Source organism: Salvelinus namaycush, chromosome 28 (genome assembly GCF_016432855.1).
Source record: "Salvelinus namaycush isolate Seneca chromosome 28, SaNama_1.0, whole genome shotgun sequence".
NCBI lineage: Eukaryota > Metazoa > Chordata > Actinopteri > Salmoniformes > Salmonidae > Salvelinus > Salvelinus namaycush.
Genome location: NC_052334.1, coordinates 35,735,872 through 35,807,960, shown reverse-complemented (window position 1 = coordinate 35,807,960; position 72,089 = coordinate 35,735,872). Strand labels below are relative to the sequence as shown.

The following is a 72,089-nucleotide window of genomic DNA, read 5'->3' as shown; positions in this document are numbered from 1 at the left end:
AACCGCACCTCTTTAAGGAATACCTAGGATAGGATAAAGTAATCCTTCTAACCCCCCTCCCCCCCCCCTTAAAAGATTTAGATGCACTATTGTAAAGTGGCTGTTCCACTGGATATCATAAGGTGAATGCACCAATTTGTAAGTCACTCTGGATAAGAGCGTCTGCTAAATGACTTAAATGTAAATGTAATGTAAATGTAAATTAAAACTCGTTTTTCAACCACTCCACAAATTTCTTGTTAACAAACTATGGTTCTGGCAAGTCGGTTAGGACATCTACTTTGTGCATGACACAAGTAATTTTTCCAACAATTGTTTACAGACAGATTATTTCACTTATAAATCACTGTATCACAATTCCAGTGGGTCAGAAGTTCACATACACTAAATTGACAGCTTGGAAAATTTCAGAAAATGATGTCATAGCTTTAGAAGCTTCTGATTTGAGTCAATGCCTCTTTGCTTGACATCATGGGAAATCAAAAGAAATCAGCCAAAACCTAAAAAAATTATTTGTAGACCTCCACAAGTCTGGTTCATCCTTGGGAGCAATTTCCAAACGCATGCAAATCAATCCCAGAACAACAGCAAAGGACATTGTGAAGATGCTGGAGGAAACAGGTACAAAAGTATCTATATCCACAGTAAAACGAGTCCAACATCGACATAACCTGAAAGGCCGCTCAGCAAGGAAGAAGCCACTGCTCCAAAACCGCAATAAAAAAGCCAGACTACGGTTTGCAACTGCACATGGGGACAAAGATCGTACTTTCTGGAGAAATGTCCTCTGGTCTGATGAAACAAAAATAGAACTGTTTGGCCACAATGACCATCGTTATGTATGGAGGAAAAAGGGTGAAGCTTGCAAGCCGAAGAACACCATCCCAACCGTGAAGCACGGGGGTGGCAGCATCATGTTGTGGGGGTGCTTTGCTGCAGGAGGGACTGGTGTGCTTCACAAAATAGATAGCTTCATGAGGAGGGAAATTGTGGCTATATTGAAGCAACATCTCAAGACATCAGTCAGGAAGTTAAAGCTTTGTTGCAATTGGGTCTTCCAATTTGACAATGACTCCAAGCATACTTCCAAAGTTGTGGCAAAATGGCTTAAGGACAACAAAGTCAAGGTATTGGAATGGCCATCACAAAGCCCTGACCTCAATCCTATAGAGAATTTGTGGGCAGAACTGAAAAAGTGTGTGCGAGCAGGGAGGCCTACAAACCTGACTCAGTTACACCAGCTCGGTCAGGAGGAATGGGCCAAAATTCACCCATCTTATTGTGGGAAGCTTGTGGAAGGCTACCCGAGACGTTTGACCCAAGTTAAACAATTTAAAGGCAATGCTACCAAATACTAATTGAGTGTATGTAAACTTCTGACCCACTGGGAATGTGATGAAAGAAATGAAAGCTGAAATAAATAATTCTCTCTACTATTATTCTGACATTTCACATTCTTAAAATAAAGTGGTGATCTAACTGACCTAAGACGGGGAATTTTTACTAGCATTAAATGTCAGAAATTGTGAAAAACTGAGTTTAAATGTATTTGGCTAAGGTGTATGTAAACTTCCGACTTCAACTGTAGCTGTTTTTAAGCTAATTTCCTCCAATTGTACAGACTTTACATGTCTTGTGTGTTCATACCAGGAGTCGATCTGGCCTGCGGTCTGCCTGTTGACTATGGTTGATCTATCCATTAGACCCACAGTGATGAGAGAGCAGAGATCCCTCCCTATTGAGTAGGATTCAGTTGCATGCAGACACTGATCTAAGGTCAGTTGTGGTTTGCTTCTTGAGTTATCCTTACCTGAAGTCACCCTTGACATGTCTTGGCCTGGCTGAGCCACGCCCTCCAGCTGAGTCACCGCAGCAATAAGGCATGAAGGGAGCCACACCTAGCCATTAAGAGAGCATTACCAGCCACAACCAAGACAGATGAGAATGCCTTTGAACAAACTCACCACAGGTAATGGACGCCATGGCCATGGTGGCAGAGATACAGTGAATTTAAATGGGTATGGGTGGACCTCGACATTATAAGTTAAATTCTGCGGGAGCCTGGTTAGGTCATACAAACACAAATAGATCGTAGACAGACAGTAGGCAGACCACATAGCAAAAAGACACCACACCCCGTCACTAATATCAGTAACCCCACTCCACACACACACCCTGCAGACCCACATAGCAGTGGACGCTGGAATGTACGGTAACCCCCCCATGAGATGTCACATTCCTGAAAAGCATTGGCTCCCGAGTAGCGCAGCGGTCTAAGGCACTGCAGCTCAGTGCTAGAGGAGTCACTACAGACGATACCGGGCTGTAACACAACCGGTCGTGATTGGGAGTCCCATAGGGCGGTGCACAATTGGCCCAGCTTCGTCCGCGTTAGGGGAGGGTTTGGCCGGGGTAGGCCGTCATTGTAAAATAATAATTTGTTCTTAACTGACTTGCCTGGTTAAATAAATGAATAAAACATGAAAAAAATGGTAGTCTGAAATAGCCGGATGCCCTCGTGCTTTCATGGCAGCTGCACATACACTGTGGTATGCAGGCCTGCTTATACACAATATAGACTTTATAAGACCTTTGATTTTGAAATTAGTTCGACGAGCAGGTATCCATATACTTTTGGTCGTGTGTGTGTGTGTATTTATTTATTCCAACCAATGTTTATACACTGACCAAAAATATAAACGCAACATGTAAAGTGTTGGTCCCATGTTTCATGAGCTGAAATAAAAGATCCCAGAAATGTTTCTTACTCACAAAAAGCTTATTTTGCTCAAATGTCGTGCACAAATTTGTTTACATCCCTGTCAGTGAGCATTTCTCCTTTGACAATATAATCCATTCATCTGACATGTGTGGCATATCAAGAAGCTCTACGGGATCGGTGTCCCTAAACCGGGACAGTTGTTGCTCAATATGCGATCTTTTACCAGATCTAATGTTTTATATTCTCCTACATTCATTTCACATTTCCACAACCTTCAAAGTGTTTCCTTTCAAATGGTATTAAGAATATGCATATCCTTGCTTCAGGTACTGAGCTATAGGCAGTTAGATTTGGGTATGCTATTTTAGGCCCCCCCCCCCCCCCCCCAAAAAGGGGGTGATCCTTAATTAAACAGTGTGATCATTACACAGGTGCAACTTGTGTTGGGGACAAAAGGCCACTAAAATGTGCAGTTTTGTCACACAACACAATGCCACAGATGTCTCAGGTTTTGAGGGATTGTGCAATTGGCATGCTGACTGCAGGAATGTCCACCAGAGCTGTTGCCAGAGAAGTCAATTTTCACAACCCTTACCCCACTTCGCCATAATATTTAGCTGAACTGCCACAATGACATGCAGATCATTATGCATGTACACTCACCATCCAGTTTATTAGGTACACCACCCCATTCACAAAAATGGATCGCTCCAACAAAACTGAGTCACATGGCCGTGGCTTGCAATAGAAAGCCGGCAGACAGGCATCGAGGTATTCAGTTACTGTTCGAACGTTTGACCGGGCAAAACGAGTGACCTAAGCGACTTGGAGCATGGTATGATCGTCGGTGCCTGGCGCGCAGGATCCAGTGTCTCAAAAACTGCCGCCCTCATGGGCTTTTCACGCACAATAGTGTGTAGGGTTTACAGAGAATGGTGCGACAAACAAAACCATCCAGTCAGCGGCAGTACCGTGGGCGAAAACCGCTCGGCGGATGTGACAAATAAAATGTACAAATTAACAGGCCGTGCCACAAACGAACAAATAACGGCACAGTAGAAGTGGTCTGCAGAACAGCATCTCGGAACGCACAACTCGTCGATCTTTATCACGGATGGGTTATTGCAGCAGATGACCACACCGGGTTCAATTCCTATCAGCTAAAAACAAGAAGAAACAGCTCCAGTGGGAACGCGATCACCAACACTGGACAACTGAGGAGTGGAAAACGATTGCCTAGAACATGACAGCGCGTTCAGTTTGCTTGAGTGGCCTGCGCAGTCCTCCGACTTCAACCCAATACAGCATCTTTAGGATGAGATGGAACGTGCTGTTAGCAGCTTGAATGTACCGGCGTCCAATCTGCAGCAACTGCGTGATGCCATCGCTTCAACATTGACCAACATCCCTGTGGAACATTTCTGACACCTTGTAGAATGCCCCTAAAAATTCAGGCTGTTCTGGAGGAAAAGGAGGCTCCGACCCGGTGCTAGATGGGTGTAACTATTGATATTCCTTCCTCCCATTCCTCCAGCCAAATCACAGGTAGGCCTTTGCGAATATGAGCAAATCAGCCATTCTGTACAGTGTTCTATTATAGAGCGTGAAGTTAAATTCAATGTGTTGTACTGAGTAGAAGTGAATATCAGTGACAGGTTTTTTGCGTAGCACATACACATAACATTTAGAGAATGGGAACAAGCTTCTGGGGACGGGGTGAACAGGGCGCTAGGCCACTGAATGTAATAGGTCAGTGTTGATTTCTACTGCTGCTGATTAGCGGGGTCGCGTTAGCATGCTGGTGCTAATTTTTGAGAAGGATACGTTGGAGCATACATGGCTAAGGACAAAAGTACTATTTGTATGGCTTACATTGCAGCTGTTCCCTTCCAGGACCCTCTCTTACCCCTCTGTGTCGCAGAAAAAGCCCCTTGTGGGATGAACAAGGCAATCATGAGGTTCCATCCCGCGGCCCATCCCCCCAGACCAACTGACTATCAGCACTGTCTTTTCTGGGTTACGCCGGATGCCTGGAGGGGCACAGATCTGCACACAGATGCACTTAACATCCAGCAGTGCCTTGCCTGCTAGCCTAAGAAACGGCGGAGATGTAGCTACTGTGACACTCTCTGCTCGGTTGTTCTGAGACTAATGATATCTCCCTATGACCATGGATAGATAAAAGGCCTGGATATATCTCAACCTAATCACTTAGATCTATCAAATCCTGTTTGCTATATGAGTGGTCGTGAAGGAAAGGAGATGAGGAGAGGACGTTTGAACGGACATCCCCATTATATTTCTGTGTAGAAGACTGCAATGGGGCTGTTATGTCCTGGTGGTCAAAGCCTTTAACCACTATTAAGACATCTCCGCTCCATAACAATCTCTTATTTACCTGCGCACGCTGCAGCATCCTCTCTGGGAATAGGTACATGGAGTTATCTCAAACTGCACCAGCCCCTGATGTAAGCAATGTCATGCTGCTTGCTTATAAAGTACTGCATACCCCTGATCAGCTCATACCGAGGATCGAACTCAGGACCTTTGCCTCGCTAACACACGTGACCACCCTCCTGAAGCGTTCCTAACTATTGCGCTATTGATAAAGGGCTTCACTTCAGGATGGGGATCTGTGACTTTCACAGACCCCCATCTGCTACACTGACACCCACTCAACACTTCTCTATTAACCCACAAGTCTGTGTTCAGTCAACCTACCCACTGACCTTTGTCTGACATAGCCTATAGGAAGAGCTGGGATCATTAGGTAAGGGGGAGCTATTTGAATGTAGTGTCACTTCAAATTAAGTGTTTTTCATCTATCCCACTGTGGTTCTGGTAGACTTTTTCTTTCTCTCTCTCTCGCTCGCTCTCTCTCTCTCTCTCTCTCTCTCTCTCTCTCTCTCTCTCTCTCTGTTCTCTCTGTGTTCTCTCAGTTCCTCTATCTTTCTCTCTCCCTCTCTACCCCATCTCTCTCTCTCTCTCTCTCTCTCTCTCTCTCTCTCTCTCTCTCTCTCTCTCTCTGTTCTCTCTGTGTTCTCTCAGTTCCTCTATCTTTCTCTCTCCCTCTCTACCCCATCTCTCTCCCTCTCTCTCTGTTCTCTCGGTTCCTCTTTCTCTCTCATCTCTCTCTTTCTCTGTTTCTCTCCCCCTTTATTTTTCCTTCCCTCCTCCCTCATTCGCTTCATACATTTCTTTGTTATCTCCATCTCCCCCTTTCTCTATCTCACCCCCTCTGTGCCTGTGATGAACAAGAAACAGTGTTTTTGTTACCATAGCAATGACCAGTCTACACTGTGACCAGTCTACACTGTGACCAGTCTCCACTGTGATTTGTCATATAACTTAAGAGTGGTTGGTTTCTAAATCGTACAGGCTTCAGAGGGGGTGAAACGTAAAAGACCCACTCATGCTTTATCCAAAATGTACATTTATATGCATATTTTTTACATGCATCCTTAATGGTTTAGAAACTGCTTATATGCAGTGAAGCCGATTTCATGACATTAGGGACCGGAGTTTTTCCTGGCCATGTGGTCAGGAAAAACTCCAGGTCCAATTAACACAATAAAGACCCAATTCTGTGAAAGTATACATTAGATGTTGATTATCTGACTTAATTCATATAAAGATAACTTCAAAACCATTACATCATCATGCAAAGTTACACCCCATGAGGAAATAGGATCTTCCTGGAGACAATACGGCATGAGGAAGTGGTCAACTGCAGTGACCTGAATTGAAACTGGGGTCGGGAATCGAATGAAACTGTTTAATAAGCATTCTAAATGGAGAGATTCAGTGGTTTTGTCACACATAGATTTGACCTACCAATAAACCACAAAATCAGCAAGCACAGTGTACAGTAATGTGTCCAATACTATGACACACTCGTACTGTTAGACCATGGTCTTTGCATATCTCTGTTGATCTTGGAACATGGAATACGACTGTGGAATATACACTGAGTATACAAAACATTAAGGACACCTGCTCTTTCCATGACAAAGACTGACCAGGTGAATCCAGGTGAAAGCTATGACCCCTTATTGATGTCACTTGTTAAATCCACTTCAATCAGTGCAGATGAAGGGGAGGATACAGGTTATAGAAGGACTTTTTTTAAAGCCTTGAGACAATTGAGACATGGATTGTGTATGTTTGCCATTCAGAGGGTGAATGGGCAAGACAAAAAATGTAAGAGCCTTTGAACGGGGTATGATAGGAACCAAACACTGCTGGGTTTTTCACGCTCAACAGTTTTTCATTTGTATTAAGAATGGTCCACCACCCAAAGCACATCTAGCCAACTTGACATAATTGTGGGAAGTATTGGAGTTAACATGGGCCAGAATCCCTGTGGAACGCTTTCGACACCTTTTAGGGTCCATGTTCCAATGAATTGAGGCTGGGTTTAGACTAGGTTTTGTACACTCAGTGTAAATGTGCCTAAGTGGTGAAGATGGAAAATTAAAAGGGACATTTGCTCTTTTGACTCGATTATGATGAATGATTTTCCTCCACAGTCTAGACGTGTAGACATTATTAGATTCTCTCTCCGAGCTAGGCATACTTTCACTTAAAGGCTGAGGAGCACTAGCGTTGGGTTCTATTTTAAAACAGGGTTCTATCCTTAGGGCATGTTCTGCTCTGATGACCATGGTCCAACCTCTTCTGCTCTCTGTCAGCTGATGCTGTGGGCCTGCCAGAAGTGGACACTTCAAGGTAAACATTGAGAAGAAGGGTGCTTAGCAAACACAACAGATCCTTAGCTACTGCTAGTAACCCAGATACTGTATGTCATGCTTCCATCCAATATCAGAGCTAATGGAAAATTCAGTCATAGATTTTTCAACTAACCTGGGCCCGGTTTCCCAAAAGCATCTTAAGGCTAATTGTTAGAACCATTGAGCTCAATGGGTTTTGAGAAGGTGAAGAGGAAAGAGGACATGAGGAGTATGCAATTGAGATTCTCCCAGTGTTCCTGCTTAGGGCTGGGAATTGCAAGGGACCTCACGATACAATATTATCACGATACTTAGGTGGTCCGATATGTATTGCGATTCTACACTGAACAAAAGTAGAAACGTGTAAAGTGTTGGTCCCATGTTTCATGAATTTAAATAAAAGATCCCAGAAATGTTCCATACACACAAAAAGCTTATTTCTCTCAAATATTGTGCACACATATGTTTACATCTCTGTTAGTGAACATTTCTACTTTGCCAAGATAATCCATCCACCTGACAGGTGTGGCATATCAAGAAACAGGATGATCATTACACAGGTGCACCTTATGCTGGGGACAATAAAAGGCCACTCTAAAATGTGCAGTTTTGTCACACAACACAATGCCACAGATGTGTCAAGTTTTGAGGGAGTGTGTAATTGGCCTGCTGACTGCAGGAATGTCCACCAGAGCTGATGCCAGAGAATTTAATGTTCATTTATCTACCATAAGCCGCTTCCAAAAGTTGTTGGCAGTACGTCCAACCGGCCTCACAACCGCAGACCCCATTTGTATGGTGTCGTGTGGACGAGCCGTTTGCTGTCAACGTTGTGAACCGAGTGCCCCATGGTGGTGGTGCGAGTTATGGTATGGGCAGGCATAAGCTACGGACAATGAACACAATTGCATTTTATCGATGGCAATTTGGAAGCACAGAGATACTGATGAGGTCTTCGACCCATTGTGAGGCGCATTTGTTTTAAGGTATCTGTGACCTAATGTTTGGTTTACTCAGTGAAAACATGTTGGCTCACTATTTAAAAAGCTGATGGTGAACCAGCTAAGGGATGAAAAATATCGGAGATTTGGCGCCGGTACAGCCGACTAGTGCTAACTAACGTTACCTACAGTAGTCCACCACAAAAAAGTCGTCATCGATTCTTGGAGTCAAATATCTATATAATATCGTCCAAAAATGATATTGCAACATGTACAGTGCCTTCAGAAATTCTTCACAGCCCTTCACTTTTTCCACATTTTGTTACAGCATGAATTTAAAATAGATTACTTTGAGATTGTGTGTCACTGGCCTACACACAGTACCCCATAATGTCAAAGTACAATTGTGTTTTTAGACATTTTTACAAATTAATAAAAAATGTAAAGCTGAAGTGTTTCGAGTCAATAAGTATTCAACCCCTTTGTTATGGCATGGCTAAATACGTTCAGGAGTGCTTAACCAGTCACATAATAAGTGGCATGGACTCTGCATGCAATAATGGTGTTTAACATGATTTTTGAATGACTACCTCATCTCTGTAACCCACAAATACAATTCTATGTATGGTCCTTCAGTCGAGCAGTGAAATTCAAACACAGATTCAACCACAAAGACTAGGGAGGTTTTCCAATGCCTCGTAAAGAAGGGCACCTACTGGTAGATGGGTAAATAAAACGCTAAAGAATATGCCGTTGAACATTACATTTCGGCTGGTGTATCAATAAACCTAGTCACTACAAAGATATAGGCGTCCTTCCTAACTCAGTTACCAGAGAGGAAGGACACCACTCAGGGATTTCACGATGAGGTCAATGGTGACTTTAAAACGGTTACAGAGTTAAATGGCTTTGATAGGAGAAAATTGAGGATGGATCAACAACATGGTAGTTACTCCATAATACCAAACTAAATGAGTGCAAAGAAGGAAGCCTGTACAGAATAAAAAATATTACAAATCATGCATCTTGTTTGCAATAAGGCACTAAAGTAAAACTGCAAAAAGTATTTTCAAGCGTGGTGGTGACTGTGTCATGTTATGGGTATTGTAATCGACAAGGACTGGGGAGTTTTTTGGGATAAAAATAAACTGAATAGAGCTAAGCACAGGCAAAATCCTCGAGGTTAACCTGGTTCAGTATGCTTTTCAACAGACACTGGGAGACAAATTAACCTTACAGCACGACAATAACCTAAAACACAAGGCAAAATATACACTGGAGTTGCTTACCAAGACGAAACTGAATGTTCCTGAGTGAGCCGAGTTAAAGTTTTGACATACTGGAAATCGGTTGAAAATCTATGACAAACTTGACATTTATGTCTGGATCCAATGGATCAATGGATCAACAGACAGAGCTTGAATAATTTTAAGAATGTGCAAATATTGTACTATCCAGGTGTGCAAATCTCATAGACACCCAGAGGGACCCACAGCTGTAATCTCTGCCAAATGTGATTCTAACGTGTATTGACTCAGGGGTGTGAATATTTAAGTAAATGAGATTTCTGTATTTTCATTTTCAATAAATTAGCAAAAATGGCTAAAAACATGCTTTCACTTTGTCATTATATAAGGTATTGTGTGTAGAACTGTACTCCATCATCCTTCAATCCATCCACCCCCGCATACACACACACACACTGAGGTGGGGGATGGATTGAAGGACGATGGAGTACAGTTGGCCCTTGGTATTTACTGAATTCTACTCAGAGAATGTGTTCCAAACCATCAGCCTTGCTTTTACTTCCTCAATGACAGCTGAAACATAGCCCAAGGCAAAACTCAGTTGACTGCAAACAAATAGGACATTTCCAGGTTAGTTGCTATAGCTTTCCGATGACAGAGGAAGAAATATAGAGCAAGAGATGTTCAGAGCAGAGAAATCCTAACTGACTACTCTGCCGTTTCTATCTAAAGTGATATAATCAGCCACATTCTGTGATGACACAACCAACCACCACTGAGACCATTCCAATGATATTACAGTTACAATACTTCAGTAGAGACATGTACTGTATGTCTGTTTCACAATATCATTGTCATGGCAACATGTTTTGGCTTTCCTAAGAATAGATAAATGAACAATCCCTTCACATTCTCTCTAGGATGTTACAAATCAGTCCTGAATGTCACTGGCAGCAGCCACAAGAAACGAGAACAATAGTCTATGCATTTCAAGAAAACGACATGCAGTGCAGTCGTTTCCATGGTGACCGCCCTGCACGGCAAGTGGGCAGAGACTACCAGACGAGTCCTCAGAGAAATGGTAGGGAATTAAAGAGCTGTGTGTGTGTGCACCTGTGTGCATGTATGTGTGTGTGCTTTGTCGGTTTGTGCGTATTGCATGCATATGTGCATATAATGCGTAAGATGGCGCTGCCGTGTATAGCAGTGGATTTACGGGCTCCTGATCAAATATGCTATTTTACGCTGATCTTAACTTTTTTGGACATAATGTCTCCACGATAATTTCCTATGACTGAAAACTGCTTCTGGACATCAGAACAGCGATCACTAACCTCGATTTGGATGACAATTTCTACTTCAACGAGTTGGCAGCTCTGGACTTTCTGCTTAATCCGCATTAAGGCCTTAATCATCTGGACTCAAAAGAAGAAGTGGCAGCGCAAGAGGCAGACGAGACAACCAGGCAACATGACGAGACTATATTGGTGAGCAAATAAACCGCCTCTACCCTCCGTTTTATTGGTGAATGTACAGTCACTGGAGAGCAAACTGGACGAGCTCTGTTCGAGACTATCCTATCAACGGACCTGAAGAACTGTAATATTGTGGCTGAACAAGGACATTGATAATATACATCTCGCTGGTTTTCCATGCACCGTCAAGACTGGGCGGCAGCCTCTGGTAAGGCGAAGGGGGGAGCGGTGTGTCTTTGTTACCAACAGCTGTTGTGCGATCTCTAATGTTAAGGAAGTTTTGAGTTTCTGCTCACCGAGTTAGAATACCTCATGATAACCTGCAGACATTTACCAAGAGTTTTCATCTATATTTTTCAGAGCTGTCTATTTACCAACACAAACCGATGCTGGCACATAAGCAAACAAGAAAATGCACATCCAGAAGTGACGCTTCTCATGGCCGGTGATTTCAATGCAGGGAAACTGAAATCTGTTTTACTTCATTTTTACCAGCATGTCACCTGTACAACTAGAGGCGACGAAACTCTAGATCACCTTAACTTCACACACAGAAACGCATACAAAGCCCTCCCTCGCCCTCCATTTGGCAAATCTGACCATAATTCTATCCTCCTGATTCCTGCTTACAAGCACAAACTCAAACAGGCAGTACCAGTGACATGTTCAATACAGAAGTAGTCAGATGAAGCAGATGCTAAACTACAGGACTGTTTCCCAAGCACAGACCCCCCCCCCCCCCCCCCCCCCCAGCTAAAGCTGCATTATTCAAGGAGCGAGACAATGTAGCCATGAAATGCTTTGAAAGGCTGGTCATGGCTCACATCAATAGTCATCCCAGACACCATGGACCCCCTCCAATTCGCATGCTGCCCCGACAGATCCACAGATGAAACTATCTCTATTGCAATCCACACGGCCCTCTCCCACCTGGACAAGAGGAACACCTATGTAAGAATGTTGTTCACTGACTACAGCTCAGCGGTCAACACCATAGTGCCCTCCAAGCTCATCACTAAACTCAGGACCCTGGGACTGAACACCTGACTAGGTATCCCCCTTTCCATTTCCCTCTGCAACTGGATCTTGGACTTCCTGACGGCCTGCCCCCAGGTTGTGAGGGTAGCCAACAACACATCCGCCACCCTGACACTCAACATGGGGGCCCCTCAGGGGTGCGTGCTTACTCCCTGTTTACCCACGACTGTGTGGCCGCACACGACTCCAGCACCATTAAGTTTGCTGACGACACAATGGTGGTAAGCCTGATCGACAATGAGACAGCCTATAGAGAGGATGTCAGTGACCTGGCAGTGTGGTGCCAGGGCAACAACCTCTCCCTTAACATTAGCAAGACAAAGCGGAGCTGATCGTGGACTACAGGAAAGAAAGGGCTGAGTATCGACAGGGCTGTAGTGGAGCTGGTCGAGAGCATAAAGTTCCTCGGTGTCCACATCATAAAGGAATTAACATGGTCCACACACACCAACACAGTTGTGAAGAAGGCACGATAATGCCTCTCTCCCATCAGGAGGCTGAAAAGATTTGGCATGGCACCTCAGATCCTCAAAAAGTTATACAGCTGCATCATTGAGAGCGTCTTACCTGGCTGAATCACCGCTTGGTATAGCAACCGCTTGGCATCCGACCGCAAGGCGCTACAGAGGATAGTGCTTACGGCCCAGTACATCACTGGGGCTGAGCTCCCTGCCATCCAGGACCTCTATACCAGGCGATGTCAGAAGAAGGCCCTAAAAATTCTCTCTACTACCGCACGGCAAGTGATACCGATGCACCAGGTCTGGAATCAACATGACCCTGAACAGCTTCTACCCTCAAGCCATATAAGACTGCAAAATAGTTAACCAAATAGCGACCCAGACTATCTGCATTGACCCTTATTTCACTAACTATTTTGACTCCTGACATATGCTGCTGCTACTGTTTATTATATATTCTGTTGCCTAGTCACTTTACCCCTACCTATATGTACATAGACTACATGAAGAAAAAAGTATGTGGACACCTGCTCATCAAACATCTCATTCCAAAATCTTGGGCATTAATATGGAGTTGGTCTCCCCCTTGCTGCTATAACAGCCTCCACTCTTCTGGGAAGGCTTTTTACTAAATGTTGGAACATTGCTGCGGGGACTTGCTTCCATTCAGCCACAAGAGCATTAGTGAGGTTGGGCACTGATGTTGGGCGAATAGGACTGGCTCGCAGTTGGCATTCCAATTCATCCCAAAGGTGTTCGATGGGGTTGAGGTCAGGGCTTTGTGCAGGCCAGTCAAGTTCTTCCACACCGATCTTGACAAACCATTTCTGTATGGACCTCGCTTTGTGCACGGGGGCATTGTCATGCTGACACAGGAAAGAGCCTTCCCCAAACTGTTTCCACAAAGTTAGAAGCACAGAGTCGTCTAGAATGTCATTGTATGCTGTAACGTTAAGATTTAATTTCCCGTCACTGGAACTAAGGGGCCTAGCCCGAACCATGAAAAACACCCCCAGACCATTATTCCTCCTCCACCAAACTTTACAGTTGGCACTATGAATTGGGGCAGGTAGCATTCTCTTGGCATCCGCCATATACAGATTCGTCCGTCGGATTGCCAGATGGTGAAGCGTGATTCATCCCTCCAGAGAACGCATTTCCACTGCTCCAGAGTCCAACGCCGGCGAGCTTTACACCACTCCAGCCGACACTTGGCATTGCACATGTTGATCTTAGGTTTGTGTGCAGCTGCTCGGCCATGGAAACCCATTTCATGAAGCTCCTGACAAACAGTTCTTGTGCCAACGTTGCTTCTGTAAAGGGTTGAAAACAAAGTCACAAAAACAGACACCCCTTTATTATTATTCTTTTTTAAAACCAATTTGTTCATGTATTTGTCTTAATGAATCTAAATTGTATATTCTACATGCTTTCGCATTAGTAGTCCATCAGGCCAATACATGGCGCTGTTGCATTGTGGCAGTAGGAGAAACAGCAAGTTCTGGCCAAGAGCGCGCACCATTCTTCAGAATAAAGAAAGCGCCAGAACTTTGCAGACGTAAACTTGTGTCCGTTCTTTTTACTATTACAGCTACAGACTGAGGCTGGTAACACTTCCAGAGGCAGTTTGTAACTCGGTCGTGAGTGTTGCAACCGAGGACAGAAGATTTTTATGAGCTACGTGCTTCAGCACTCCGTGGTGGGTTTGTGTAGCCTACCACTTCACGGCTGAGCCATTGTTGCTCCTAGACGTTTCCACTTCACAATAAAAGCACTTACAGTTGACCGTGGCAGCTCTAACCCGGCAGACATTTTACCAACTGACGTGTTGGAAAGAGGCATCATATGACGGTGCCACGTTGAAAGTCACTGAGGTGGTCAGTAAGGCCATTCTACTGCCAATGTTTGTCTATGGAGATTGCATGGCTGTGTGCTCGATTTTATACACTTGTCAACAACAGGTGTGGCTGAAATAGCCAAATCCACTAATTTGAAGGTGTGTCCACATACTTTGTATATATGGTGTATCTACCGCAGCTACCTCGTTCTCCTGCACATCGACTTGGTACCTGTACCCGTGTATATAGCCAAGCTAATGTTACTCATTGTGTAGTTATTCCTCGTGTTTTATTTTTCTAAACTGTTTCTATTTTTCTGTCAGCATTGTTGGGAAGGGCCCGCAAGTAAGCATTTCACTGTTAGTCTACACCTGTTGTTTACGAAGCATGTGACAAATCCAATTTTTCCAATTTTTGATTTTATATTAATGTGTGTGTGTGGGTGGGTGTATGTATTTTGTATGTGTGCGCATGTGAATGTCTGCATGTTTGTGTGTATTCACACATGCTTGACATTCGTAATGAGCCCTCCACAGCATCCCTTAGACAAAAACACCAGGAAGTCTGTCTCTCAATGCAGCTGCCCAACCCTTACCAGCTGGGCTCAGGCACTGCTCCAGAGAGAGGGGGGAAAAAAGAAAGAGCGAGAGCTGTGTCTCAGCAGCCCAATGTCTGACAGCTAGCCGCTGCCACCTCTCTCTCCCTGGCCACAAGCCACAGTACAGCGCTTCAGCTGCACCCTGCCACACCCTTTCTCTTCCCTTCTCTTCTCTTCTCCTCCCACTTACAGGAATTTAGGAATGTAAAGGAGAGGATCCATTATAAATCAGGATAGCGCCCCCATACTGGACCGCGGACCGGATCCGGGCCCATAACAGGATCAATATGGACCGCGGGTCCTAAATAAAATAAATAAATAGAAAATCATAATTTTACTCGGTCTGGCTTCGACCCCTGGTATCATATAAGCACACAGGACATTTTCTTTAAAACCGCAAAACAAATCTGTGCCCCATGCAAAATGTGTGACCGAACCTTCTGAAATAGTACTTGAGTACCCCTGGGATAGAGGGTTGTTCTAACTAACCAAGCAGATGGAAATAGAAGAGGCTCATATGTAATGTAATAGCATATTTCTATATGGGTGAGCCATAATGTAGCGTAGCTTTGCTATGTATGAACACTTCCTCTGTAGTGCCCTTCAAACACCCAGATGAGTCATACTGCTCTGGGTGTTACCATTGCCAATTAGCATCCTGGCAGGGCCTCTGCTCTGTTTGTGGATGTAAGTGCGACGAATGCAGCTTTATCCTGTGATCCGACCTGTGGAGAGTAAATAGATCGATATCCTCCTCCTCTAAAAATATGAAAGAGTATGGAAGAGGGGAATGAAGCTTGAAGAGCGGTAGCCCAGTCCGAATCAGCAGCACATTAGCATCGAGAAGGCGGCTGGCTGTAACGGGGGATGAAAATAATAAATCGATGTGTGTGTGATGAGTGAGGGTGTGTCTGTGTGTGCACCTGCGTGTGCGCCTGTGTGCCTTTGTATTTCTTTGTGAGCGTGTTCCTGTGCATGACATGCCAGTGTGTGTGCGTCGGTATCTATATGTGGCCCTTCCAGATAGATTTGAATTAATTGATAATGCCAGAGAAGCCGGTGTTTGGAGGATATATTGGCAATGGTGCTGTTAGCAAACCATGCATTTGTTTAATCTGTTTTCTAGTGATTTTCTGGGGGAGACATCCATAACAATGAGCTAATGATGCGCGATTTCACCTGGCCTAGAAAATTTGCTATTCCGCCAGGACACTGTTCAGAGGAGCTAGCCAACTACACAGCTAACAGTCACTTCAAACGGAAGCTGGAATGACCAAAAACTACCCGTGCTTTGTTTTTCTATTGGAATTTCTTTGTATATATCCATAAATATTATGCTGATTCACGATTTCGACTGTCTGAGAAAAGCTGCCTGTCTGTCTCGTCCAGACTCCAACACGTTCATTACTATGGGACAGCTGGAGATGGAATTTCATTATTGAAACAATGTTACAAATGTCGGCGAGACAGACAGCAAGGTTAATACAAATCTCCGCTGTTGAAAACCAAATGTTAGTCTAAAAGAAATTGGAGATAATGTCTAGATGTTTTTTTACAGTGGAGATTAAGTTTATAAATCGCTCGCCGATGAGAAAGTTTATTGTGCAGTGAGATGGAATAGAGTAAGCGTCCTAGATTTAGCCGGTGTAATTTGTGGAATAGACACCGGCTGGAATGCGGTTTTAACCAATCAGCATCCAGGATTAGACCCATCCGTTGTATAAACTCATATTATAAACCGGGGGGTTCGAGCCCTGAATGCAGATTGGCTGAAAGATGTGGTATCAGACCATATACCATGGGTATGACAAAATAATATTGTTAACTTGTAGCCTCTTAAATGTGAAGTCCCCATCGTTGGGGACCCTATTCAATTTTTTTAATTCAGTTCAGTCTGGTATGAGAACGGTAGCCCCTATCTGCAAAAGCAGGGTGTCTGCAGAAAGCTGAGTTTCTTGACTATTGATCGGTACCTTAAAATCTTCGGTGTGATTTACTACCATATATGGGCATACGGATTTATAAGGGCAGTCCGAGCCGAATACCTCATTTCAAGATGGCTGCTACCTACATTCCGGTTAGCGTTGTGAAGCATAGACAAAATAAGCACGAAATACCCTGATATACACCGAAAGCCGGGACTCCACAGATCAGGACATATACCACTTTGGATTGGTTTAGTGACACTTGGAAACGTCCCGTAACCACACCTGACACCACATACTAAAACATCTGCCCATTTCAGGTCTATCAATCCCATTTTTTCCCCTGATATTGTTCAGATGTTGTGGAAGCCATCTGATGTGTTTTCAGCTCTAGTCATCAATAATTCACTTATAGCTTGTCAATGAAAGATGACAACAACAAAAAAAGTTATTTTGTTTGTGCTTGATCTTGTGTATTCTGAACTATGTAACTCCTATATTCTGATCATTTCCTCAAAATCTCCCAGATGTCTTTCCAAATATACCAAGTTTTGTTATGTCTGAATCATGTAATACTTTTGGGTAGGTCTATTTTGGCGGAAATCTACATTTTGTCATTACATTTACAAATTACATCTGTAACCAGTAATAATAGCAATAAGGCACCTCGGGGGTTTGTGGTATATCTCCAATGTACCACGGCTGTATCCAAGCACACTGAGTTGCGTTGTGCATACAAACAGCCCTTAGCCTTGGTATATTGGCCATATACCACACCCCCTCGGGCCTTATTGCTTAAATAACCCTCCTCCTATCAACAGCCCTGGTCTGCCCCTGGCCCAACAAGAGGCCTCATATCAAACAGTATGCATTTTATGAGGAATGGATCGTCAGTTACAGCATGACATTGATTTCCATTGAGATGAGGTCTTACAGAAAGAGGTTTGCATGACATTACTGTTAGCAAAGGGATGTCGCGTTATCATGTAGCTCCCTCTCCTGGTCATTCACGTGCACTGACATCTTATATTTAAAGTAGTTACTTGAACATGAGGGTGTGTTAGAAATTGTCTGTAACACAATATACTTGTTAAGGCAGTGGCATTTCGGAGATAATATGCTGCTGAATGTACTGTTATAGTTCAAAGTAGATTCAAACTAGCGTCCTGAAAAGGCCTTCAGTCATAAGCATGCTCACTACTTCCTATTTCCTCCTGTTTTGCAGAGGCCCCAAATCTTTTCCGTTAACGGGGTGGTGTACCTAATAAACGGAGTGTATATTGTAGTGAATTCGGGGGGTAGCCCCAACTGTGACTCAAACCTGGATCCAGCGACTGTCAAGCCAACACCTTAACCGTTAAGCCTTGAGGTCTGAACCTCTTGACAGGCTTGCTTGGTTTTGGCTCAAGGTTGCCACAACTCACCCATCCTTCGGAAGTCTGTCCCCACGCTTCTCTATGTAACAGGGTTGGTTATGTTTCCACTTGTCACTTCGATGTTTATGTATTCCTATTGGTTAGTTGAATTTACATATCAATAAGGTATTATGCCATTGGTTAAGCTCGCAGATAGGGGGAGATCACGAATGTAAATTCTTCCTAATCTGATATTGACATCCAAGCGGTAGGTCACGTTCTGAAATACTGTATTCTATTTTCATATTTACAATGTGTACGAGTTCACTATGTACATGACCTGCTATATTCTGAGTGTACAAAACATTAAGGACACCTGCTCTTTCCATGACAGACTGACCAGGTGAATCCAGGTGAAAACTATGATCCCTTATTGATGTCACTTGTTAAATCTACTTCAATCAGTGTAGATAAAGGGGGGGAGACGGGTTAAAGAAGGATTTTTAAGCCTTGAGACACTTCAGACATGGATTGTGTATGTGTGCCATTCAGAGGGTGAATGGGCAAGACAAAATATTGAAGTGCCTTTGAACAGGGTATGGTAGTAGGTGCCAGGCGCACCGGTTTGTGTCAAGAATTGCAACACTGCTGGGTTTTTCACGCCCAACAGTTTCCTGTGTTTATCAAGAATGGTCCACCACCCAAAGAACATCCAGCCAACAACAACTGTGGTAAGCATTTCAGTCAACATGGGACAGTGTCCCTGTGTAATGCAAATTGAGGCTGTTCTGAGGGCAACTCAGTATTAGGAAGGTGTCCTTAATGTTTTGTATACTCAGTGTATAAATCAAATACATTTTTATTGGTCACATACACGTGTTTAGCAGATGTTATTGCGGGTGTATCGAAATGCTTGTATATGTGTACGGTACCTGTTAGATATTGAGGGCATCCTGAGATGTGCTTATTGTTGTAAGAGTGAGTGGGCTAGTAAGCTCGCTCTTATACAATGGTCGCATTAGCCCCTGCTAACTCAGTTATTTCCAATGCTAACAGACGCATCACAAATCTACAGCCATCAACATACTGTTGTCCTGCACATCTAATGCACTTCCTTGTGTCTATCATCAGAATAAACACCAATCATTTGGGATCGCTGGCTGTACAGCCCTTTCTTAAAAAACCAACGAAAGACAGTTACGAAGTACGATCACATCTGTTACACCGGGGCCGAGACCAGTCTTCTTGTCTTTACTGGACAGCTGTTACATCTATACCAAGTCCCTAACGTGTACACACCTGTCAAATGGCCTCACCGGGGCTATTCTACTTCTGACTCCTATGTAGCAAATTCGGAGGTAGCCCTGACTGGGACTCAAGCCCGGATCCAGTGACTGGCAAGCCAACCTCTTTATTGTTACTCCAGTAGGTTCTGACCTCTTTATGTAACGGTTAAGGTGTTGGCTTGACAGTTGCTGAACCCGGGTTCCAGTCCCGGTCGCGGCCATCTCCTACAATATACTTTCTCCAATCGTTTTGTTCTTAACAGAACAACTTATTTTTGTTCCTGTTCCACTATTCTGACCAGCAACATAAAGTTCTGAACCGGTTTGAACACAAAAAAAGTACCAGTTTATATCGTTCCTTTTTAACCTGTGAAACTTTTGCTCATTAAATTACTTCACCAATCAGTGTGGATAGAGCCGGCAAGCTAGTTGTTTACATGTGTGATGGACAGACAAGTGCAGCCTGTGGCACAAGGTTTTGCTGGTGGGGAGCGGGCGAGAGAGGGTTGAGGAGGCTTGAAGCGCTGGGCATCTTGTTAAGAAAAAAATGCCTGGAAACGTTAGTAACCGGTTCCCATGCTTTTAGAAATAACGGTTCTGTTCCAGAACTGTGTGGATCACTTTTGTTCCATTTCTGTTCCTTGAACCATGTATTGTACTTCCTTTAACTGCCCCTAATTGACCTATTTTTAGCCATAAAGTCAAATCAATCAAATTCATTTATAAAGCCCTTTTTACATCAGCCGATGTCACAAAGTGCTGTACAGAAACCCAGCCTAAAACCCCAAACGGCAAGCAATGCAGATGTAGAAGCACGTGGCCTAGAAAGGCCAGAACCTAGGAAGAAACCTAGAGGCTGTGCCAGGTGGAGATTATAACAGAACATGGCCAAGATGTTCAAACGTTCATAGATGACCAGCAGGGTTAGATAATAATCACAGTGGTTGTAGAGGGTGCAACAGGTCAGCACCTCAGGAGTAAATGTCAGTTGGCTTTTCATAGCCGAACATTCAGAGTTAGAAACAGCAGGTGCATTAGAGAGAGTCCAAAACAGCAGGTCCGGGACAAGGTAGCACGTCCAGTGAACAGGTCAGGGTTCCATAGCCGCAGGCAGAACAGTTGAAACTGGAGTAGCAGCATGACCAGGTGGACCGGTGACAGCAAGGAGTCACCAGGCCAGGTAGTCCTGAGGCATGGTCCTAGGGCTTAGGTCCTCCAAGAGAAAAAAAGAGAATTAGAGGGAGCATTCTTAAATTCACACAGGACACCGGATAAGACATGAGAAATACTCCAGATATAACAGACTGACCCTAGCCCCCCGACACATGAACTATTACAGCATAAATACTGGAGGCTAAGACAGGAGGGGTCAGGAGACACTGTGGCCCTCTCCGACGATACCCCCGGACAGGGCCAAACAGGCAGGATATAACCCCACACCACTAGAGGGATATCTTCAACCACCAACCTACTACCCTGAGACAAGGCTGAGTATAGCCCACGAAGACCTCCCCCGTGGCACGAACCCGAGCGGGGCGCCAACCCGGACAGGAAGATCATGTCAGTGACTCAACCCACTCAAGTGACGCACCCCTCCTAGGGACAGCATGGAACAGCACCAGTAAGCACCAGTGACTCAGCCCCCGTTAGAGGCAGAGAATCCCAGTGGAGGGGAACCGGCCAGGCAGAGACAGCAAGGGCGGTTCGTCACTCCAGTGGCTTTCCGTTCACCTTCACACCCCTGGGCCAGACTACACTCAATCATAGGACCTACTAAAGAGATGAGTCTTCAATAAAGACTTAAAGGTCGAGACCTAGTCTGCATCTCTCACATGGATAGGCAGACCATTCCATAAATATGTAGCTCTATAGGAGAAAGCCCTGCCTCCAGCTGTTTGCTTAGAAATTCTAGGGACAGTAAGGAGGCCTGCGTCTTGTGACCGTAGTGTACGTGTAGGTATGTACGGCAGGACCAAATCGGAAAGATAAGTAGGAGCAAGCCCATGTAATGCTTTGTAGGTTAGCAGTAAAACCTTGAAATCAGCCCTAGCCTTAACAGGAAGCCAGTGTAGAGAGGCTAGCACTGGAGTAATATGACCAAAGTTTTTGGTTCTAGTCAAGATTCTAGCAGCCATGTTTAGCACTAACTGAAGTTTATTTAGTGCTTTATCCAGGTAGCCGGAAAGTAGAGCATTGCAGTAATCTAATCTAGAACTGACAAAAGCATGGATTAATTTTTCAGCATAATTTTTTGACAGAAAGTTTCTGATTTTTGCAATGTTACGAAGAGCTGTCCTTGAAATATTCTTGATATGTTCGTCAAAAGAGAGATCAGGGTCCAGAATTTCGCAGAGGTCCTTCACAGTTTTATTTGAGATGACTGTACAACCATCAAGATTAATTGTCAGATCCAACAGAAGATTTGTTTCTTGGGACCTAGAACTAGCATCTCTGTTTTGTCCGAGTTTAAAAGTAAAACATTTGCCGCCATCCACTTCCTTATGTCTGAACACAGGCTTCCAAAGAGGGCAATTTTGGGGCTTCACCATGTTTCATCAAAATGTACAGCTGTGTATCGTCTGCATAGCAGTGAAAGTTAACATTATGTTTCCGAATGACATCACCAAGAGGTAAAATATATAGTGAAAAAAATAGTGGTCCTAAAACAGAACCTTGAGGAACAATCAAATTTACAGTTGATTTGTCAGAGGACAAACCATCCACAGAGAGAAACGGATATCTTTCCGACAGATAAGTTAGTGTGGAGACAAGACCATCACGTCATTATATGCAGTATCTCTGCCCTTGTTATGAAAGTCAGTGGGAAAAGCGAATGGATGTTGCGAGGATATACATTTTGATCATGTAGTGCCATCCACTGGTCATTCACATGCACATGCACCTGATATTTCAAATTGCTCTTTGAGCACAGGAAGGTGTATTAGAAATTGCCTTTATCACACTATACTTGTTAAGTCAGTGGCATTTCTGAGATAATCTGCTGTTGAATGCATTATGAAATGAAAGTAGAGGATGGATTCTAACCTGCGAACTTGTGTCCTTTTGATGGCCCTCAGGGTCTTCAAAAGGCCCTCTAAATCAAAGAGCAAAAAGAGAGACCATCCTACACAAACACGAAGGCACAAAGGTTATTGTTTTTTCTCCGTTCTCAAATATTTGTATAAACTTTGACATGGCTTAGGAGACAGCGACTGCAGGAAGGTAAAGGCCCATTTCACCAAATTAAAGTCTGATTGTATCAGCGATTACATGATGAATCAGTCCCTGGTTGTTTGCTTGAGTAATTTGAGACGGGAGTTTCATGTAACCATGGCTCTATATACTGCGGTGCATTGCCTTGAATTTGTTTTAGATTTGGGGATACGGAGCACAATCAATGTTGACACATTGACGAGAAGTAGAGCATACCACAGTAAGCATTGTAGCTGAGCATGGACTAATTACTATTAATAAATAGCAGCATGAAAGTAAAATGTATCTCTGTTTTTTTACATAACTGTACATTTCTTCCCAACCTTAAACTTAGATGGAGATAGGTGACATGATTGAGATAAAGATGGATGCATACAAACACTGGGCCTTGTACATTGGAAATGGCCATGTCATCCAGTTTTTTATTTTTATTTATTTAACCTTTATTTAACCAGGTAGGCCAGTTGAGAACAAGTTCTCATTTACAACTGCAACCTGGCCAAGATAAAGCAAAGCAGTGTGACAAAAACAACAACACAGAGTTACACATGGGATAAACAAACGTACAGTCAATTACACAATAGAAAAATCTATATACAGTGTGTGCATATGTAGATAGGCAATAAATAGGCCATAGTGGTGAAATAATTACAATTTAGCATTAACACTGGAGTGATAGATGTGCAGACGATGATGTGCAAGTAGAGATACTGGGGTGCAAAAGAGCAAAAAAATAACAATATGGGGATGAGGGAGTTGGGTGGGCTATTTACAGATGGGCTGTGTACAGGTGCAGTGATCAGTAAGCTGCTCTGACAGCTGATGCTTATAGTTAGTGAGAGAGATATATATGTTGGTGAGGGAGATATATGTTGGCTTTGGGGATGACCAGAGAAATATACCTGTGTGCTACGGGTGGGTGTTGCTATGGTGACCAGTGAGCTGAGATTAGGTGGGGCTTTACCTAGCAAAGACTTAGAGATGACCTGGAGCCAGTGGGTTTGGCGACGGATATGTAGCGAGGGCCAGCCAACGAGAGCATACAGGTCGCAGTGGTGGGTAGTATATGGGGCTTTAGTGACAAAACGGATGGCACTGTGATAGACTACACCCAATTTGCTGAGTAGAGTGTTGGAGGCTATTTTGTAAATTACATCACCGAAGTCAAGGATCGGTAGGATAGTCAGTTTTACGAGGGTATGTTTGGCAGCATGAGTGAAGGAGGCTTCGTTGCGAAATAGGAAGCCGATTCTAGATTTAATTTTGGATTGGAAATCCTTAATGTGAGTCTGGAAGGAGAGTTTACAGTCTAACCAGACACCTAGGTATTTGTAGTTGTCCACGTATTCTAAGTCAGAAATGTCCAGAGTAGTGATGCTGGACGGGCAGGCAGGTGCGGGCAACAATCGGTTGAAGAGCATGCATTTAGTTTTAATAGCATTTAAGAGCAGTTGGAGGCCACGGAAGGAGTGTTGTATGGCATTGAAGCTCGTCTGGAGGTTTGTTAACACAGTGTCCAAAGAAGGGCCAGATGTATACAGAATGGTGTCGTCTGCGTAGAGGTGGATCAGAGAATCACCAGCAGCAAGAGCGACATCATTGATATATACAGAGAAAAGAGTCGGCCCGAGATTTGAACCCTGTGGCACCCCCATAGAGACTGCCAGAGGTCCGGACAACAGGCCCTCCGATTTGACACACTGATTTGACACACTGAACTCTATCTGAGCAGTAGTTGGTGAACCAGGCGAGGCAGTCATTTGAGAAACCAAGGCTATTGAGTGCCGATAAGAATGCGGTGATTGACAGAGTCGAAAGCCTTGGCCAGGTCGATGAAGACGGCAGCACAGTACTGTCTTTTATTGATGGCGGTTATGATATTGTTTAGGACCTTGAGCGTGGCTGAGGTGCATCCATGACCAGCTCAGAAACCAGATTGCATAGCGGAGAACGTACGGTGGGATTCGAAATCGTCGGGGATCTGTTTGTTAACTTGGCTTTTGAAGACTTTAGAAGGGCAGGATGGATATAGGTCTGTAACATTTTGGGTCTAGAGTGTCTCCCCCCTTTGAAGAGTGGGATGACTGCGGCTGCTTTCCAATCTTTAGGGATCTCAGACGATACGAAAGAGAGGTTGAACAGGCTAGTAATAGGGGTTGCAACAATTGCGGCGGATAATTGTAGAAAGCTGATTCGTAGGGTCCAGGTTTTGCAGCTCTTTCAGAACATCAGCTGTCTGGATTTGGGTGAAGGAGTAGCGGGGGGGGCTTGGGCAAGTTGCTGCGGGGGGTGCAGAGCTGTTGGCCTGGGTAGGAGTGTAACGGCTGTTCTCCTCCTCTTCGGAAGAAGAGGAGGAGTAGGGATTGGACCAAAGCGCAGTGTGATAATTTGACATAATGATTTATTAAAGTAAAGACGAAAACCGAAAACACTTCAACAAACTACAAAATAACAAACGAACGTAGACTGACCTAAAACATGTGAACTTACATATAACGAAGAACGCACGAACAGGTACAGACTACAAACAAACGATACAGTCCCGTGTGGTAACATATACGGACACAGGAGACAATCACCCACAAACAAACAGTGTGAACAGCCTACCTTTATATGGTTCTCAATCAGAGGAAACGTCAAACACCTGTCCCTGATTGAGAACCATATAAGGCTAATTACAAATGACCTAACATAGAAACACAAAACATAGAATGCCCACCCCAACTCACGCCCTGACCAACTAAACACATACAAAAATAACAGAAAACAGGTCAGGAACGTGACAAGGAGTGCCAATATCATCCATTTCATAACTCCAGGTTATTCTAGAGAGGGATTCAAATAACAATATATATCCATTGAATATGGCAAATACTTTGAGCTAAGTACAAATGTCTTAAAGAACCACAAAGGTTATGTTTGTGTGTAATATATATATTCACTACTGTTCAAAAGTTTGGGGTCACTTAGAAATGTCCTTGTTTTTGAAAGAAAAGCACATTTTTAGTCCATTAAAATAACATCAAATTGATCAGAAATACAGTGTAGACATTGTTAATGTTGTAAATGACTTTTGTAGCTGGAAACGTCAGATTTTTTATGTTATATCTACATCGGTGTACTGAGGCCCATTATCAGCAACCATCACTCCTGTGTTCCAATGGCACGTTGTGTTAATCCAAGTTTATCATTTTAAAAGGCTAATTGATCATTAGAAAACCCTTTTGCAATTATGTTAGCGCAGCTGAAAACTGTTGTACTGAATAAAGAAGCAATAAAATGGGTCTTCTTTAGACTAGTTGAGTTCCTGGAGCATCAGCATTTGTGTGTTCGATTACAGGCTCAAAAGGGCCAGAAACAAAGCACTTTCTTCTGAAACTCATCAGTCTATTATTGTTCTGAGAAATTAAGGCTACTCCATGCGAGAAATTTGCAAGAAACTGAAGATCTCATACAACGCTGTGTACTACTCCCTTCACAGAACAGCGCAAGAGGACAAGTACATTAGTGTCTAAGTCCTCAACTGGCAGCTTCAACAGGGAAGAGGTGACCCCGGGATGCTGGCCTTCTGAATTGGCATACACTAACCATCTGACCATTGGTCCCTGGGTCACTAGGGACCAATACCAGGGGGATTGAGCACCACTAAATAAAGTAATCATATGGATACTATTGCTCCTGTCCTCTCTGATGTGACTTCCTTAGTAGCAGTTGGACTAAGCTCTGCCTTTTGTGAAGTGCAGTGATTTCTATCCGCTCCACCCAGGGATGGGCCTACCTGTCTGTCAGGGTTGAACTACTACAGGTCTGACAGGTGTAGCTCTGTTAACAATAGACTAACCCAAAGTTGTTTCAGATTTATTATAGACACTCCTTAAAGACAGTACTTTGATTTATGGGAATGCCATAGTTTAATGAAATAATTACAGCTTTCTAACAATAACAGGTTTGTTTAGACCATTAGTTAAGTGTTTACGCACACACACAGAAACACACACACACCAATTCATTGGAAACACCAATCAATCACACACACACACACACACACACACACACACACACACACACACACACACACACACACACACACACACACACACACACACACACACACACACACACACACACACACACACACACACACACACACACACACACACACACACACCAATCCACTGCCCTGCAGGGTTAGAGGCTTGGCTTAGGTTCAAGTGAAACTCCTCTGTTTTTCCTCTGGATGTTGTCTCGCCTTAAGTGCATGGGTTGTCCTGACATTTTCCTCCAAACCTTTTTCACTTCAAATTAGCACAGACATGGCAGTGGCATTAGATCTAATCCCTTATGAAGATCCTTCCTACCAGAGGGATTTTAGACAAGTTTGACAAGGGGTTAATTAGATGACATTGCAGTAAAATGGTGTCTCACACAGGAAGACTATACGTATCTTGAGAGGGGAGGAGAAAGAAAAAAGTTGAACTTGATGGGTCATCGAAAGGTCTCCATAATTTTTTTTTTCTTTCACAATCAACATGTAAGGTCATTGGTCATCCACCTGGCTCATTATTATGGCCTGTAGTTTTTTTTTACTAATGAGGACACAAGGTCAAGAATGTATTTTTTAAATTTTATTTAACCCTTATTTTACCAGGTAAGTTTACTTCGAACATATTTTCAATTACAGCAACAACCTGGGAAATAGTTACATGGGAGAGGAGGGGGATGAATGAGCCAATTGGAAACTGGGGATGATTAGGTGGACATGTTGGTATGCAGGCCAGATTGGGAAATTAGCCAGGACACCTAGGTTAACACCCCTACTCTTACGATAAGTGCCATGGGATCTTTAGTGACCACAGAGACCCTGGACTCAAGTTCTTAGCTTTTCCTAGAATAGGATTAATGATGATGCAATATAGACAAGGCTCTCTCATCATGGGTATTTTTCCTATAGAGAATTCAACCTCATTCTAGAATTCCCAGGGATCGTGGGAAAAATTCCCAAGCTCACATAATGGCATGAGACATGGGCTGTTGATAACTACAGTATGTATGGAATAACACTTGACTTCACTGAAATGTTTAGTCTGTTGTGAAACGAGTGACACCTCGATCGCCCTCTGTTTAAACCACACTATTATGTTAAGGGATGAGTGGTAAAGGCCTCTATAAAAGCCCTTTATGAGTATGTGGTTTAGCTCTCTGCCCTTTTGACAGTTGCTTTCTTCACTGCGCTACACCCACATGGGAAGCAATAGACTGAGAGTAAAGGATAAATGGCTTTCAGAGCACCGCTGTGGTTCCTTTCTCTCCACGTGAAGATGACAGTAATCAACAACCTGCTGAGTTTGGCTGTGGTACAACAGAAACTCAGCTAGGCTTGTTCCTACCTGCCCTGAGATCCTTTACCAACTGGATCCAGTCTGTTCTCTCTCTCTCTCTCTCTCTCTCTCACCTGCCTCCCAAACCCTGTCCCGACACACACACACACACACACACACACACACACACACACACACACACACACACACACACACACACACACACACACACACACACACACACACACACACACACACACACACACACACATGCAAACGAACAAGCAAGTACAAACACATGTTGCGCACACACGTCATGCAAACACAGACACAGACCTACAGTGTGTGTGTGTCTGTGGTTAATGGTATTAGGGGGGATATTGTGGGGCAGGGAACAACCAAAGCGCCCCTCTTTCACACCCTCTCAGTGAAATGAATATAAGGACTGCTGGTAGCTGACTGACTGACAAAAGTGTGACTCCCTTTGAGACTTGTGGAACGGGTATTTTCATGATTTTTGATTGGCACGTGAGAGCCTCTCAATGAAAGTGGATGTAAAGCAGAGATGCAGAGATGAAGACTGTAAAGCTGCTTTGTAAGCAGGAAACATGTTGATTTGTAGACAAATTCAACATCATCCGTTAGTTCAATCTTGTTCAACCATAATTTGTTTCAGCAGTAAAGTAAAACGGAAAAAACGAATAAAAGTGGGCCTGCATGGGGACTCTCTCAAAGCAACAGAGAAATGTTGCAGCATCTCCACCAACAGGTAGAGTGGGGGACCTTAAGGCCAAGGCACAATGTAACCGAGTGCTTTTGCCATAACACAAAAATGAGTTCCAACTCCCTCTAAGATTACTTCAGGTTTGATAACAAATCTGTGTACTACACACACACACACACACACACACACACACACGTATTTCATAAATCTAATCGGACGAGACAAGGTGAGTGTTTTTGGTGGCCTCCCACGCATACCTAACACAAACCTACCCTGACACAAACCTGATTATGTGACCCAGCCTGATGAAATGATAAATTCTCCAATAGTTATGAGTATTCATTGTCTGTAGGATGTCATGTTTTGCTCTCCTAAGTAGCCTGTGAGATAAAAAGTTTGGTAGTAGATACTGTATGCTATGGCACACACATGCACACAGATAGAGTGTGTCAGTATTGCACACAGAGAAAATAAAGAAAGGGTTAAAAAATTGCCTTGTGTGTCTTTCCACCTCTGGAACAGTTAGGTGATAATGCCCTCGAAGCTGGTGTTTGGAGGATATATTGGCATGGGTGTTGTTAGGCCCGAGACTAAGTCGAGGGTCGGCAAACATATTCAAATAATTATTGACATGTTTTCATTAAAAACATTATTTTTATGAATTTACAGTGTGTTTGGAAAGCATTCAGACCTCTTGACTTTTTCCACATTTAGTTACGTTACAGCCGAATTCTAAAATGGATTAAATAAAACATTTTCCTCATCAATCTACACACAATACCCCATAATGACAAAGCAAAAACAGATTGTTTGATTTTTTTGCAAAGTTATATATATATATATACCTTATTTACATAAGTATTCAGACCCTTTGCTATGAGACTCGAAATTGAGCTCAGGTGCATCCTGTTTCTATTGATCATCCTTGAGATGTTTCTACAACTTGATTGGAGTCCACCTGTGGTAAATGCAATTGATTGGACATGATTTGGAAAGGCACACACCTGTCTATATAAGGTCCCACATTTGACAGTGCATGTCAGAGCATAAACCAAGCCATGAGGTCGAAGGAATTGTCCGTAGAGCTCCGAGACAGGATTGTGTCGAGGCACAGGTCTGGGGAAGGGTGACAAAACATTTCTGCAGCATTGAAGGTCCCCAAGAACACAGTGGCCTCCATCATTCTTAAATGGAAGAAGTTTGGAACCACCAAGGCTCTTCCTAGAGCTGGCCACCCGGCCAAACTGAGCAATTGGGGGAGAAGGGCCTTGGTCAGGGAGGTGACCAAGAAAGCAATGGTAACTCTGACAGAGCTCCAGAGTTCCTCTGTGGAGATGGAAGAACCTTACAGAAGGACAACCATCTCTGCAGCACGCCACCAATCAGGCTTTTATGGTAGAGTGGCCAGACGGAAGTCACATTATACATTTTCATCTTCCAAAGAACATAATACAAAATGTACCAAACCTAAATGGGTGTGAGTTTTCAAAAGAACATGTTAAAATCCCATGATCAAACTGGAATGGACTAAGTTCTGTTTGCTGGCTTTCCGAAAGAAGGCATCCGTCTCTAAACATTAGTGAACCAGTTCCCTTACAAATTACATGACTGTCACCTCATCTACAGGACATTGTCACTGGTGGTGTCACCATTGGTCCTAAACTATGATCACAGATAGTGTGTCAACAATTCATGGTCATATTTTCGGGTAAGTTCCTCACAAAGGTAGCCTAGTTCACACCGCAGAGCGACAGAGAGAGAAATAAATGGAACGCAGCAACTTTATACCATTTGCGTAGCAAGACATCCCAAACCGTGTTAATGTTATAACCTGAAAGCGATCTGATAGAATGTTCCACCATGATGACGTTTCAGTAATAGGCCAGAGGGTGCAGTGTTGGTCACAACGATAATGATAGGTCAGGTGCAGTGGTTAGTACAGACACATACAGTTTGTAAGGACACAGTGGGGTTTACAAGGACCAAGACAATCTCAAGTCTCTTCCTCTAGTATTTTGACCTGAACTATTTGCCTCAGCAGCTGGGCCCATCAAACCAAAAGAATATCAAGCCGAAACGGATAATAATGAAGTGCTTCCATCGAGGTCTTTTCAGGTCTCGTTACACTGTAAGAAAGCTTCAATGTATAGCAACCTGTCTAAAGTCCTAAACATTTGACATGACTTATGAGGTAGTTTTATTTTCTGTCAGTGTTCGAGTGAGATCACGGGGCAGAGGCTGATTTGGATAAGTATGTCAGTTGCAGCAGCGCCACATTTACCCATGGAAATGTCTGGGCCTGTAGCACTCCACTGCTCAGGTTACTCTGCTGTTGTCCTATCTCATCCTCTGACGGTTGGGGTGCTTGCCTTTTTGTCTCTCAAAGTTCGTACCACATGCTGAAAGTTGTATATATTTTGGGCCGCCATGTTTTTTTAGTAGGGCCATGAACAGACAAAAACAAGAAAAAACAAAAACAAGAAGTCCTGCAATAGTATAGCAAACATACTTGTGTATATACTGTACGGACAATACAGTTACCTGTAGCTAACTTAATAGAGGTACTGTTGTACCTTAAGTTTCTGTATATAACTGACTTTCACAGACACTCTGTTTTGATTATACTGTGTAAAATACATGCATGGGTCAATATTAGAGAAATACAAGCATTGATAGTACAGCATAACCTAGGGCCTGAACAAACAATGTAATCCAAGTGTGATGTGGACCAGCACTCTTTGAATAATAATGTGTAATAACGTTATAAAGTCGTTTACTTGGTAAACTCCCTTTCCTACAGGATTCTGATTAACATAATAACCACAATAGCATTCTGGTCCTATGGGATCTGTGCCAGGTTTAAGATAGTCCTTTCAGAAAATATTCAGACCCCTTGACTTTTTCCACATTTTGTTACGTTACAGCGTTATTCTAAAATGGATTAAATAAACAAAAATCCTCATCAATCTACACACAATACCACATTATGAAAAAGCAAAAACAGGTTTTTAGAAATTTTTGCGAATTTATTACAAATAAAAACTGAAATAGCTTATTTTGTCACGCCTGCTCCCGCTCCCCCTCTCTGGCGCTCGAAAGGCACCAGGCTGCCCATCATTACACGCATCATCGCTCATTGGACTCACCTGGACTCCTTCACTTAGTTGATTGCCCCTTCTATATCTGTCTGTTCCTTAGTTTGTTCCTGTGTCAGCGTTATTGTCGTTATGTTTCCCCTGTTCAGACGCTGTCCTTGTTTGTTCCTTGTCAGTTATTTATTAAATGTTCACTCCCTGTACTTGCTTCTCGTCTCCCAGCGTCTGTCCTTACATATTTACATAGGTATTCAGACCCTTTGCTATGAGACTCAAAATTGAGCTCAGGTGCATTCTGTTTCCATTGATCATCCTTCAGATGTTTCTACAACTTGATTGGAGTCCACCTGTGGTAAATGCAATTGATTGGACATGATTTGGAAAAGCACACACCTGTCTATATAAGGTGCCACAGTTGACAGTGCATGTCAGAGCAAAAACCAAGCCATGAGGTCGTAGGAATTGTCCGTAGAGCTCCGAGACAGGATTGTGTCGAGGCACAGATCAGGGGAAGGGTATCAAAACAGGTATCAAAGCAGCATTGAAGGTCCCCAAGAACAAAGCGGCCTCCATCATTCTTAAATGGAAGAAGTTTGGAACCACCAAGACTCTTCCTAGAGCTGGCCACCTAGACATACTGAGCAATCGGGTGAGAAGGGCCTTGGTCAGGGAGGTGACCAAGAAGCCGATGGTCACTCTGACAGAGCTCCAGATGGAGATGGTTGTCCTTCTGGAAGGTTCTCCCATCTCTGCAGCACTCCACCAATCAGGCCTTTATGGTAGAGTGGCCAGATGGAAGTCACTCCTCGGTAAAAGGCACATGACAGCCCGCTTGGAGTTTACCAAAAGGCACCTAAAGGACTCTCAAACCATGATGAACAAGATTCTCTGGTCTGATGAAACCAAGATTGAACTCTTTGGCCTGAATGCCAAGCCTCACATCTGGAGGAAACCTGGCACCATCCCTACGGTGAAGTATGGTGGTGGCAGCATCATGCTGCGGGGTTGTTTTTCAGCAGCAGGGACTGGGAGACCTGACAGAGCTTGAGAGGATCTGCAGAGAAGAATGGGTGAAACTTCCCATATACAGGTGTGCCAAGCTTGTAGCGTCATACCCAAGAAGACTCGAAGTTGAAATCGCTGCCAAAGGTGCTTCAACAAAGCACTGAGTAAAGGGTCTGAATACTTATGTAAATGTGATATGTCAGTTTATTATTTCTAATACATTTGCGAAAATGTATAAAAACACATTTTTGCTGCGTCATTATGGGGTATTGTCTGTAGATTGATGAGGGGGGAAACGATTTAATCCATTTTAGAATACGGCTGTAACGTAACAAAATGTGGATAAAGTCAAGCGGTCTGAATACTTTCCGAATGCACTGTAGCTTCGTTGTGGTTGGTAACGGTCCTTTCTTTTAGTCCGTTAAGAGCCCAATTAACTTCCACACAGCTGAGGGTAATAACATCTCCTCTGTTGTGTGAAGCAACAACACACTCCATTAAGGATCTCAGGGTCTCTGACACACACACACACACACACACAGGTTATTGTGAAGAGGGCTAGGGTGGAGAAGGGTGGTGGTGGGGTTAGTATACAGGTCTATGGTACCCTCACTGTCTCCCAGTGTTTGCACTGTAAGCATAGAGAGCAGTGTGATAACATCTAAGCCGAGCCTCAGCAAAATACCTCTTCAACTCATCATATCCATATGCCCTGCCTTAGTCATCATGTTTGTGTGCACCAACTCTGTGTTATTTCTCCCTGGCCAAACGTGGAATATTGTGCATAGATGATTGCTATGGTTCACTTCTACAGCTTTTCCTACCTGTGTTTTACCATAGGTGATTGTGTCTGTTGTGACTATATGGGTTTAATTCCTACTACCTTCTCCCCTCTTGAGGCTATTGGATGTGTGCCATGTGCCATTCATTTTTTGTGTGTGTCTTAAGTCAATAAAGTATGTTATCAAAAAAGGCATATTTGGAAAAGGTGTGTTAATTTGTCATTTGGCATGTTTGAGGGTAGAGCATTTGGCTTGTTTGGGGGCAGAGCTCATTAAAATAAAAGCCATATTTCTACCTTTTGTGTACCTATTTAGGATACATCACCATGAAGAGAATAACATTCATATGCATAATTATGCATTACTGTATAGTACAAGTACAGATCAGGGACCCATGATGAAATTCTGTTACTGCAATTCCGTTACTGGGTGTTAATCCACTTCACTTACTGTAGTTCAATAACCACAATATAATTTTTCAATGTGTCATGTCGAATCTTAATTCGGAACAGATATTTAAGAGTTTGGGGGAAATGTGGACATTAAAAACTGAGGGAGATTTTACAGAAATTCTATTACCGATCTTATTGTCTGTTCTTTAATAAATGTGTTTTTGTAAATTGTTCAGTGTAAAATATTCAGTGTAAATTGTTCAGTGTAAATTGTTCAGTGTAAATTGTTCAGTGTTTAGAGTTGTATGGTTTGTTCAACTTTGAAATCAATGTTTTTTTGTTTGGCACACATTTTAAGTGAAAAATCTCAGAGTCTCAGTGTAATTCTGTTACCGTGGAATTGCCCTAAGAGGAATACTGTCTGAAATAGATCTTCAAATAAGCATACCGTTGCTTTGTTCAAATAGGAAACTCTATTAAATAAATAGTCATACTCGGGTTTACTTAGTTTCATCGATAATACAGGAGAAATTACATACACCCTCATGTGTCAGGGACAACGTAACATAATTCACCCACCACGGTATAAGGCTCAGCTAAGACGAGAGCGAACAAACCTGGATAAGAAGATTCATTTGCATGTCATTTCCATGAGATCCTGGTTAGTTGTCGAGTGCCAGGAGTGTAGAGCAGGCTGTTAGTGCCAACGGTCAGGGATTCCAGGATGAACCAATGGGAAAGGGGGTGTGAGAGTGAACGGGATATGAGGCTTTTCCCGAACAAAACAGACATATCATCCCAAACTCACTCAATAAATAGACAGTTTAACAGATAAGGATCAGGCAACCACGGTGAGCTGTTAACTGTTGGAAACCTCAGACAAACTCAGGAAGAGATGATGTTCTTTCTGATTTCACAAAGATACCACGATTACACTATTCACTGATTGTGCTTTGTTCCTTAGACAGACTCAAGCCCAGACAATTCCCAATAAGACACTGAAAGCTTATAATCTATGTCAATACTTGGTGAGGAAAACGAAACTATCCGATGTTGTTAGTTACCTTTAAATGGGCTCCCCAGGATTCAGAGCTGTCTTTTAGAAGGTTTTGGTATTGTACTAGCAAAATAACTATCTGATAATAATTCATATCAGAGATGCTGGTTTGGTGATTGATATAATGCAAGCGATCTGCCTCAGATCACTTGATTTTGATCTGCTGTAGTACTGTATTTGGTCTGTATTTTCCACACACAGTATGTACAGTAGTCATATGAAACAGCGAAAAGCACCTTGTAGCGCATCACGCGTCTCTCTCTCCACCAATCAAGATGACATCACTCATCCCTTTGTTGGTTCAGTTGTTTTGCTCAGAGCATTCTTTATCAAAGCTTGCCAAGACTTATTCCTTGGAACAATTTGAAAGTCTTCAAAAGAAAGAAACAGTTTGCTTCTCTCGCTGTCAATTCCTGGTTATACTCTAGTGACTAGTCGTAGTCTGGGGGGCCTTGAGTTTCTCCTCACCACAGTCATATCATATGCTAAGGAAAAACCCAGGGCCTAAGTTCTAATGAAAGCAATGTGTCTGTTACTCAACTGAATTTAGACGTTGATGTTTCATGTAAATTGTTCTACATTCGCGTTGGAAACGGTAATAGTTTGATTCTATGTTTCTGAAAACAATGTCTCAAGCTAGGATCACCTGATGTGTAACCTATACTCTCCTCATGAGTCCTATAGGTTGATCCCATGGGTTTTTCCTGCCTATTTCCCCCCATGCTTTCACTCTAGTCTACATGCTCTACTACTTAGTCAACACCCAGTGTATCTACGGTCAATCTCCAGACCTGGCTGCATGGCGGATATTCCTAGCTCTCTCCCTGCCTGTATCCCTACCCTCTGGTTCTATCCCATGCCCCAAGTGCAAACAAAAACAAACACGGCTGTCGGGAGAAGCAGGTGTCTTTCCAACGGGATAGATAAACAATTAAACAGGACGTGGGTGTGTGCGTTCGGGGGGAGGTGTGTGTGTGTGTTGATCCCAACAGTGCGTTGGAATCACCTTTGCATCTTGCTGATAGCATCTTTAAAGCCTCCTCAGACTAAGAAGCACTGCTGTTTATTTTCTCTCTGTGTGTTTCTTTTTAACTCTGATCTGCGTTAAAGCTGAGTATTGAAGATTAGTGGAGAAATATGTTCTGTGTAACAGTGTCAATAGTTGTCTCGTTATAAAGGCATACAATTCATTCATTTATTATTCACAAATGGATTGGTGGCAACATGTTACATTTCATTGCTTTGTGTAATATCAGGAGTAAATTGGCCATAAAATAATAAAGACCAAAGTAACTACCTTGTATTATTATGACAGTGGTAAATGGAAGAGTTGTTTTGTTGTTTATGAATTACAATTTTGGGCTTTTCTCTCAAACAAATTCCATTTCCAATTGGGTGTCATGCAATTGGTAATATCCAGTGCTTGGGCAAGAGCTCGCTGCAACTGAGTATCCGACCGCACCTCTACTACTTGAGTTTCTGCACCTCTAATAGAATATTAGTTAAAAAGTATTGTGGAATTCCTGCACCTAAATATAAACAATACCAGCACCCAAAGGGAGTACCTACACCTATTTCAGTCCAAGTCAAGCGCTACTAATATCAGGTAGCCTTGAGGTTAGAGCGTTGGGCCAGTAACCTGAAAGGTTGCAGGTTTGTATACCAGAGCCGACAAGGAGCAAGGCATTTAACCGTAACCCTATTGGTGTCTCAGAGAGAGTTGGGATATGAAAAAAAAAGAACATTACCGTTACACACAACAGGACAAATATAAGTACCCCCAAAATTATTATAGTATTATCACCCTACAAGCCTTTGATGAGCTTGACCCCAGACACTCTGATATGCCTTTTAAGTTGCCTGCTGTTAGCTAAAGCAATCAATCACTTTACACAAGTGAGGTCTAATTAAGTGGTGACGCTGGTTGCACTGTGTAGTTCTTCTATAGCTCGATGGTTATCTTAAGTCCACATGTATGCAAACTAGAATTGAGCATTTTCTTATCCTAAAATAGTACAAATTGTGATAGATAGTATAGGCTACAATAAAAGCACTGTATTGTGGGTCACCTTTAATTCTGTCACTTTCTGTGTCGCTCTCCTCCTCATTGTTTTACTCTCTTAATTAACCAAGCCCACAGGTAGAGCAATACAAAGTACCAACACGTGTTATTGAGTATTGGGCTCCACCCCTTACCGCGTTGTAATCCAATCCGATGCCCTGTCACAGGTAAAACCGGGCTCATATTCTCACACTATACCCCAAAAGCGAGAAAAGCCGACAAAACCCGTTCAGGACACTTTTACTGTGGCCCTCATCTCAAGTCGTATTTTAGTTTTTCTGGGGGAAAGAAGACGGATCGGATTTACAGTACTAACTAGAAAGTCCAGTTCCACCAACCGAGATGTCACAGGAGCATGACAAGTAAGTGTTTTCAATCACGACTGGAAGTCCAGCAGAACCAACGTGTTGAACTCATACAGCATTCTCTACTTTGGTGCAATAATGACCCGTCGATATTTGACTGTTTTTGACGGGTTTTACCTGGTGCGGGTCGATTCTAATAGAGTTCCCTGGACTGTGGGAAAGTTTACTTTTTGCCTGTCTGCCAAAACGAGTATGATTCAATATCTGTATTTATCGTGCTTGGGATCCGTGAGAGCGCCATTGAGAGCTTACAAGCAGTTTCACTTGTCGTGTTCCAGCCTGTACGGCACAGGTGTACTGTATCTCTCCACCTGTCGTGCTAGATCAGGCGCCTGATCCGAGCAACCTTCTGCCGTTCCGTGTGTTATTGATGTGCGGTTCACTATTTGATTATGTGGTTAGACTTTAATTTGAGGAAATTCGTCTTAATACCCCTGGAGGTGTTTGATTTGGCTTTACCTTAGCGAGGCATACGTTTTACCTATTGTTTTAGGCTAACGTTACTTTATTGAAGTTGAGGCATTATGCATATTTTTTCCTATTTATTTTAGGTTTGAAATGCGTGGTGATTCCTAATCCATGCTTGTAATGGCATTTGTAATCAGAAATTACATTTTTAATCCAAAAAATATGAATAATTATTTGTATATTATTTATTTAAAAAAAATCTTTGCTCAAATGTGGATGTATTTTGTCTGAGGGCAATGGCAATGAGACTGACTCCAGTGAAATCGTACACCTGTTAGGCGTTGGCCACTATAGTCAAAGGAACAATGTAAGCAAGCTTTCTCTCCGCTGTATTGCAGACAGACATACAGTCACTGGACGAATCATTTCTTTTGACAGAATTATTTAGTTGATTGAGATGGTGAATGTATATTAAAAAAAATAATGGATTTTGATATTCAAACAGGCCATTGTTGAAAAGGGGCCTATAAATGTATTTTTAATGTAATTCCAAATTAAAAATGTGTAATTTAGGCCAGTTTATTTCCTGGGATATCCAAATACGGTGTGAGAGGCAATTGGGGTTCCTCTTCAACCTTTCTGGAAAAGCAATGTAGACTACGCTATTTATCCAGTGTCCATTTCAAATCTTTTTTTCCAAGTATAAAATCGCTCATGCTCCTTTGTTTTAACAATGTAGCGTTATTGCGTATCCTATCAATTATATTGCCAGTTAATAGCGAATCTATCGGGTTGCAAATCACTAACGCCTCAATTTTACCCGGGAAACAGTTCGTGAATGAAACAATTAGACATTGGATTATTAATAATACCTTGACCAGCCAGAATAAAAGCATTTGCTGTAGCAACTATAGCTTGGAAACAAAATGAAATCAATCCGTAAATTCAATGTGTGCCACTCAGGAGAAGCGTTCATGTGAATTGAAGATAGAAAAGCTATACGTGTCTTATCTCACACTAGCCTTTATTTTCTAGGATCATAGGAGACATTTTGTTTGTAGATATATTTATTGAAAAAAAGAAATATGCCTAGTGTAGCCTTTAGGTCTGAGAAGTCGTCTTTGTTTGCACTTTCAATGTTGTTCCCACATCCCTCTTGAAAGATCTAGGGTTCTGTTTGTGACTGTAAAAGAATGCAGCTAAAAATAAAACTACTGAATAATTGTGTGATCATGCCATATAACACATACTGCACTATTCCAAGTTTGGCCTAAACCCGCAATTGGCAGAAAGACGGCATTGCTTCTGATAACACAATGGTTTAGTCCTAAAAGGTGCCTTATCAAGTCCTAGAATAATAAGATTTGTATTGATTTCTTATACTGTAGTGTTACCTACCAACATGTAAATTGGGCCTACATTGCCCCCCCCCATCCAACTAGCCCCTTCACTAAATGCCAAAGGAAGGTGTAGCCATGTATTGTTCCTCTTAGACCCTGACTGTCTGATTTAAAGGATGCGTAACTTGCTTTCTATGGGAGAGTATTCAGTTAAGCTTGGCGTGATGAGGATGATGACGACAGCGATAAATGTTCTCAAACAGGTTCTCTAAAAATTAAACAACAACCCGGTCTGGTAAAAACCCTGGAATGTTGCACTAGATCCTTCTGTGTAGATAACAGACAGGTAACCAATAGGTAACGCTTAACGGCAGACGGATAACTAATAGGAAACTGTTGCCCATCGTGAGCTGTCACACTGGAAGAGCCAGTAGAGTCTTTTCTCCGAGACGCCATAATCTCACAAGTTGCTGAGATTTGTTGCGCAATCGTCTTGCTTGTACAACAGGTCTGGAAGATAACGTGTGACGCTGTTTATCTCTCCAACCTGTTAGTCGGTTGTGAACAAGGCATTGATTGTTGCGCTGACTGTCTGTTGATTTACGTGCTGTCAGTCTGGCGTATGTCTGATTTTTTTTAAAGGACCAGGTAGAGTGTTTCTGTTAACTACATATTTATAACTCAGTCCATCTTTAATGTGTAGCTTTTTATTATGAGTATCATGCAGCTCCTGGTTTTGACATGTACAGTATGTAGCACATGAGTGTCTCCCATTTACATTGTGACGGCACTCCTCCTAACCCCCCCCCGCCAGTAAGAGGGCAGTCCTGGTGCTGCAGAATGAGCCCAGCTACGGTCAGCGGCGACCATTCACCAACGAGGACGAGGCGTGGAAGTCGTTCCTGGAGAACCCCCTGACGGCCGCCACCAAAGCCATGATGAGCATCAACGGGGACGAAGACAGCGCCGCAGCCCTGGGCCTGCTCTACGACTACTACAAGGTAACATAGAAGAGACAGAACCAATGCTGGTTGTTACCGGTACATGTACTGTGTTCCCTCACAGGTGTCATGACACTCCTGTAGGGTTTATGGCTGCACTGTAATTGATTATTATCAATTGATTATTAAAAGCACACAGCCACAAATAAGCACCCTACTTGGCAAGCATCAAAATGACAATCACACATTTCGAACCAATGTGTTTATTAATGTTTTATAAACCCATATCCACTAGTACGGTCTATAATGTCATTTAGTTTTCCATGTAGACAGAGATGGTGCTTTTGGATGTGGTCAGACTCACAGCGGCTGTGTTTACCTTCCCATGCAGGTTCCCCGGGATAAGAGAACAATATCTCAGACCAAGACAGACTCACTGGGCTCTGATGTAGATCCCAACAAAAGGTACATGTAGGTATAACATCCCTTTTACAAACCAGAATTTGCCATGGTGATGCATTGTTTTGATTCTATGTGTGTGTGTGTGTGGGGGGGGGGGGGGGTGGGGGGGTTGTGTGTGTGTGTATTTGGATGGATGGAAGTGAGTGTGATACCTACACCCCACCTTGCCACCACACTGTCTATGGTCCTTATTTCATATTAAACCACTGACATTTTACCTGCCCTGTTTTTTAATTATTATTTTTATTTGTTCTTGCTCAGGCATTTGATGGCCCCCCTGCAAGAGGCTTCAATGGTGTCTGCGGAGAGCAGGATCCAGGTTTTGAAGGGCCCCTTTAACATTCTCCTGCCCAACCAGCTGCATGGCCAGGACAACAAGAGGGGAGTCCCTTTCCCCTCCCCGGACACCACTGTCACCGTCTCCATCGCCACCGTCCCCAACTACCCCAACATCAAGATGGAGGGCTCCTCCAATGTCTTCTCTGTCACAGTCCCCAACCACTGCTCTGAGTCCGACAGCCACACGGTGGAGTTCGCCCGGCAGCTCACCCACAGCCAGTTCAGCCCCAGCACCCAGACCCGCACCCCCGACTCCACCTTCCCAGAGAACTATAAGGGCAGTTCCCAAGAGGTGTGTACACATACACAACAACAAGAATCCAATAGCCTCTTCCCTAATCTAAAACCCCCCCACCCCTCCCCCACTTTCAGATATCACTCTCCCTCGTCAGACAATAACCCTTTTACCTGAGCCTCTGGAGCCTACAACGGTGGGTCTCAGCCCTCCCTGTTTTATTTGAACATGCCAAAATAGCGGACCAGCGTGTTATTATGCCATTGTCTCGCCCACACAATAAAGTGCTGTACTATTTCCCCCCTACAATAGCCCAAGCCCTTTCTCTCTCCTCTCTTTCTCTATTTAACCTGGAGGGGGATTACATTGGAAAGGGATAACCCAACACAACCCCCTTCACACAGGGGAGGGAGGGAGGGAGGGATTGGAAGGGAAGTGGTTTGTTTCCCCTTCACAAAAAAAAAAAAGAGAGAGAGAGAGAGAGAGAGAGAGAGAGAGAGAGAGAGAGAGAGAGAGAGAGAGAGAGAGAGAGAGAGAGAGAGAGAGAGAGAGAGAGAGAGAGAGAGAGAGAGAGAGAGAGAGAGAGAGAGAGAGAGAGAGAGAGAGAGAGAGAGAGAGAGAGAGAGAGAGAGAGAGAGAGAGAGAGAGAGAGAGAGAGAGAGAGAGAGAGAGAGAGAGAGAGAGAGAGAGAGAGAGAGAGAGAGAGAGAGAGAGAGAGAGAGAGAGATCCCTAGACTCCCTGAAAGCACTAGCTACAGCCTCGTCATGGATGCTTGTCTAAATCCAGCACCTCTCTCCTCTCCCTCTCTCCTCTTTGTGTTCCGCAGGTGTTCTCCTTCCCAGGGGATCTCCAGTTACGCCTGGCCTCCATCGCGCCGGAGGAATACAGCGCTTTTGACACCGTGCCGGGGTAAGCCTGCTGGTCGCCCGCCGTCGCCATTTAGGCCCTGATAGAAGACTCTTGAGAATAGCCTCATTCACTACAGTTACCTGGGAGTCACCAGATTCCCTCAGTGTAAAAGGCACAGTGCCAAACCCAATGTTAACAAGGGCCTCTGTGACACTATGAGGATTTGGTCAATGGGAAGGGCTTGATGACTGTGGCCTTATTGTGTACCCTTAACCTGAAATCCAGACCTGTTTTGTGCCAAGCATATGAGTACAAGTAGTGGAATGTCAGCACAACACAGGTCTGGATTTCAGGCTACTCTTTCCCTAAAGGAAAATACAAATGTACTATTGTAACCAATACTTATTTTTCTATTAGGAATAATTTTGAGTACACCGTGGAGGCTTCTAAGTCGCTGCGTCAGAAGACCGGTGACGGCACCATGACGTACCTGAACAAAGGCCAGTTCTACCCGATCAGCCTCAAGGAGATAGACAACAGCAAGCTGCTCCACCACCCCATCAGCAAAGTCCGGGTAAGACCACACCACCAAGCTAGCTAGTCTAGCCTCATTGTTCAAGTACCAATACATGATATGAGTAGGTCTCATGTAGAAGATACCTCTGGTGAAAAGTTAGACAGAATAAACAGAGAAATATTAGGCTAGTTGGTAGCTATTATGCTAATAGTAGCTTTTAGCTGCTAACAGGTCTGATCTCGTTAAATTGAATGTGTCGGTTGAGCGAACGTGTGATGGCTCTGGGATTGTGTGCTCCATTTTAGAGTGTGGTGATGGTGGTGTTCGGGGAAGAGAAGTGCAGAGACGACCAGCTGAAGCACTGGAAATACTGGCACTCCAGACAGCACACAGCCAAGCAGAGGTGTCTTGATATTGGTAAGAGCCCATGCTACTGTAGTCTACGTCACACAAATCTCCACAAGAACTCTTAAAGGGAAGATTAAAGGCCCAACAAATACATTAAAGGTCAGATTCACGGTGCAAAGCACAAGTTACTACAAGTTTTCAAAGAAAAGCAAAAAACTGGTTAAAACATGAATTGCTTTACCCTTAAAGATTGTTCATGAACCTGTTTTTATTACCACTGGGAAATAACAGGTGCAAAATTTGCATTACAAATACTTATTCAATCAGGCCGTAGTTTCTTATGTCACATAAAGTCTCCAGAAGTACTGCTTGAATGGTAATGAATGCATTTGATCATATCTACCTAACACTCTTACCATACCGTCCTGCACTGCCACTGGTGTGATTCACTGTTGTTCCCTGACTTGTTGTGCAACCATCACCCCCCATTTCCTCCCTCCTGTCACATGTTGTCTCTGTCTCAGCTCAAGGAGAGGCAGCCAGCTAGCCAAGGAGCCAGACAGACAGATCTACCCAATGAAGATAAACTGGGCCTGTATTCAAAAAGTGTCTCAGAGTAGGAGTTCTGATCTAGGATCAGGTCCTCCCTAGTCCATATAATCTTCATCTTATTCATAATAAGATTCTGAGACTCTTAATGAATACAGGCCATGTTCTCATTGGTTGAATCTTAACAAACCTCTTTAGAACAATACACCTGATTGGATGAGGGAGAGTGTGGGTGGAAATGGGACGAGGCCAGTTGCCCTGTTTGTTAATGATACCTGTGTAATACTATGATACTATTTAAAAACACGAACCTTTAAGTGATGTCAGATCTCACTGAACACATAATTCATTCTTCTGGTCATGGTGGCTCCCTGTCAGGACAATACAGCAACTTAATTCTCTGGAGGTAGACTGATTAATCTTACTCTGCACCCACACACTGTGAAAAGAAAGGTTTGTTCTGCTTGACAGAGGAAAGTACATTGTCCCACATGCAGTCTGACTTTGATGGAAGGACTATGTGCGAAAGGTAACTGTTGATACTCTGCTTGCTTTGGATTAAAGTAGTCAGTCAGTCAGAAATGTAGAGGCGCCCTACTTAAATAGTGTGGCTTGTGGTATAGGGCTATAGGCCAAGTTGTGAAAGTGTATTGGTGATTCCTAGTAAGGAAGTTGGTTGGGATTGGTCAGAACGTAAAGTTGGAGAACCAAGCACCTAGATTTCCCGATGTTATTTTGAAAACATTTCTGAAAGACTTAGAAGTACGATAATGCTTCGAGCCCAGGCTCTGTCGCAGCCGGCCGCGACCGGGAGCTCCATGGGGCGACGCACAATTGGCCTAGCGTCGTCTGGGTTAGTGAGGCTTTGGCCGGTAGGGATATCCTTGTCTATTCGCGCACTAGCGACTCCTGTGGCGGGCTGGGCGCTATGCACGCTGACCAGGTCGCTAGGCGTACGGTGTTTCCTCCGACACATTGGTGCGGCTGGCTTCCGGGTTGGATGCGCGCTGTGTTAAGAAGCAGTGCGGCTTGGTTGGGTTGGGTTTTGGAGGACGCATGGCTCTCGACCTTCGTCTCTCCCGAGCCCGTACGGGAGTTGTAGCGATGAGACAAGACAGTAACGACTAACAATTGGATACCACGAAAAATTGGGGAGAAAAAGGGGGATACATTTTTTTTTAAAGTACGATAATGCGAGACAAGAAGGCCAATACCACAGTTGGAGCTTTTTTTATCCACACCTTTGAGGACAAAAAGCTTGTTTGTTTATCAAACAGCTAAGTTGTGGGATGGGACTTCACCAGGGTGGGAGCACATTTTCAGTAGTTGTATCCAAAAACAAGCTACTGACCTGCGCTTCATTCTTATGCAATTCTCCTAAGACAATGATACCAACCATATCCTTCAAATATTGCCATCCTTCCTCCAATAAAATATCAGAAGTCTCCTTCCACCTCTCCATACATCAACTTAGCCAACTTAGTTTCATAACTTAGCCACCACCACAGCCCTTTTTCATTAAAAGTCTAATGTCAATGCTGCCAGTACAGTCCATTATGTGTCCTGTGCTTCCCAGCTGACTACAAGGAGAGCTTCAACACCATCAGCAACATTGAGGAGATCTCCTACAACGCCATATCCTTCACCTGGGACATCAACGAGGAGGCTAAGGTGAGATACAGGAAATGCGAGGGAAAAGGTAAAGGGAGTTGGAGAGAAAGTTGTAGGTCAACTTGTTTTTCCTTAGAACACATCAAGTCAAATTAGTATTGGTTGCATACACATATTTAGCAGATGTTATTGCGGGTGTAGCGAAATGCTTATGTTCCTAGCTCCAACACTGCAGTAATATCTAACAATACACACATCTAAAAGTAAAAGAATGGAATTGAGAAATATAGAAATATTAGGACGATCAATGTCGGAGTCCGGATTATAAATAAATATATATACACACACAACTGTATGTACAGTTGAAGTCGGAAGTTTACATACACCTTAGCCAAATACATTTAAACTCAGTTTTTCACAATTCCTACTTTTAATCCTAGTAAGAATTCCCTGTCTTAGGTCCGCCCTATGGGACTCCCAATCACGGCCGGTTGTGATACAGCCTGGATTCGAACCTGGGAGTCTGTAGTGACACCTCTAGCACTGAGATGCAGTGCCTTAGACAGCTGCACCACTCAGGAGCCCCCATTTTACCGGTACTCTATAGTAAATTCTACCTTGCACTTGCATGGCAATTAAGTAGGTACAGTTGAAGTCGGAAGTTTACATACACATTAGCCAAATACATTCAAACTCAGTTTCACAATTCCTGACATTTAATCAGAGTAAAAATTCCCCGTCTTAGGTCAGTTAGGATCACCACTTTATTTTAAGAATGTGAAAAGTCAGAATAATAGAGAATTATTTATTTCATCTTAATTTCTTTCATCACATTCCCAGTGGGTCAGAAGTTTACATGCACTCAATTAGTATTTGGTAGCATTGCCTTTAAATTGTTTAACTTGGGTCAAACATTTTGGGTAGCCTTCCACAAGCTTCCCACAATAAGTTGGGTGTATTATGACCCATTCCTCCTGACAGAGCTGGTGTAACTGAGTCAGGTTTGTAGGCCTCCTTGCACCGCACATACATTTTCTATGGGATTGTGGTCATGGATTTGCGATGGCCACTCCAATACCTTGACTTTGTTGACCTTAAGCCATTTTGCCACAACTTTGGAAGTATGCTTGGGGTCATTGTCCATTTGGAAGACCCATTTGCGACCAAGCTTGAACTTCCTGACTGATGTCTTGAGATGTTGCTTCAATATATCCACATAATTTTCCTACTTCATGATGCCATTTATTTTGTGAAGTGCACCAGTCCCTCCTGCAGCAAAGCACCCCCACAACATGATGCTGCCACCCCCGTGCTTCACGGTTGGGATGGTGTTCTTCAGCTTGCAAGCCTCCCCCTTTTTCCTCCAAACATAACGATGGTCATTATGGCCAAACAGTTCTATTTTTGTTTCTCCAAAAAGTACGATGTTTGTCCCCATGTGCAGTTGCAAACCGTAGTCTGGCTTTTTTATGGCGGTTTTGGAGCAGTGGCTTCTTCCTTGCTGAGCGGCCTTTCAGGTTATGTTGATATAGGACTCGTTTTACTGTGGATATAGATACTTTTGTACCTATTTCCTCCAGCATCTTCACAAGGTCCTTTGCTGTTGTTCTGGGATTGATTTGCACTTTTCGCAACAAAGTACATTCATCTCTAGGAGACAGAACGCATCTCCTTCCTGAGCGGTATGATGGCTGCGTGGTCCCATGGTGTTTATACTTGCGTACTATTGCTTGTACAGATGAACGTGGTACCTTCAGGCATTTGGAAATTGCTCCCAAGGATGAACCAGACTTGTGGAGGTCTACAATTTTTTTTCTGAGGTCTTGGCTGGTTTCTTTTGATTTTCCCATGATGTCAAGCAAAGCTGTACTGAGTTTGAAGGTAGGCCTTGAAATACATCCCCAGGTACACCTCCAATTGACTCAAATGATGTCAATTAGCCTATCAGAAGCTTCTAAAGACATGATATAATTTTCAGCACTCCGGGATGCTGGCCTTCTAGGCAGAGATGGCTTATTCTTTGCAACTCTCAGACTGGCCAATAAAAAGAAAATATTAAGATGGGCAGAAGAACACAGACACTGGTCAGAGGAAGATTGTAAGAAAGTGTTATGGACAGATGAATCTAAGTTTGAGGTGTTCAGATCACAAAGAAGACCAGTCGTGAGACGCAGAAAAAATTACTAGAATGACAACTAGAATGCCAAAGGTCTGCAAGGCTGTAATTGCTGCAAATGAAGGATTATTTGACGAAAGCAAAGTTTGAAGGACACAATTATTATTTCAATTAAAAATCATTATTTATAACCTTGTCAACGTCTTGACAATTTCCTATTCATTTTGCAAATTATTTAATGTATGTTTTCATGGAAAACAAGGACATTTCTCAGTGACCCAAACTTTTGAATGGTTGTGTATGGACAGAGCTATTTAGGGACATTGTGTGGACATTGTATGGACATCGTGGACAGTATATGGATAGAATATGTAGTATATCTGAAGGATACATAGGATAGAATAGTATATGTACAGTGATAGTTATATAGGATGGCCTTGACTAGAATGCAGTATATACATATAAAATGGGTAAAACAGTATGTAAACATTATTTAAGTGACCAGTGTTCCTTGTCTATGTACATAGGGTAGCAGCCTCTAAGGGGCAGGGTTGAGTAACCGGGTGGTAGCCGGCTACTGACAGTGACTAAGTTCAGGGCAGGGTGGAAGCTGGCTAGTGGTGGCTTTTTAACAGTCTGATGTCCTTGAGATTGAAAAACAGATTCTATCTCTTTGCCCCAGCTTTGATGCACCTGTACTGACCTCACCTTCTGGATGATAGCAGGGTGAACCGGCTGTGGCTAGGGTGGTTGAGGTCCTTAATGGTCTTCTTGGCCTTCCTGTACCACCGGGTGCTATAGATTTCCTGGAGGGCAGGCAGTGTGCCCCCGATGATGCGCTGGGCAGACCGCACCACCCTCTGGAGAGCCTTGCGGACGGTGCAGTTGCTGTACCAGGCGGTGACACAGCCCAACAGGATGCTCTCAATGGTGCATCTGTAAAAGTTTGTGAGGGTCTTAGGGGCCAAGCCAAAAATTTTTCAGCCTCCTGCGGTTGAAGAGGCGCTGTTGCGCCTTCACCACACTGTGTGGGTGGACCATTTCAGATTGTAAGTGATGTGTACGCTGAGGAACTTGAAGCGTTCCATCTTCTCCACGGCGGCCCCGTCAATGTGGATAGGGGCGTGCTCCCTTTGCGGTCTCCTGAAGTCTACGATCAGCTCCTTCATTTTGTTGACGTTGAGGGAGAGGTTATTTATCTGGCACCACTCCACCAGGGCCCTCTTCTCCCTGTAGGCTATATTGTCGTTGTAGGTAATCAGGCATACCACTGTTGTGTAGTTTGCAAACTTGATGATCGAGTTGGAGGTGTGTCATGGGTGAACAGGGAGTACAGGAGGGAGCTGCGCACGCACCCTTGTGGGGCCCCTGTAGTGGAGGTGTTGTTGCCTACCTTCACCACCTGGGGGGGTGGCCCGTCAGGAAGTCCAGGACCCAGTTGCACAGGGTGGGGTTCAAACCCAGGGCGTCAAGTTTAATGATGAGTTTGGAGGGTACTATGGTGTTGAAGGCTGAGCTGTAGTCAATGAACAGCATTCTTACATAGGTATTCAAAAATAGACTGCATTTCCTTGATCTGAAGGTAAGGATGTGTCTTGGCCATCAAAGGTGTCAGGTGATTCGGACCAATTTGTCAAAAAGATATCGTCACGTGCTTTGTCCTTTATTTTCTTCTAAATGCCCATTATGGAAGTGGTCTCTTGAGTTTTGATCGAAGAATAAATACGTTTATTGTTCCTAAGGGAGTTTTTCCTGAATGCTGGGTGCTTCGGTTGCATAGAGACCGTAGACCCAGGTCGGAGGTAGTCTATAGATGCATCGGTAGGTGTTTGTCTGCCGTTGAGGCCACATTCTTGACTCGTTTTACCTGTCATCCCCATTGTTGAGCTGAAGTGATGCGCATAGAAGGGAGGCCTTAGGGGCTAAGCCGAGCCTAACAATGGGAGTTGGAATGAGGAAACACGGCAGGGGGGCAGAAAACTGGATTTGACAGCTAGCGATGGAATCCTGTCCGACTGGGTTCGAGGCAAGAGCCGTATTTCACTGTCCCTGACCAGTTTGTTTGGTTGTGAGGGATGGCGTCAACTGTCAACCTCCCGGAGGTTTTAGCTGGCACTTTGTCTTCGTGTAGTGCTATGACACTGCTACTGTTGATCGTTTGACTGGGATGCTAACAGAATTAGGCTAACAAATAGACGGGCAGACACGACAGTTCATCTATCCCTTCGATCCCCTGAGGGAAACACACAGACACACACGCATAACCAGGATGTGGGTCTTCTCGCCTCGTGACCCGAGGCCTGTGTCCATAGGATAGAGGATGTTCATCCTTGTGTGTGTGTGTACTGTGTTTAATCACCTGTTTGTACTGTGTACAATCACCTTTGTGTACGCACCACACTGCCTGTTTGTAAGAACCACACATGAGCCAGGTGTAAGGTTTCGCACTAAGGATGATGTGTAAGACTGATAGGACACTTAGTCACTGCGTTTGTGTACGTGTGTGTGTGTGTGTGAGTGAAAGATGCTTCACCTTCTCTCGCTGTGCCCTCTGGTGATTTGAAACGTAGGCGCACACACAGTTTACTCTGAAGACGGAAGTGAAACAGAAGTAGGAGCAGCCTTTCCCAAATGTTCACACTTTTTGAGTTTCTTGATAGGACATATTCCTAGGATCATGAGAATAGCTCATTATACGATGAGATCATCTTTACTGAAGATGAGTAATAGCGAAAACGTTGAAATGGAACATGTAGCTCATGAGACTATGTTGCGACAGACATGACTTTACATGAAGTCAAATAGTGACTTACTACTTTGGTTAACCAGTCGGCTATTTGATTAAACCAAGCATCATATATAGAAAACAAGTCAAATTCGGCTTAAAATGAACTACAAAATGTAGTTAATTTCTATAAATCACATAGTAACTATATATTAACAGTTGTAACTACATGATATCTGTGCAAACTTGAAGTTACAATGTCTCAGTATAGTGGTTAGAATATTAAGTTAGCATATTGAAACAGTACTTTCTGAAGTATTGAAATCAGCAAACCTTGTTTTAGTGGTTGTCAGTAGAACTGAGTCAACATGTAATTACCATGGTCTGCCAAAAGAGGGAGACACACACTAGTTCAGTGAAGACAGCACGTACATAAACAAGTAACCAGACAAAGAGATCCTATGCTCCTTAGAATTCAATGGGAGTGGAACCAGTGGGAATGCTCTTGAATAAATATGACCTCATTTACTGTGCATGGAACATCAATCAGGTTTTATACAGAATGAACAGGGTCTAAAAGTGTAAGATACTGTACCATGCATTGTGCACAATCACTATGGTGTTTAACATAGTGAGGCAATGGTACACCCCCCGAATTACCCAACAACTAAAATGACCACTTAAAAACAACATCCTAAATCTTCTTCCTCAGATCTTCATCTCGGTCAACTGCCTCAGCACAGACTTCTCCTCCCAGAAGGGGGTGAAGGGCCTTCCCCTGAACCTGCAGATAGACACCTACAGCTACAACAACCGCAGTAACAAGCCAATCCACCGATCCTTCTGCCAGATCAAGGTGTTCTGTGACAAGGGAGCTGAGAGGAAGATCAGAGATGAGGAGAGGAAGCAGTCTCGTAGGAAGGGCAAGTGCACTGACCTCAGCGCCAGTATGGGAGCATGTGAGTGCCCACTGAGCATAGACTCACGTAGGCACACACACACACACACAGACACACACACATGCATCAGCTTTTTGTGCATATGGAAAATTTTACATGGGACCAACAGTTTACATGTTACGTTTATTTTTGTTCAGTGTTATAAACTCAGCAAAAAAAGAAATGTCCCTATTTCAGAACTCTGTCTTTCAAAGATAATTTGTAAAAATCCAAATAACTTCACAGATCTTCATTGTAATGGGTTTAAACACTGTTTCTCATGCTTGTTCAATGAACCATAAACAATGAATGGACATGCACCTGTGGAACGGTCGTTAAGACACTAACAGCTTATAGACGGTAGGCAATTAAGGTCACAGTTATGAAAACTTAAGACACTACAGAGGCCTTTCTACTGACTCTGGAAAAACACCAAAAAAAAGATGCCCAGGATCCCTGCTCATCTGCATGAACGTGCCTTAGGCATGCTGCAAGGAGGCATGAGGACTGCAGATGTGGCCAGGGCAATAAATTGCAATGTCTGTACTGTGAGACGCCTAAGAGCGCTACAGGGAGACAGGACGGACAGCTGATCGTCCTCACAGTGGCAGTCGACGTGTAACAACACCTGCACAGGATCGGTACATCCGAACATCACACCTGCGGGACAGGTACAGGATGGCAACAACAACTGCCGAGTTACATCAGGCACGCACAATCCCTCCATCAGTGCTCAGACTGTCCGCAATCGGCTGAGAGAGGCTGGACTGGGGGCTTGTAGGCCTGTTGTAAGGCAGGTCCTCACCAGACATCACTGGCAACAACACCGACTATGGGCACAAACCCACTGTCGCTGGACCAGACAGGACTGGCAAAAAGTGCCCTTCACTGACGAGTCGCGGTTTGTCTCACCAGGGGTGATGGTCGGATTCGCGTTTATCGTCAAAGGAATGAGCGTTACACCAAGGCCTGTACTCTAAAGCAGGATCGATTTGGAGGTGGAGAGTCCGTCATGGTCTGGGGTGGTGTGTCACAGCATCAACGGACTGAACTTGTTGTCATTGCAGGCAATCTCAACGCTGTGCGTTACAGGGAAGACATCCTCCTCCCTCATGTGGTACCCTTTCTGCAGGCTCATCCTGACATGACCCTCCAGCATGACAATGCCATACTGCTTGTTCTGTACCTGATTTCCTGCAAGACAGGAATGTCCGTGTTCTGCCATGGCCAGCGAAGAGCCCGGATCTCAATCCTATTGAGCACGTCTGGGACCTGTTTGATCGGAGGGTGAGGGCAAAGGGCATTCCCCCCCCCCCCCCCCCCCCCCCAGAAATGTCTATGAACTTGCAGGTGCCTTGGTGGAAGAGTGGGGTAACATCTCACAGCAAGAACTGGAAAATCTGGTGCAATCCATGAGGAGGAGATGCACTGCAGTATTTAATGCAGCTGGTGGCCACACCAGATACTGACTGTTACTTTTGATTTTGACCCCCCCCCCCCTTTGTTCAGGGACACATTATTCAATTTCTGTTAGTCACATGTATGTGGAACTTGTTCAGATATTGTCTCAGTTGTTGAATCTTATGTTCATACAAATATTTACACATGTTAAGTTTTCTGAAAATAAACGCAGTTGACAGTGAGAGGACGTTTCTTTTTTTGCTGAGTTTGATCTATTCTTGCAACAAGTCTCATCATTTGTCATTTTCGATCCCCCCCACAGATGGTGACGTCAAAGTCCCTATCCTTCAGAAGCGTAATGATGTCACATCCTTCAAGATGATGACTGACTTTGAGACTCAGCCGGTTCTCTTCATCCCTGATGTCCACTTCTCCAATGTCCAGCGCCATGTGAGTAGCCCTATACACTGTTCTATGGTCCGTCTTGCATTTGACCTTCTGTTGGATTTGGGCAGGGTAAGCTGACCCTAGAAATGTATCAAAAGGCAGCATCCTGGGCCAGGTTCCCGAATGCAGGGTTATGCAAAGTATGCATACCACATAAATCATATTATGAAATGGTACCTGTGACATTCAAACTGATATTAAAACAGTTTTGTTCTCCTGATATACTGTAGGTGTGGTGATAAGGCTGTTATCAGATTAATTGGGACAAAATGATCAACGCCAACCCTTGTTTTTTTTAACGAATTCCAGAAAAATGCGTTGTGCATTAACATTGGGCTGCTCAAGTGGACCACACCAGCAATGCAATTAAAATACATCGTAGTTATACAGTTGAAGTCGGAAGTTTACATACACTTAGGTTGGAGTCATTAAAACTTGTTTTTCAACCACTCCATAAATTTCTTGTTAACAAACTATAGTTTTGGCAAGTCGGTTAGGACATTACTTTGTGCATGACATTACTTTGTGCATGACACAAGTAATTTTTCCAACAATTGTTTAGACAGATTATTTCACTTATAATTCACTATCACAATTCCAGTGGGTCAGAAGTTCCAGAACAGCTTGGAAAATTCCAGAAAATTATGTCATGGCTTTAGAAGCTTCTGATAGGCTAATTGACATCATTTGAGTCAATTGGAGGTGTACCTGTGGATGAATTTCAAGGCCTACCTTCAAACTCAGTGCCTCTTTGCTTGACATCATGGGAAAATCAAAAGAAATCAGCCAAGACCTCAGAAAAAAAATTGTAGACCTCCACAAGTCTGGTTCATCCTTGGGAGCAATTTCCAAATGCCTGAAGGTACCACGTTCATCTGTACAATCAATAGTACACAAGTATAAACACCATGGGACCACGCAGCCGTCATACCGCTCAGGAAGGAGACGCCTTCTGTCTCCTAGAGATGAACGTACTTTGGTGGGAAAAGAGCAAATCAATCCCAGAACAGCAAAGGACCTTGTGAAGATGCTGGAGGAAACAGGTACAAACGTATCTATATCCACAGTAAAACAAGTCCTATATCAACATAACCTGAAAGGCCGCTCAGCAAGGAAGAAGCCACTGCTCCAAAACCACCATAAAAAAGCCAGACTAAGGTTTGCAACTGCACATGGGGACAAAGATTGTACTTTTTGGAGAAATGTCCTCTGGTCTGATGAAACAAAAATAAAACTGTTTGGCCATAATGACCATCGTTATGCTTGGAGGAAAAAGGGGGAGGCTTGCAAGCCGAAGAACACCATCCCAACCGTGAAGCACGGGGGTGGCAGCATCATGTTGTGGGGGTGCTTTGCTGCAGGAGGGACTGGTGCACTTCACAAAATAGATGGCATCATGAGGGAGGAAAATTATGTGAATATATTGCAGCAACATCTCAAGACATCAGTCAGGAAGTTCAAGCTTGGTTGCAAATGGGTCTTCCAAATGGACAATGACCCCAAGCATACTTCCAAAGCTGTGGCAAAATGTCTTAAGGACAACAAAGTCAAGGTATTGGAGTGGCCATCACAAAGCCCTGACCTCAATCCTGTAGAAAATGTGTGGGCAGAACTGAAAAAGTGTGTGGGAGCTACGAGGCCTACAAACCTGACTCAGTTACACCAGCTCTGTCGGGAGGATTGGGTCAAAATTCACCCAAGTTATTGTGGGAAGCTTGTGGAAGGCTACCCAAAATGTTTGACCCAAGTTAAACAATTTAAAGGCAATGCTACCAAATACTAATTGAGTGTATGTAAACTTCTGACCCACTGGGAATGCGATGAAAGAAATTAAGATGAAATAAATAATTCTCTCTACTATTATTCTGACATTTCACATTCTTAAAATAAAGTGGTGATCCTAACTGACCTAAGACGGGGAATTTTTACTCGGATTAAATGTCAGGAATTGTGAAACTGAGTTTGAATGTATTTGGCTAATGTGTATGTAAACTTCCGACTTCAACTGTACCTACTTAATTGCCGTGCAAGGTAGAATTTACTATAGAGTACCGGTAAAATGGGGGCTCCTGAGTGGTGCAGCTGTCTAAGGCACTACATCTCAGTGCTAGAGGTGTCACTACAGACTCTCAGGTTCAAATCCAGGCTGTATCACAACCGGCCGTGATTGGGAGTCCCATAGGGCGGCGCACAATTGGCCCAGCGTCATCCGGTGTAGGCCATCATTGTAAATAAGAATTTGTTCTTAACCAACTTGTCTAGTTAATTTAAGGTCAAATAAATTATGCAAATGCTATGTTTTGTGATAAGATTAGAGCACATACTGTAATTGGTGCAGATTCAATGATACTAACTTATCAACTTATACTTATCAAATGGCATTTAATGCTTCTCCCACCAGCCCCTGACTACCAAAGAGTCCAAACCACCTCCTCGATGTTTCCTTCAGACTTCTAAGAGCCCCTCATTCTGACATTCCTTCACTAACTACCAGGTGTTCTTTATTGGCTGGATATCCCCCTAAGGCTATCTTACTTTAAAGTGTAGAGGTTCTGCCTATTCATTGTTAAAAGTCCAAGCCCTGAATACCATTGACGTCCCAGGGATCTGCTGTGCATTATGGGGGATCAGGGTTGCATTATTCCAGAAACGTTCACAAAATTCCCAGGTGTTCCAGAAATACTGGTTGAAATTCCAGACGACTTGAACATTTTGGGAAAGTTTATGGACTTTTGTAACCCTGTAGGGGAATGTGTTATGTCTGTACTGTTTTGTGACCCTGCATACCCAGCGCTCCTCCTATCGGTCACTCCTCCCCAGCTGATTGGGTCAGGGTGGCAGTCAGAAGACATATTCCAGACACCACACTGGATCGTTGCACTAGAGCTCGCCGCTCAGAGTGGTACTTAGCAGGGTTTAAAACCAATTTTTTTCCCCCAATCGTTTCGTCTGAACAGAACCATTCTTTTTTTGGTTACGTTCCGACCAGCAAAATAAAGTTCTGAACCGGTTCATAAACCCCAAAATAGTAGCAGTTTGTTGTTTCTTTCTGTTCCTTTTTAAACCCCTGAAATCAAATAATTTTTACATTTAGCTCGACAATAAATGACTTCACCAATCAGTGTGGATAGAGCAGCTTGCTCTGGAGTGGGTCAGCTATTTACATGCATTGGACAGACGAGTGTAGATCGCAAGATGCAACTGAAATTTTGCAGGTGGTGAGAGAGGATAGAGGAGGAGGCTTGGCTTGACGCGCTGGGCATCTTGTTGTTATGACATGCATTATCTGAATTAGGACCAAATATTTATACCTACTGGGGAACCGCTAATATGAAGGAACTTTGAATGTCTTTGAACTTCAGAGAGTTGACTTAACATTGGACCAGCTAGCTAGTTAACAAGCTTGTGTGTGCAGAGAGGCACTAGAATTCAAATAAAAACATGTCTTACGTTTTTGTAGTTAATAAATCCAATGTGGAACTTTAACTATAGTATCCTTAGTTAGTATTGAAAAGGTTAATCCATTTTTCTCTAATTAAAAAATCTCTCCCTAATTTCTGAATTATGCTTGTAAAGTCAGTAGGCTACTAGACACACACACACACACACACACACACACACAGGCAAAGATTTTCAGCTGGCAGGCAGGCAGACACTGGAATACATTTCTGAGTGACAGAGTGAGGGCTTTGCATAGGCGATTTGTTGCGTTTTTTGTGGGACTGGAAAAAAATTCACAGAACCTAAAATAATGTTATTAACCGGTTCCCATGCTTTTAAAATAACGGTTCTGTTCCGGCACAGCATAGATCATTTTCATTTGCGGTTCTGATTCTGTTCCTCAAATGTTTGTTATTTTCCTGTTTTTGTTTCTGTTCCCTGAACCAGTTCCAACCCCTGGTGGTTAGTGAGACTTGTTTCTCTCTCGGGGCTGTAGATGAGATCACCATGAACAAGTAGCTGTTCCTGCTTAAGAGCCTATTAGAGAGAAGAGAGTATTTGAATCTGGTGCCTGGCCAATGTCATTGTCACTTTGCCAGGCCACTCCTGCCATGTTAACACAGTATGAGATCCCTATTCCCTATGAGGTGCACTACTTTTGACCAGAGCCCTATGGGCCTTAGTAGAAAGAAGTGCATCTATTCCCTATATAGTACATTTGGTCAAAAGAAGTGCACTATATAGGCTATAGGGTGCTGTTTCAGATGCTGCCATAGTTTGTTTTGGTTGATTTTAAGGTAAGATGTGGGTCACATCACGTAGTTCCTGGTGGGTAAACAGTTTCACAACTCCAACTCAGGACAAGGTGACCTCAAGGCAACCAAAACTCACAGGATAGCCTTGCCAATTGGCCAGGACTTTGTAATCCTGTAATATAATGGGATCAGGGGTTATACAGACTGGAACTTTCCAGTGTGTTCTGATAGGGGTGAGTTAGCCTTGGGATTGGCTGATGTGTGTGTTTATGTGCTAAAGATCTTACATGGTGCTTCCACGAATCACATTTTTAAAAATATACTTTCAACATAATTGAGCCCGGTGCTATTTGAATAAATAATGCACCCCTTATCCCCCATGATGCACAGCAGATCCCCGGGACATCAATGGTATTTGTATGTCTACAGTAGACTGCACCTGTGACTTGGTTTGACGCCAAGGTGAGAGGAGACAGAGGGTAGCGTAGCTCTGTCTGTATGCGTGTGGTATGTCAGGTCTCTCATCATTACCCAAGAGCACACCTCTAGCGGTGCGCCCTGCAGCGTGACATCACACGGCCCTCAGGTTGGATGCAGGAAGCCTAGAGTGAAGCATATTGCCTCTATTTTTAGAGAAATTAAGTCCATCTAACATGTTTTTAGGTGTGTTGAGACAAAACGTTCCAGGCCCCTGCTTGAACACAATCAATGGATTCTTCCTTCCTGCTGTGAGGTCATCAGAAATCAGACCAAATTGGTGATAGCCACATTTTGCTTTCACTTATTCAACCTCAATAGATCACTGATATCTCAAGGAAATTGGTAAGGAAGGATGCTTTAGTATATAACAGGGACCAAGTCATTGCAAAGCTCTGAGAATGTTTGTTTGTGTGTCTGGTGCCAACATTGAGGATCAGGATAGACGGTTGTTTTGCTGACCCCGTATGGCTCTGTGGAATGTTAACTTTGACTGCCCCCTGTTGGCTACAGTGGCATCATGGTCTTGTTCGTTAGGTTTAAATGTTTGAAAACATTATTGCAACAGAAAACTAAATCTGTGTTTTTCATTGGTAGTGTTCCTCCCTGTTTCAGTCCGTTTGTTGCCTAATGAACATGACCCAGCTCAATGAGTTCGCTGGTTTCTGGGCCACATGGCGCTACTGAGCTGCAGAGTGGACTGAGCTGAAAATAAACCTTTCCTGTTTACTTTTCTGATCCAGCCTGGAGGGAAAACATTTATTTTGGTGCACAATTGGCAGTTGGATCCAAATTAGCAACCCAGTTAACCTCCAGCACTTTTAGCTGTTACTGATTAGCAGGGTGACAGGGTTTTCTCTGAGAATTCCCTACCTTGATTTAGCTCTGGTCCAAGTCGTTAGTGCGCGCTGCTCCACACCATAGTAGAGGAGTGCACAATAACAACCTGGACCAGAGCTAATATTGATTATAGCACAAGTTGCCGGGTTTATGTCGGGTTCAGAGAGATCACTCCTCTTGTGCTGCAATATTGGCCTTTGTCAAAATATTGGCCTGTGACTCAAAATACTCTAAGTATAGTATATCCAAAACAGTCATTCAATTTGATTGAGTTCACCAAGGATTATTTTCACTGCCCACAAAATCCAATCAACCTATAGTCTTGCACTTATTTCCTAATGCGGTCCATATCAGATAAAATCCCCTCTTTTGATATGTAGGAATGTGTGTTTTCACCCTTGACCCATATCACTCACTTCTCTTTCTTACTCTCTTCTCTCCCTCTTTCTTACTCCCTCTCTTCTCTTTCTCTCCATGCAGCCCTTCTCACAAGAAGATGGAGAGGAAAGGTGAGTTCCTGGAAACACTAATTTGACACTCGTTTGTCTGTCATTTGATTTAAGGAAAACGTCTGGAGAAAATAAAGACAGTATGGCTTAGGACCTTCCTGCTACTTCTCTGGGAGAGGGCCTCACAGGCTTAACAGGGGTGTGTGTGTGTGTGTGTGTGAACGCTCTAAGCTAACTTGTCGTGTGTGTCTGTAGCAGCTCGGGCATGAAGAAATTACCCTACGCCAACGAGGATGAGTTTGGTTCCCCTCCCAATAAGCTGGCCAGAATAGACGAGCCCAAGAAAGGTATGAAGATGTCTGTATGTGGGGTGTTTGTCTTCTATTTGAGTCATGTGTGTGTGTGTGTCCACCAATACACTGTGTATGCACTACTGATAAGGTGTTTCACACTCACTTACCATCCTCCCTGGTATGAGAGAGGGGGAGGTATGCTGAGGGAGGATTGTGTTATTGTGTGTGTGTTGTGAATGTTATGGCTTGCTCCCTGAAGGCCACCTAACGTCCCTAAAAATCACTTCCCATAGACAGAGGCACATGACTCATTAAGGCATCCGCATGCTTCCCAGCCAAAACAGTTCGGTTTTGTGACATTTTTGTTCGTTTTGGACTTTTTTTCGGCTGTTCGGAGCCGACGTCTACGCCTCTTTGTCGGTGATTGGTCAACAGTAGAGATTCTTCAATAAAGTCTTTGTTGTCATTCAACGAGACACGACTTGTGTTCATGTACATGTTTTCATTGGGAAATACTGCACCAAACATCTTAGTTAGATGTAAAATTGCGTGACCAAGATCTCCTCTGTAAAAATGCATGACAGATTTCTTGAGTTCTCTTTGATTCATTCAGACTATTTTGAGGAAGTGTATACTGACTATGGCATCTCAAAGTGGACAAACGGTACTATTGACGCTTTTTTTCTCGTTTTTCAAGCGAAGGTCTTTCTAAGCGAGTACAGGAGCACACTCGTTCGGTTCGGCTAGCCGAGTTTGGCTAGGCGCCAGCCGAATTGAAGCGTGCGGACGCCTTTTCACCCAGTCCCTGAAACACACACATGCCGTATTCCCCCCTCCCCTGACGACACAACCCAATATCACTTCTCACTCACAATTCTCACACAAGGACACACACTCTTCAACCTTTATCAGCATATGGACACGCACGCACACACCTCTTTGCACACTGTTTGCATTGACAAGCTTTTATCGAAAGTATTTTTTTGTGTAGTAGGGGAAGCTTACTATAGCGAAATGATGTCATAGTCACCATTGCAGAAACCTGAAGTCAGAACACACACGGGCCAGGTCACCCGTGATACAAGTCAGTATTTGACGTCTATCCATGTCTGAGGACGTCGGGAGATCACGTGGAAACCGGCAATTAGGGGCAACACTAAGCGTTGTTACCTTGAAGTAGGTTTCGGTTTTGCTAAGGTGTTGTGGACGGGGATGGTGGATGGGTGTAAGCATCTGCCTCTGATTCCAAAAGTTGTTTTTGAGATTTTTGTTTTAAGCTTATCCTAAACCTTAACCATTCAGAGTTGTTGCCTAACCTTAAGAAGTTGCTGTTAATGCCTAAACTTAATCTTAAACACTTTGAAATTTGACGTTTGGAACAACTTTGAAATTTGACGTTAGAATAACATGGATGAACTTCTAATTCTGACTGGTAGACACACACACCCTTGGTCAAAATCCCCTTTATAGTCACTTGTACTAGGGCTGCCAAATTCCATTTGATATCATATTTAGTGTCAGAAAACCAATAGATCTATTTAGGGCACATCTATTCTGAGTATCATGTTGGAGTGAATGTGGGTGGACAGTGGGCAGCATGATGAGTGCCCGAGTGTCCTCCACATGTGGGAAGTTACACTCCAGCCCTCCCTGAGCAGTGTGCTGCCTGGCTCAGGATGACAGGACAGACTGGAGCTGAGTTTAACTAGGCATCCTGCCAGCGCTAACCCAGAGGTCTGGGAAGAGGCTGGGCAGACGACAAAATCTCTGGTCTAGAGAATGACTTAGTCTTCCCGGTACCAGAGTAACAGAGGGACCAGAGCCTTGAGTTTGGCCACTTCCCAGACTGGAATGTCCTGGGCTTGGGCGACAGGGGCAGGTGGTTGTTAGTTAGTCATTGTGGTTTGTGGGTCAGACTGCTGTGTGTGTAACAGGAGGAAGCGGTACTCGCTAGGAAACAGCGTGACGTCCGTTGCACGTATGTGTGTGTTCATGTACGTGTGTGTGTGTGTGTTTGTGCATATGTACCAGATCTGATAGAACACTGTGTGAGGTATGAGTCACTTGAGACAGGGACATAGTGAGAATCTCAGTCCAAACTCACATAAAGGGCCTCACCACCAGTCAAGCCGCTTAGCTTCAGCAAAACAGATATCTGACTCTGCCAACAAGTTCATGTGATTTGGGGATGTGTCCTGCTATGACTTTGGTTTTGTGAAACCTATCCCCATTTGAGTGTGTCTATGTGTATTGTGTGTGTGTATGACCATTATGTCTCACTGTACCCCTCCTCTCGCCTATGTAGTTCTGCTGTACGTGCGCAAGGATACCGATGAGGTGTTTGACGCTGTCATGCTGAAGAACCCCACACTGAAAGGCCTGGTGGAAGCTGTAAGTTTCTACGCAATACAACTAGAGCAGTCATAAGTGCCTTACAGTTAATCGTCATTGTATGTGGCCCATGCAGGAATCAAACCCGCCACCCTGTTTGAAGCAAAAACATGCTTCAAACAACTGCGGGTTCAGAACCACACTCAATTCTATGAAACCGATCACTTTTACTCAAACATCACACCCACAGAACCACCATGATAGTGGCTTAGATACAGGGTTAGTCTGTCCCTAGTGGGGTTTCATAGGGACAGTCAGGGAGGGACACACAGGGAGACAGCCAGCCGCATGGTGTCCGTTATGGGAGGCTGGTCACATCGCATCACTCCAGTGACACTAGTGTGGGTGGCTCTGTTTGTGTCACAGCTCATTCTGCCACACAAACTCCTCTCCCGTTTACGCTGCAATTACCCATGGTCACTATTTCTCTCAGCGTGATGATCCTAACTCAACCCAGCATCTCAGAGAGAGGCGACAACTCAACCTAGATGAAATGGAGGGTCGGCTGGAGAAAGAGAAAGGGTGCTCAAGGAGGACCGAGGAATTGCCACGTGTAGGGTCTCTGTCTGTATTAAGCCTTCCCTTCAGGTGGGGGGCCGTGGTGGCTATGGTTCTGATTAGGGGGTCTGTCTGGTATAGTGCACTAAGACAAAGGGTATAGGGGACATCCCTCAGCAGGGGCCACCGGGCTGTGGGGAACTCAACATGGGTCCACAACAGGCCAAATGAGTTGTGACAGGGCCTGGGCTGGGGGGCGAAGACACCATACATATGTCTCTTCCCATGTCTCTTTTTCCTGGTTGCATTTTGCTTCTGTTTAAGTGTTTCTGTCATTCAACCTGATTCATTTGTTTAAATAGTATATTTTCATAGAAGATGGAAAACAAAACATTATGGCATTGTAAAATGGCCCCACCATCAATGAGTTGCCTTGTAAAGGAGTCAATGAGTTGCCTTGTAAAGGAGTCAATGAGTTGCCTTATAAAGGAGTCAATGAGTTGCCTTATAAAGGAGTCAATGAGTTGCCTTATAAAGGAGTCAATGAGTTGCCTTATAAAGGAGTCAATGAGTTGCCTTATAAAGGAGTCAATGAGTTGCCTTATAAAGGAGTCAATGAGTTGCCTTATAAAGGAGTCAATGAGTTGCCTTATAAAGGAGTCAATGAGTTGCCTTATAAAGGAGTCAATGAGTTGCCTTATAAAGGAGTCAATGAGTTGCCTTATAAAGGAGTCAATGAGTTGCCTTATAAAGGAGTCAATGAGTTGCCTTATAAAGGAGTCAATGAGTTGCCTTATAAAGGAGTCACTGAGTTGCCTTATAAAGGAGTCACTGAGTTGCCTTATAAAGGAGTCACTGAGTTGCCTTATAAAGGAGTCACTGAGTTGCCTTATAAAGGAGTCACTGAGTTGCCTTATAAAGGAGTCACTGAGTTGCCTTATAAAGGAGTCACTGAGTTGCCTTATAAAGGAGTCACTGAGTTGCCTTATAAAGGAGTCACTGAGTTGCCTTATAAATAAAGAAACAAGTCTGCAACATTGCTACTTCAATACAACGCAAGCACCAGACCTAGGTTCAAATACTATTTCAAACATCTCAACCACCCTCACATACTGTACATTGTCTATTCTTTCAAACGAGAGACTACTGGATAACAAGTCTTTGTTGCTCCGCTTCTTCTAGATATCAGAGAAATACAACGTGCCGCTCCAGAAAGTGGGGAAAGTCTACAAGAAATGCAAGAAAGGGTAAGTGGTCAAGTCTATTTACCATGATTTTAAGATCCTTCTACAACAAGTCAAGGTACTATTTGTGGAGAATCAGGCTTTTTATGTATTACATAATAAACTTAGAAATAGACTGACTAGACTCTCTCTTTCTGTGATACTGACATCCCTATCTGTCCCTCTGTTAGGATTCTAGTCAACATGGATGACAACATTATCAAGCACTACTCCAACGAAGACACCTTCCAGATCACCGTGGAGGAGCTAGGGGGTGTGTACAAACTCACCCTGACTGAAATCTGATTGGCCCAAAGGGAGGGGTGGGGAGTGATTGACACTGTCACCGCCCAGTCCACAAAGAGTGTGGACATAGGGCAGCTTGTAAAGTTGTTGTAAATGTAAAGACTTGTGGTTTACACATGGCCTTAGCCCAGTCACCGAACGGGAGCAGGATGTCTCTGACACTATTAGCAATATCTTAAGTCCACTAGCATAGTCCCAGATCTGTTGTTATCAGTCATGCCAATGATCATTGCAGTTGTCGAGACGGCAGAAACCGATCTGGGACAAGGTTTAACTGTCCACCTGTCTGAGAGACGGTGTTCTTTTGTTATCTGTAATGTTACAAAGCCACTGCTCTTATCTGATGACATTGTCTCGATGGCTTGATATAGACTTTTGCTACATTTTTTGTCGTACCTTTTGTATATAAGAATCGAGTTTAACAAGAAGCCCTCTTTGTTTTGTAATATATATATATATGTATGTAAAGGCCATTTGAGAATCTTTGTTACAGTATGTGCAGAGTATTTGTTGTGTGGCTGTAATACCTCACGCTATGCCGACAACGTTCTCTCGGTATCTTTGTGTTGTACATGGAATACGTAAGAGAAACAGGCTAATAGTGTGCTGCTTTTTGCATTAGCATTAGCATCAGAGTAGAGTGGTTGGAGATGCACGCTATCCTTTAGGCTGGTCCCAGATCTGTTTGGGCTGTCTTGCCAATTCCTATGGTGATTGTCTTGCCAAACCATAGCAAGACAGTACAAACACAACTGGGACCAGTCTAGCTATCTTTATGCCTCAGACTGCATTGTCTCTGCCCCCTTGGAACTCCATATAGCACTGAAGATGGCTCTTAATCGATTTAAAGAGGATATTTAGCACACAAAGTACGGATTGCAAACACTAATTGTATTGTAAATAGAGGGGATGGTTGGCTCGCTGTATTGATACTAAACATCCTGGCAGTATTTAGTATGTATGTACGTACACTCAGTCTGGCAGTTAATATGATATGATCAGTGTTTGTTGCAGTAATATGGACATAGCGAGGAAGAGCATGTACTGCATGTGGTTTTCACATGGATTTCTGAATAGAATCGAGAGCAGACATTTTCCCTTATACCGCTTTAGCATATGGCCTCTTCATAAGTATTACATGTTTTTCTATTAAGTAGATGAAAAAGTAGCAACCATTCACTCACTCAGCTATGGCCTGAATAGGTTGCAGACTCACAACAACATAGATTTGAGAACGTCTATTACTGCATAGAAAGTCCAATAAGTCAGATAGTTAAGGTCAAACGCATTCAGATTGACATTCTCCCTGTGTCTTTGTATCCACACATCAGATGCAGTAATAATACGATAACATTACATTTGAAACTGTTTGAAAAAATGTGTCCTTGTGTACTGTAGAAGCTCCTTTTTGTACCAGAGTACTTCATGTGTATATATTTATTAAGAGAATGGGAAATGGGTTCTTTTTTACCGTACATATCAAACAGAATGTTACTATTATTCCTAATATAATGTTTTATGTTTTTTTTTTGTATGAAATTATTCTAACATAGTATTTACAGTACATGTCAAGGGTAGGTTGAAATATTTGTATGTCTTTGTTTTTGAAATAACATGTCTTTTCTCAGATGTTGGGAATATTCTCTGGTGTATATAATAGTGTCCAATAAAACCAGCTCCAGTAGCTGTACTGGTGGTCTGTGTGTGGGTGTCACATGTCCCAAATTGAAACCGATTCCCTTTCTAGTGCACTACTTTTGACCAGAGGCTCTGGTCAAAAGTAGTGCACTATATAGGGAATCGGGTGCCATTTGGAATGTAAAGCCTCGGTGTTGGGCCTTGGCTTCATTAACATTCCCCTTCAGCCCTAGAGCAAACTCAGCCGTGGCTGGAGCCCCAGTCTTCCACAGGTCCATATGTCTGGGCACCAACCCCAAAGCCCAACTGACAGGGAAACATTGCTCCGAAAACAAGCCAATGTCCTCGCTACCGTAGTCTCTCCGTCTGCCTGTCTCCACAAAAGATGTAGTGGTAAGGCATTTATGGTACAGTACATCCACACTATTCAGACTGAAGTATATTTGGGTACTGCAGTACCTTTTTCAAACATGTTTGGCTCGAGAAACAGGCGAATGCAGCAGAGACGTAGGCACACACAGTAAGGTACAGTAGGCCTACTGCTAATGTGACAGTTGAAATTATGTGTATTAGAAGTAAGGATAGGGGCTTTGCTTTTTCTAGCTCAAAGTGATGTAGAATCCTCAGACTTCAGAAGAATGGATACTTCCATGGCACCTATGGCATAGAAAAATAACCATGATTCTATTTCTATGGCCTATGGTATTATCACAAACTGTACCTAGGCCTACACTCTAAAAAGTAGGGGTTCAACAAGGGTTCTTCTAAGACCCTTAGAGTTCTTGGCACTGAAAATGGCCCCCATAAATGTCTTCCAAGAACCCCAAAGGATGTATTTGGTATTTTGGGGGTATTTTATTAGGATCCTCGTTAGCTGTTCCAAAAGCAACAGCTACTCTTCCTGGGGTCCACAGCAAACATGAAACATGATTTAATACAGAACATTCATAGACAACAGCTCAAGGATAGAACTACATAGATAACCTACATATCAATACATACACACACTATCTAGGTCAAATAGGGGAGAGGCGTTGTGCCGTGAGGTGTTGCTTTATCTGTTTTTTTTAAACCAGGTTTGCTGTTCACTTGAGCAATATGAGATGGAACGTTCCATGCAATAATACTGTACGCTTTCTTGAATTTGTTCTGGATTTGGGGGCTGTGAAAAGACCCCTGGTGGCCTGTCTGGTGGGGTAAGTGTGTGTGTGTCAGAGCTGTGTGTAAGTTAACTATGCAAACAATTTGGGATTTTCAACACAATGTTTCTAATATAAAGAAGTGATGCAGTCAGTCTCTCCTCAACTCTTAACCGAGACTGGCATGCATTGTATTTATATCAGCCCTCTGATTACAATGAAGAGCAAGACATGTCGCTCTGTTCTGGGCCAGCTGCAGCTTAACTAGGTCTTTCCTTGAAGCACTCGACCACAGGACAATAATCAAGATAAGACTAAACTAGGGCCTGCAAGACTTGCTTTTTGGAGTGTGGTGTCAAAAAAGCAGAGCATCTCTTTATTACGGACAGACCTCTCCCAATCTTTACAACCATTGATTCTACAGTTGAAGTCGGAAGTTTACATACACCTTAGCCAAATACATTTAAACTCAGTTTTTCACAATTCCTGACATTAAATGTGAGTAAAAATTCCCTGTTTTAGGTCAGTTAGGATCACCACTTTATTTTAAGAATGTGAAATGTCATAATAGTAGAGTGATTTATTTCAGCTTTCATTTCTTTCATCACATGCCCAGTGGGTCAGAAGTTTACATACACTCAATTAGCATTTGGTAGCATTGGCTTTAAATGGTTTAACTTGGGTCAAACGTGTTGGGTGGCCTTCCACAAGCTTCCCACAACAATTTGGGTGAATTATCCTCCTGACAGAGCTGGTGTAACTGAGTCAGGTTTGTAGGCCTCCTTGCTCACACACGATTTATCAGTTCTGCCCACAAATTTTCTACGGGATTGAGGTCAGGGCTTTGTGATGGCCACTCCAATACTTTGACTTTGTTGTCCTTAAGACATTTTGCATAACTTTGGAAGTATGCTTGGGGTCATTGTCCATTTGGAAGACCCATTTGCAACCAAGCTTGAACTTCCTGACTGATGTCTTGAGATGTTGCTTCAATATATCCACATAATTTTCTGTCCTCATGATGCCATCTATTTTGTGAAGTGCACCAGTCCCTCCTGCAGCAAAGCACCCCCACAACATGATGCTGCCACACCCGTGCTTCACGGTTGGGATGGTGTTCTTCAGCTTGCAAGCGTCCTCCTTTTTCCTCCAACCATAACGATGGTCATTATGGCCAAACAGTTCTATTTTTGTTTCTTCAGACCAGAGGACATTTCTGCAAAAAGTACGATTTTTGTCCCCATGTGCAGTTGCAAACCGTAGTCTGGCTTTTGGAGCAGTGGCTTCTTCCTTGCTGAGCGGCCTTTCAGGTTATGTGGATATAGGACTCGTTTTACTGTGGATATGGATGCTTTTGTACCTATTTCCTCCAGCATCTTCAGAAGGTCCTTTGCTGTTGTTCTGGGATTGATTTGCACTTTTCATACCCAAAGTACGTTCATCTCTAGGAGACAGAACGTGTCTCCTTCCTGAGAGGTATGATGGCTGCGTGGTCCCATGGTGTTTATACTTGCATACTATTGTTTGTACAGATGAACGTGGTACCTTCAGGCGTTTGGAAATTGCTCCCAAGGATGAACCAGACTTGTGGAGGTCTACAATAATTTTTCTGAGGTCTTGGCTGATTTCTTTTGATTTTCCCATGATGTCACGCAAAGAGGCAGTGAGTGTGAAGGTAGGCCTTGAAATACATCCACAGGTACCCCTCCAATTGACTCAAATGATGTCAATTAGCCTTTCAGAAGTTTCTAAAGCCATGAAATCATTTTCTGGAATTTTCCAAGCTGTTTAAAGGCACAGTCAAATTAGTGTATGTAAACTTCTGACCCACTGTAATTGTGATACAGTGAATTATAAGTGAAATAATCTGTCTGTAAACAATTGTTGGAAAAACTACTTGTGTCATGCACAAAGTAGATGTCTTGTTAACAAGACATTTGTGGAGTGGTTGAAAAACGAGTTTTAATGACTCCAACCTAAGTGTATGTAAACTTCCGACTTCAACTGTATATGTTTTGACCATGACACTTTATAATCTAAGGTAGCGCCAAGTAATTTAGTCTCCTCAAACTTGTTCAACAGCCACACCATTCATTATCAGATTCAGCTGAGGTCTAGAACTTAGGGAATGATTTGTACCAAATACAATGCTCTTAGTTTTAGAAATGTTCAGGACCAGTTTATTACTGGCCACCCATTCCAAAACAGACTGCAACTCTTTGTTAAGGGTTTCAGTGACTTTATTAGCTGTGGTTGCTGATGCGTATATGATTGACTCATCAGCATACATGGACACACATGCTTTGTTTAATGCCAGTGGCAGGTCATTGGTAAAAATAGAAAAGGGCAGATGACCTAGAGAGCTGCCCTGCGGTACACCACACTTTACATGTTTGACATTAGAGAAGCTTCCATTATAGTTCTATTAGATAGATTGCCATATCGTGGATTCAGAGCTGAGGTTGAAACACAGCCATAACACATATGTTTTTTCAACAACAGGTTATGGTCAATAATATCAAAGGTTGTACTGAAATCTTAACAGTACAGCTCCCACAATCTTCTTATTATCAATTTCTTTCAACCAATCATCAGTCATTTGTGTCAGTGCAGTACGTGTTGAGTGCCGTTCTCTATAAGCATGTTGAAAGTCTGTTGTTCATTTGTTATAAGAGAAATAGCATTGTATTTGGTCAAACACCAATTTTTCCAAAAGTTTGCTAAGAGCTGGAAGCAAGCTTATAGATCTGCTGTTAAACCAGTAAAGGCCACTTTACCAATCTTGGGTAGCGGAATTATTTTGACTTCCCTCCAGGCCTAAGGACAAATACTTTACTCTAGGCTCAGAATAAAGATATGACAGATAGGAGTGGTTATAGAATCAGCTACCATCCTCAGTAGCTTTTTATCTAAGTTGTCAATGCCAGGAGGTTTTTCATTATTGATCAACACGAATTATTTTTTCACATCCCCCACAGTAACTTTACAAAATTCAAACATACAATGCTTTTCTTTCATTATTCGTTTCTTTATGCATGAATACGATGGCTCACTGTTCATTGTTGGCATTTCCTGTCTAAGTTTGCCCACTTTGCCAATGAAGCAATCATTAAAATAATTGGTAACATCAAATGGTTTTGTGATGAATAAGCCATCTGATTCAATGAAAGATGGAGTTGTATTTGTCTTTCTGCCCATAATACTCAAGTTTTTATTATTTATCTTGGCTTCATAATACAGTTTCTTCTTCTTTTTGTTGAGTTTAGTCACATCATTTCTCAATTCAATTTGCAGTAAGTCAGCCAGTCAGATGTGCAGCCAAACTTACCCACTCCTTTGGCCCCATCTCTTTCAACCCTACAGTTTTTAAATTCCTCATCAATCCATGGAGCCTGAACAGTTCTAACAGTCAGTTTCTTAACAGGTGCATGTTTATCAATAATTGGAAGAAGCAATTTCATAATTCATCAAGTGCAGAGCCTGGATGCTCCTTGTTAATCACATCAGACCAACAAATATGTTTAACATCATCCACATAAGATTCACAACAACATATTTTGTATGATATCTTATACACTATTTTAGGCCCAGCTTTTGGAACTTTGGCTTTCTTGGATATAGCCACTATATTGTGATCACTGCATCCAATGGATACGGATACAGCTTTAGAACAAAGTTCTACAGTATTAGTAAAAATGTGATCGATACAGGAGGATCTTGTTCCTTTAGTGTTTGTAAACACCAAGGTTGGTTGAATAATAACCTAAACCAGATTACAGGCACTGGTTACAGTGACAAGCTTCCTCTTGAGCGGACAGCTTGATGAAAACCAGTCAATATTCAGGTCCCCAAGAAAGTAAACCTCTCTGGTTACATCACATACACTATCAAGCATTTCACACACATTATTTAGATACTGACTGTTAGCACTTGGTGGCCTCTAGCAACACCCCAAAAGAAAAGGCTTTAGATGAGGCAGGTGAACCTGCAACCACAACACGTTAATAACACTTGACATAAGATCTTCTCTAAGCATTACAGTGATATGGCTCTGAATATATACAGCAACACCTTCCCCATAAGCATTTCTGTCTCTTCTATAGATGTTATATCCTTGTATTGCTACTGCTGTATCATCAAATGAATTATCTAAGTGAGTCTCAGAAATGGTTCATATATGAATGTTATGAAACTATGAACCCATATGCTTGGCTCTCTCATCCCTTCCAGGCTTCTGGGAGGGAGGATGGACAATGAGCCTGTCATAGCAGATGTAAGCAATGTCCCCATGCGCTCTGGCAGCTTTCATGGCTGGGATAAGTTATTTCCTCTTCTAGCACACAGCTTCAGGATATTCCTCGTTGAGGAAGATTTACGTTCCTCTCTAGTTCTTGGCTCTTTCCAGAACAGCTAGCTTGTCCTTGAACCTCAGGAACTGGACCACTATCGGCCTGGGCCTGTCACCTGGGCCGATGGTGGGTTTTCCAGTCCTTTGGGCGCGCTCCACCTCAATCTTCCTGTGGTCCATGTTCAATTTCTCAGAGATCATTTCCCTCACTTTGTCCTCAGACCGTACAGGTCTCATGTGGAGATTCTGCAATTCCGTCCACAACCATGTTATTCAGCCTTGATTGTCTGCTTTATCCGTCATTGTTATCATGGATTCACACACAGAACTGATATCCTCTCTCAATGACTTACAGATTTCTGTCATCTTGCCGGGAAGATTTAAAACAACAAACAGCAAAGATCTAGACAGAAACAAACACGGGACAATCCGCCACAATGGCTAACTGCGTCACGGGCTATGTTCAAGCCCTCAAGAAATCCCGCTAGCTTGATAGGCAGCTAGCTAGCAGCTAGGCTAGCTACTACCTCAAAAAGCTCCTCAGACCCGGCCTTGGTCAGATCACTGGACAGAGAGTAGCAGTCCCAGCAACGAATGCCAAACTAAAAAGTTAGCTAGCTACTAATAAACATTTAAATACACTTTTAAAACAAACTTTCCAAAACAACAAACCGAGCTCATTCAACAGGTAGTGTGGTGTTCATCAAGGAACCTCCTTAGTTTGTGGGGGTTCTTGCAGGAACATAACTGCTGAACTGAAACATTTGGATTTGAAAGGACAGCCGGTGCAGGCACTTAACTCGAAAATCTGTCCATTAAAATGGGTTCTTCAAAGAACTTATAAGGGTTCCACCACAGTTTCAATTTGAAAAACCCCTAAATGACTAAATGATACTCCAGGAACCTTTTCTTTTTAGTGTGTATGAAGTGGCTCATTGGATCCTAGACACTCTAAGTACACCATCCAACAAGACAGATCGACAGAGACCCCTAAATGGCTGTGGATGTGAATGGGCCTGGCCTGCTATAACCAAAGCATGATTCTGTGAAAGCAATCTACATCTGAGGCTGAGTGGGTGGACAGAATGGAGGTATACAGCCATGACTGAGCCACTAACTGAGATTTCTGGATACGGAGATCAGAGGCAAGGCAGCCAAATTTAATTCTACTTCCACCCAGTCGAGCCTCAGGCGCTACCCTTGAGCCCTAAACCATCTGCTCTCTTCTCCCTCCCTTTCTCTTGTCTGGCACAGGTCTGGGTAGAGGAGGAACACCCGAGAAGAAAGGCAACCTCCTGTAAAGTCCTTATTGGCTGGGGTCCATAGACTCTGCCCTTATATGGAGAGAGAGACAGACTTGAATAGCTTGAGGGAAGTAGTACCAGAGACTGAATGGGCCTGGCTGTAGACTGGGGGATGGGGAAGACATGGTGAC

At 43.3% G+C, this 72,089-nt stretch overlaps 1 protein-coding gene across 2 annotated transcripts; it reads left to right on the top strand.

Annotated features, from left to right (window-relative positions):
* Positions 1-37,476: 37,476 nt before the first annotated feature.
* LOC120023760 (grainyhead-like protein 1 homolog) lies at positions 37,477-65,200 on the top strand. Of its 2 annotated transcripts, none has more exons than XM_038967855.1 (15): positions 37,477-37,626; positions 40,192-40,378; positions 40,710-40,783; positions 41,042-41,411; positions 42,182-42,264; positions 42,622-42,778; positions 43,027-43,138; positions 45,195-45,289; positions 50,783-51,029; positions 52,732-52,859; positions 58,850-58,878; positions 59,077-59,165; positions 61,417-61,502; positions 63,183-63,247; positions 63,415-65,200. In XM_038967855.1, exons 1-15 carry the CDS (start codon positions 37,607-37,609, stop codon positions 63,527-63,529), a joined length of 1,857 nt encoding a protein of 618 aa, XP_038823783.1. In that variant the 5' UTR covers positions 37,477-37,606; the 3' UTR covers positions 63,530-65,200. The 2 variants fall into 2 exon arrangements, with proteins under 2 accessions (XP_038823783.1, XP_038823782.1); XM_038967854.1 differs by having other exon boundaries at positions 59,074-59,165.
* Positions 65,201-72,089: the final 6,889 nt, after the last annotated feature.

Coding starts and splice junctions, on each gene's coding strand:
- LOC120023760 (XM_038967854.1), top strand. CDS start 37,607: ATGTCACAGGAGCATGACAA. Junction 45,290..50,782: donor ACATCAACGAGGAGGCTAAG/GTGAGATACAGG, acceptor CTTCTTCCTCAG/ATCTTCATCTCGGTCAACTG. Junction 61,503..63,182: donor TGAAAGGCCTGGTGGAAGCT/GTAAGTTTCTAC, acceptor CGCTTCTTCTAG/ATATCAGAGAAATACAACGT.